We start from the raw sequence: 64635 nt of genomic DNA on the forward strand, positions 1-64635 counted from the left end.
GAGGAGGAAGATTCAGACTAAATATTCAAATGCAAATACTTTATGAAAAGAGATTCTACTCTCACCCCCAGTGCATGTAACACTTATTTTTCTTCCCATGTACAGTAAAGTAATACGGATTTCAGGACCTAGAACTCAGGTACTCTTAAATGCACACTCCTATAAGCCATATTTTGTAAAAAAACCCACTGATTTCCTATTCTGCACTTCAAGGTGTGGAGTGAATGTACAGCCTCCACCGTCAAAAACCACTTACAGAGTACCCCAACTTTTCTAGAGCCATTTACATGGGGAGAATAATTCAATGTCTTACTGACTACCTTTGCTTGAATGTCCAAACAATTACAACTTTCTACACTGAGCATAATCTCTAAATTTCATTAAGTATACTTCCTATTCTATCACCCATGCTATTAATGAGAGTAGTGAATATCATGAGAGCCAGGAAAAAGTAGAAAGAAAAAAGAAAAAAAACCAACCCAACCTCTAAAACATGAAGCCCAACAGTCTTCCAGTCTGATATTGAAAAACTTAGATACTGTGTACAATCTTCCGAATAGCTTTACACCTATCTTCAAGTATTTTCCCCTTTATGTATCTTTTCCCCATAGCTCCTTTGACTAATTCTTCAAAGCCATTTTGCTCTTAAATGCCTTTGAAAAGGTGAGTCCTAATGAGATACTCCATTTATGAGTAAGACTTGACAATACAGAGAGGTGACAATGAGGCAAGTTCATTGCTCGTGTGGAAGTTGACCAGAGTTTGTGAAACGAGATAGTCCTTACAGTGAGCTCAGATAATATATTTGATGAGATATATAATTTTAAATAATTTTATTACAGCTTGAAATTGCACAAATCACTTTACTTTTTAACCTTAACATTTGTAAATGTAAAAAACCCCAATCCTTAAAAAGAAGAATGCTAGTGTTGGCTGTTGCCACATATGCAGCTAGATTGCAGGTGCCAGTGCCCCTCTCTGTTTCTTACTATGCTGATTCCTAAAGCAAAAAATAAATGAACAAGTAGTATTTAATGAGACGGGGGCTGGAAGGGCAGGGAAGAAAAAGAAACTCTGACCCTCTCCTTCTTTCAGAATTGGGAGAGAGAGGAAGAAATAAAACAAGAAGAAAATTACCTTTTAGAAATAAAAGTAGACTAGAAAAAAGGAAAAAAGTCTTAAGCAGCCACAGACAATCTCATCACCGTTACTTCCCAATCACAGTTAAACTAGTTTTATCTTAATCTTCAATTACTACTTTACACAAAAAAAGAGCTCGTCTGCCTGCCTTACAAGTCATTCTTAAAGGCAAATATTTTTTACACTTAAACCAGTCATTTCTGAACTGATCTTCCGTAGCCACAACCAAACCCCTTCATTTTTTCTCATAATAGCTCCTACCACCCCGCTCTGAAACCTCTCCTGTGTACCAAACCCAGCCCATTCACCTCAGCACGAGCACCCAGGACCACAGCAGTCGCGTAACTCAGGGGGAAAAACCCAAACCCTAATAAAGCAAGAAGAAACACTGACCAAGGAGGCAGACTGAATTAACAGCACTGTACCTGTTGTCCCTGTTGCACCACAGAAGCAAAACCCCACGTGTGAAGTCCAAAGCCTGGTCCTGCCATGGGAGTCCCCAGTTAGGAGTCCCCAATTACCCCTTCTGCCTGCCAAGCAGCGGTGCAGCCAGGGGGCACAACGCCCGCAGCAGGTCAGGCACACCAGGCAATGCCAGCTACCGCCAGACAGTCGGTTTGAGACGGTCTCTTGCAAAAGCACTTCCAGCATGGCTTAAGAATGCCAGCCTCTTTCGGGAAATAAATATGGGTTTTTTCTTATAAAGCACTTGCAAGTCATTGGATTACAACTGCAAAATAAATGACAACTGCTGTTAACAAAGTTACGGGTATAATATAAATATGCCTTCAAATCACAAAAACGCTTGCTCACTGTCATGGTCCTCTAGCGCTGGAAATATGTACAGTCTCTCTAATGCATTTCTGCCAGTTTTATGATTTTAAAGGAGTGCCAGCTATTTCTTCAGAATTTATGGCCTGGAGCACTGCTAATGAGCACAAGGGGATACAGCTGGAAAGCAGAGGGTAGCTCCAGGTGACTTCGGTGTGCGGCATTAGCATTGTGCTGGGGGAGGGAAAGGGGTCAGGAAGCACCTTTAACCATATCTGAGTTTTGAAATATTCTCTTAATGATATGTTTGGCTCCATTGTTTTTATTTTGAATCAATAGCTTGTAAGTCTATGTAATGTAACTATATTGATTCAGAGGGGGTTTTTTGTTTGGTTTGTTTTCTCAATAGCTTACGCATAGAGGATTTAGAATTTCATTATTAGACCGTTAATGTTTGGAAAAAGAAATTGTAAATGCAACTGTGTTGGAGTTTGGAGTAAACAGAAAAGAGAAAGAGAAAATTCTGACTATCCTTCCACATAAAACAAAAGTGAATTAAGAATTGCTAATTAAGAACAATTATTAGTGGATAAAATAAATAATAACTTGCATAAAAGGAATTATTACTGTGACACAATATCAAGGGAAAAAGAAACTTTAACAATGGAATGCCTACCTTGACTTTACCCGTGCCTCATCTCTTTAAGAACGTGCAGATTCACAAAAATGGTCCCCGGGAAGGGGTGGAGGGCACCAGAAAAAGATCCAGCAGCAGTTTGGCTCTTTCAAGCTGAGTTTTGGATTTTTGTTGTTTAATAAAAATATGTCTGATGTGACTACTGTAATACGAGCATTCACCTGTGTGCTTAGAATGGGATTCTTCATGCTAAAGAGTATATGCCTGTTTGCTTGTTTGTTTACATGAACAGTTTTAAATGTTTTAAAAACAGTTTTAAACTGGTTTTAATGGAGAAAATCTCAATAAGGAAACCAAATAAACCAGAAGAATATTTCTTAAATACCAAAGACTTACAAATAGTTATTTTCTATGTATTTTCTGACACAAATTTGGAGTAAGATTGCTTCTCCAATACCTGAATTTTCAATCTAAAGAGCTTTCATTTTACAGAACTGTTACTGCGAAACCTCTCTTGAAATAATTTTCAGAAGAATAACATTTTCAACGTTTGTAATCCAAAAATAATGCAGGAACTCTACTTGAATCTGGCTGTTAAGCAATATAATAGCTAGCCTTAATTTTGTTGTTCAGAAGAAACTTATTAAAAGAATAAACAACCAATAGTTAGAAGTAATTTATTTTCTCACTGTCTTTCTATTTTCTCACTGTCTTTCTATTTTCAGTATCTATAGTGCCAATCCATAAATAAAACTGTATGTGCATGGGAACAGAGCTGTAAATGCAGATTTTTAAAAGCTGTTTTCCTTTCTTGCATAGGACTTTCCCTGTCATGCTGCGTGCTCTCGAGAGGAAATGGAAACCCAGGCTACTTTTAAGAGTTTGCATTTTTCAGTCCTTAGACAAGAACTCCTGTCTCCGGAACCTCAATAAATTGCTATCTGAAATGCATCAGAAGTGTTTTCAGTTCAAATTTCCTACAAAAGGGTTTCAAACCTTTTCCCATTAAGTAATCAGTTGCTAGGGGATACATCTTTTGTACACATCACTACATAAAAGATCATTATTTAGTTAGTAACACATCTAAGAGAACAAACCACTGCTAGCAATAATAAGAATATACTTCTTTTTATAAGATGTATCAGAAGAGACAAGAGGAAGTAAATGCTATTTGTTTCCATAGAAGAGTGTTCTTTTTATAAATTGTTTGAGAATTGTCACAACAAAATACAGGAGTCATTTTACTTTTTGAAAGGCTTTGAAGAGACCAGCTGAGGAATTTGCCTCCTCGCTCCCTGAACCAAGAAGAGAACAGAGAGCATCCTGTTCCCCAGTGGCTCAGAAGGGAAGAGCAAGCTATTGCAGTATCATTTAAGTGCTCATCTATGCTGGCCCTTCCCTCAGGGTAAAACCAAGTTCTTCTCCCTAAGAACTGGAACATAAACTCAGAGATGGTTTCTTCCTCATCCCTCTAAAATGCTTACCTCAAACATAATTTCTCTTCACTGGGAAAGGCTAGAAAAGCTTCAAGCATGATGTTTGAAACTACAATTTTAGTGTCTTAAAATGCTGCTACTATCTGCTGGGAAGAATGTATCATTTGGGAGGAAAGAAGGTAGATTTCTCTCTGATGTTTTTTTGACAGCGGATCCTTGTCTTTGTAGTTAAAGCATCTCTTTCATAGACAGCCTTTATATTCTCTGGAAGAGTACTGCCAAAGGAATTTAACCACAGGGAAGTGGTTAAATGCCAAGCCATGAGAAATAAGTTTCAGTAAACATTTCAAGAATATAATTTATGAATAAACCAACCACTTACTTGGCAATTAACAAAAGAACTCCACAACTTTGCCCAATTGTCTTTAAAAAAATATTATTTTGTTTTCCTTCTCTATGACAGCATTAAGTTCTCTACAACAGTTGTTTTTAGAGCAATATATACATTTGATATCAAAGCACAGAAAAAATAGGATGTATTTCAGCGTGCTGATCATGCTGATCTGTGGAAAACAGCACAAGTTCAGAGAACTGAAATTCATGTAAATATGCTGGATACAAATGAAAAATTGTCCTAAAATATTCCTGTGAAAATTATTTTTCAGTCTTCACACTTGAACAGAATTTTGTTTGTAAAAATACAGAGCACTTTTTGGAAATTTTTTCAACACTTCTTTGATTGATACACCAACATGGAGAACATACTAAATAGTCACTTACACAAGTGTCACAAGTATTAAAGATCCCTTTTTAAAAGCAAGTTGGCTTCCTCAAAATCCATCAGCTCTTAGGTGAGCTCACAACAAAGGGGGAGACTCTGCTCCAATCTTTTGCGTCTCTTCTTTTGAAAGGTTTGTCACAATGCAATTCTCATCATTTTTCCTATTATTTTTTCTGATTTGCAGTATTAAAAAACTCATAGTTTTAATTTCAGACTACGTTTGCTCTTTTTGAAAGTCCCACATTCAGAACATTCCATGTCTGGCAATAAATTAACTTCTACTGTACTTTGTTTGAGTATATACATGTTTATTAAGAACTACATCAGGAAGGTGATAGTGGCAAGTGCTCTTCCTTCGGGATATATGATGAGCAAGAAACACTAGTCGATCCGTATAAACCATCATTATTGCCAAGAGGCAATCCTGATACCCTGCTTCTTCCTTCTGTCCTCCCAACTATGACAAGCATTTGCGGCTGTAGCTGAGTGAAGGAGGACACAAAGAGCAGGATGTGCAGCCGCAGAGAGGACACTTCTTCAGCAGAGGTGCTGACTGAAACTGCTACATACTGCTTGCCACATTTCCTGGTTGATACAACCAGGCAGGTAGCATCATATCCTCATTACATGAGGTAGGTAGACTCATATCCATGTTCAAGCTGGTAAATCTGCCTGGATTTCTCTATGTTTCCATGGGAAATCCTCTATTTCTTAAATGTTTTCCCAGACTGTTTTGGAGAACATGTGTCCCATTCCTTGCTACAGAAGGGCCCCTCTAATATTAGTTGTCCCAGCCCCCTCTGGAACAAGTGTGTTCATTTTTCCTGCTGAGCAGATCGCAATAAAAATCAAGTGATTGCTTTGTAGACAGTCTTTCTTTCCCTAAAGCTTTTACTTTTCTTACTGACTTACGCTTAATACACTGAAAAGATTTCTTTTTATTCTTCCAGTTAGCTGCATTATAAGCAGTTATTAAAATGTTTTATAATATAGAATTGCATGTGGGCTACATCAATGGCACTCAAAACAAGATCTGCAGGCTGACTGACAGATAATGAACTACTAGTTTTCAAAGTAGCCGTTGGCAGTTCTAGAAAGGACCAAGCTTACTTTACTGTAACATGCTAAGCATGCATTTAGGCCAATGCTGTAAAACAAATAGCCATTTCCTTCAGGCACTCACAGAAACTGAGTCCAGAAGGTGTATTTGAGTTCTACACAGATTAAATAACTATCATAGTACCTCAAAAAATCACAGTAGGACTATCTTCTGGTTTAAAAATGTTTATTTAAAAGAAAAGGAGATCTATACCCAGATGGCCAGGAGAAAGAAAGAAAAAAAAAAATCCTCAGTTTCCCACCCCAAAATCATTACTCTGCAATTTACCTTTCCCTTAATTTTCAGCTTCAATGTTTCATTTAAGAAAAAAACCTGAACTTTCATTTCCTTTTCCTATGCTGTTAGACCTGAGGAAATTAAGTACCTTTATTGAAGGGTTGCACTGAAGGGTTGCATGGGATGTGAGAAGAAACCGCAATAAAATTTATTCACAATATACAAGTATAAAAATATCTTGCTTAGGATTCAGTATTATAATTTAATAACTTTTTGTTGTTTCATAGGTATCTGGGAAAGGTACAGACACATGTCCTGATCCTGTTACAAGAGGTAGAATGCCAGCATTTGGGACAACATTCCAGGAGAGAGTCAAAGTGACGTTCCTGTTTCCCCTGCAAAAGCAACAAAGACTATCAGCACAAATACTCAAGTTAACCAATTTAATTAATAATTATTAATATTAAATATATTAGGATACAAATTGTTTTCCTGATCCAGAAACAATGGGCTTTTTAATTTTTATGTAGTTACTTCATGAAGTTTTACCTATTTTCCAGATAAGACTTTTTCTTTTTACTGCTACTAACTCCTTTGAAGTTGAGTGCATCACAGAACCAAATCTACAGACAAGAATATTGGAAGCAGGAACCCAGAAGCCTATTGCTCGTATTAGCAGTGCATCTTCTAGTCTACAGAAGAAACACGTTATCTTGTATCCAAGGTCATTTTCTAACAATCAAAGTACAAGGATGCAATAGACTGACAGAACATCAGATACAATATAGGTACCTTACCACAGCAATAAAAACAAATATAAAATGTAAAGTGTGCAAATAAATCAAGACACCACGAATAATAATAAAAAAAGGATTTACTTACTTGAGACCATTTCCATCATCAAAGAAAAAGTACTTTGACTTCATGTCTTTTAAGAACAGCCTTGGGTTATCTCCTCTTAACATGATCTTGTCCCAAAGCACCACCTGGTTTAGAGCCTAAAAATACAATTGTAATAAAGTCAGCAAGGTACCTTACAAGATCATATTCAGTCACTGGAATTTCATAGCATTATTCATCTAAAAACCCTGAAGTTGAAGTACATGCTTGCAATCCATAACTGATTTAGCAAAATAATGCTATACAGGGAGGGAAACTAGCACTACTACACACAGAAGTGTGGCACAGAATAAATGGAAACAACAAAGAACAGCTCAATAAAACATGAAAAAGCCATTTTAAAAAGTCATAAGCTTTCAAAGACTTAGAAGGTATGATGGGTTTTTCCTTTTGAATTGCAAAGGTAAGTCGCTTTTAAAGCAGTATTTAGACTTCGTTTCAAATAAAGGACTTAAATTGAGCTATCATGACACTGCCTAGGTATTTAACATTTTTCCAACTTTAATGGAAAAAATCTCTACTTGAATTGCAAGCATAACCCCCAGAATTGAATGAATAATTCAAGAGATGGATCCCAAATTCTTAAATATTTGAAACTTTATACTGTTCTTCTAAGTAGTTAGGTGCTAAACAGTCTTGGTTAGTACCTTATAGAACCATTTAGAAAAAATATTTCTCAATATTTGTGAGAACTAGTGATTTATGTGAAAAAAAATCTAAGAGATGAAACAAGACAATAAAGTCCTAGAGCCTAATAAGGAACCCTAAAAACTGTTTTACTACAAACACAATATCCACCAGCATATATAAAATAACCAAGGTACTTTAAAAAAAAAAAAAGAAAGAAAAGTAGGCAGATAATTTTGTGCTGCAAATTAAGAAAAAACCCCAAGCCTTCACTATATCCTTGCAATATGACCACAATAGTTTAAACTAGAATTCAGTGGTACCATGGCAGCATGGTGTTTCATTAAAATAATTTTTTCCATAGGCTGTTTCACACAGCTCCTATCAAATCAGTGAAAAAAAGCCTTCAGCTATCCAAAGTGAAGTATCAGTAGCAACCCATTTAAAGGATGCAGCAAGGCCAATTATTTTGAGATGTATGACAAGAAAACATAAATGTATTATGGGGCTACAGTAACTGGTACGGGCAAACACTTCTGTGATCTATGAACAAAAGACCCACCACACCAAAGGCCACTATATCTTGTTTCTAACAGAAGTCAACTGCAGAATGTTAGGGAAAAGTAAAACAGACAGAGCAAGTAAGCGAAAAAACTCATTTACAGTCCACTATTGTAAGTGAACAATAAGGCATATGCTACTTTTCTCCCACTCTGCTGGGCACATACCAAGTTAGGTTTCATGAGGGTGAACTTCCCACCCTGCACTTCAACTATCAAGAAAATAACAATCACAAAGGCCAGTAAAAACAGTCCAAGCTAGTAGGAAATGCTGGTGCCTTAACTCTTCCCAGCAGAACTTCAGAATGTTAAAAATAGCTGCAGTACAAAATGGGTAATTGCTTCAACTTTCTTTTTGATACTTACATTGTTTTTCGTTGAATATTCTGCAGACAAATATAGAAACAATTGTTTAACGTTCCAGTCAAATATACTCTGCAGATGTATGCGAGTTAAGAAAAATACCATATTGTACTTACATAACCTTGATTTATTTTTACTAAATCTAAATAGACTATGATAATTGCAGTGAGTTCTTGCGTTTCAACATACCTCATGTTATTTATAAAACAGAGCACTTCCAGGAGTTCTAACATATATTTTAGTCATATTAAAGCCACAGGTTTTTGGTGTGTGGTTTGTTTTTTTTTTACTATTTATGAAATTTAACAGCTATTTCCTCCAATGATTTAGGAGTTCTATATTTGACACTGCAAGCTAGTAACCAGAATCCACTGCTAGACAATCTATTGTAAAAACTGAAACGTAACAGGCAAGACAAAATTCTTCAGTAAATATCTTTCAAAGTGATTATTTATACTATCAAAGAATCCTGGTATCCAACTGTGGATCGAGTTACAATAGCGTTAAACAATATATAAATACAACATTGGCAGAGTGTAGAGAGTTCAAAGAGCCTGTAATACCCACATTAGAGAAGTCAGTAGATGGGAAGTATTTCATATTGGAAGGGACACCAGGAATTAGCAAATTTAATTACCTACTTACCACAAAGAAAGTCAGCTTATTAGACTGGAACAAAACTCTGCTCAGATTTCTGATCAACAGTAAAGAACCGATGACTGCCATTTGAGACTGTCATTATAATAAAGCTGATATTCTAAATACTTGTCTGTTTATTTAGCAATAAAATGCACTGTGTGTGACTGCTAAGCAAAAGACCTTTTAACTCACAATAAAGATTAGCTGTAACCTTTTATTTCCCAGTCCTCTTTTTTATTCTATTTGCCACTATCTCAAAGACTAAATTAAACACATTCCCCAACCAGCCTCAAAATCTGTTCTATCTTGTTCCACTTTTCCCAAGACTGAATCATGATTTTAAGCCGCTAATTCAAAAGGCAAGTAAGGAAAGAATTAAATAATTAACTGCTGTTGCTGCAAGAATAGCTGGAGATATTTTACTTTAACATTTTTCATCTAACTCAAAACAACAAACAAGATTCTGAAGATCTCCTTTGTAGGATTTCTTAACACTTGCTAAAGTTAGCCACGAATTAAGTAAGTTAAAAAGAGTTTGTGAAAACTGTCTCCTCCCCTTTCCTTTCCCTAGTTTCTTTTTGTAACTGTCATTTTATTTAATTCTTCCTAGGACTAACAACTTGTTTCCATTAGCTAAGAGAACCCATGTACCAGTTATCTCTTTACAAATTTTGTCCAGAAAAACCTACCAGAAAGTTGTATTTTACAACTCTAAACTGCAAGGTTTATTTATGCCAGGCATGAAAGATTAAGTCAGAGTTTTTATTAAAAAAAAATTTAAAACTACTGCTACTATTAAAAGTCATTAAAACATGGAATATTTACGTCCACATACTGCAGACTAATCCTTGTATAAGAACTTTTATTTTAGAGGTCCTGTCCTACCTTGCTCTGCCTCCTCCTATATACACTGCATACAATTCAATTTATCTACTTTAGAATTTTAGTCTCTGGTTTTAATATATATAAGCATTTCAGAGATAAAACTCAGACTTAGGAGTTCACCTCTCCTGCTTCCAGCTGATAAAAAAAAATCCCTCTTATTCCTGTGCAACACACACCTGCAAAAATCTGATTAACCCGTTTATCCAGTGTTCAAATGCATTCAAGATTTGTATTTTGTTGGTTTTCTTACACAATGTAGTATTCTCCAAAACAGGGAAACCGAAACACAGAGGTAATCAGTGTCTTGCCTAACGCAGTGACAAAAAACAGCAGGCAGGGAAAAATCCCAGGAATCTCAGCCTTGCTGCAAAGCAAGGCTTAATGTAACCGTAACCACCTGAGGTAAAACATGCTGCTTCATATTTGGTACCGACTTCTGCAGAAAAACATAGATTTTTTTTTTTATATATATCAAGACCCTAAATCCTAAGAATGATTCCCTTCTACTGTCAAAAAACCTACCCAAACCAAAACCAAACAAAAACACCCCCACACAACCCCCTTTACCGAATAAAAACCAGACTACCAGGGAAGCAGAGAAATACAAAAGAGAAGTTGCAAAAAAGTAACAGCAATGAGAAAGAGGCCAAAAAGTAATGTGATAAACTTTTTAGTACCTCACATACTTCCCAATGAATTTTATACTATCCAGTGTTAAAGATTTGATAGTTTAACATATAAGCAACTAAAGGACTACAATGTCTTTTTATTTTTAAAGACAGGTACTTGTCTATTACGTGGCCAAAACTTTGAAAGCCTCACAACAAAATGAATTTGACAGGTGCATCGGAGTTTCTAGATTCAGTATGACAGTCAAAATAGTATGTTATATAAACCCTGTAATTAATTCACACCTCAAACCACCAATACAAACTTCACTTAACGGTAATACTGTCCAGATGTTAAACTTCACTTCCCATTATTAGATACAGTACACTTCACTATAGAGTCTGATTTTAAAAACAGGCATTAAAAAAAGAGAGAAAAAAACTTGCCCTGTGTCATCTACTAGAGACAGAACAACTATTCCAAGTTCTATTTTACTGCCCTAGCTATGCAAGATACTACTTTTCATTGCTTTAAATTTATATTTTAAGACAAATTGCTAGTTTTCCTCAAGTCCTGAATATCTGAAGATTATAAGATAACAAAAATAGATGTCAAGATGTGCTTATATCAAAATGCTCGCAAACCGTTTTTCCATTAAGGATATCTGCAGTAATGTCAAATGTGACGAATCCCAGATCACTTCTTTCTCTAGGTCCAGTGAAATCTTCTACATTTTTTCTAAGACAAGACAAAACAAAACCCAAGATTATCCTTTCTCATTATTTCTCTTTCATGTGTTACATAAATTATTATTCTTAGTACATATTTCCCTCATCCATTTTCTGTACTTTCTTTTAAATACTTTTGGTAAAATATAATCAACATTACAAAATAAAACCTGCCTTCCAGAAATTATGAAGCTCCAGTTTTGATTTACAGGCCTTGCCACCACAGTAGTCTAAGTTATACAAATAGCCTATAGATGACTACTTATTAACAAAAATCTGTATCTACCTGTGCCTAAAGTGCACTACATTTCATTTTAGTAAAATATGTGTTAGCCATCCCCAAATATATAAAGCTGATTGGAACACCGGCAGCATAGCTGTCTGCTGGCAACCATTTTCAATATTATTTCTCAACTTTCCATAAAAAAAAGCCTCTAGTGCTCAGTCTCATACAAGACATTCCAATCATTCTGATAAAACAGAGTTTATGTTTGTAGTTCACACAACTTACAAGATTTCTCCCTGGAATGTATATAAGTAGCAGTATAAAGAAAATACTTATTGTCTTCTACATTATGGAAAATCCTATCGTTTTGGAAGACTTTATTACAATCCACATTTGGAGGAATATCTGACATCGCCTTACTAAACCACATTAGAAAAAGAAACTGGAAAATAACAAAGACATAGCAGGTATTTTCATACGTATTTACAAAGCTTATCAATTTGCCAAACTTACCCTCTACAAAGAGGAATACCATAAGCAGGTTGGCAATCAGCTGTGAACCTTAGTTCCTCATGTAACAAAAATCTTATGAATTATGAACTTCTTAGTTACATTTATTCCAGTTTGAACATTAGTCCATTAAAATATCATTTCATTAAAACTAAGCTTAGTAATCTCAAAGAATAAAAAAAGTTTACCAGCCGAAAAACCACTTTTGGAGACAGTGGTTAAGAAAAACACCACCAAAACTACCCAATTTAAGCCTTGCTATGAATTTCCATCCTTTTGCAGAAAGCAACATCTTTTTTAAGTAGTAACCCTTACCAAGCACTTGACTTCATTACTGAATCACTGTCCATCTGGTACAGTAATGGGCCTTACGCCTGGGGTGTGCAGAACTTCTCAAAAGTGCAAGAAAAGCAACTAAGGTATAACGCCTCTCATTAATACCAGATCTGCGCATCACGGAAGGAACAGCACTACAAATTTCATCCAACTTAGGCATTAGTACGCTATCTCATATATGTCAAGCTCACCAGAACACTCAAAAATATGCTTTTGTGCTGGTTTTATGCTGTTTGCAATCCTCAATCTAGCATAAAAACAGGGTATATTTTCCTGAGATATTAAACCAATCCAAGAGGCGATGGCAGTTCCCACTCTTTATTTGCATTCACTTCCCTTTTCAAACCCTACTGCTAGCCATCCACTCCTGCCACGTACCTTGGGGTGGTCCAAAGCTCCATGAGCTGCTTTCGCTCACTAACTTGGCCAAAACCAAACTAAACAAACTCATTAGTTGACTTAAAACAGCTCAGTATCCTGTGAGCCCCATTCGCCTGTGCAGCTCTGGTAAAGGACCACGTGGCTAGAAGCAGCAGCAAAGACCTCCACTTTCTGGTGGCAGTAGCAGCTGCTCAGCTGCTCGTGAAACTGCAGCCCTCCACATCATACACACTTAACTTGACGGAAGTTTCCTGTGACAAAGTTTCCTTTTCAAAAAAAAAAAAAAAAAAAAAAATTGTAAAAAAGGTTCCCCTGGCACAAGTTTGCATCGGCATATTATGTCATGTGGGCAACACACTTTTGATGTGGTATTACGTATTCTACACCTGGTGCATTTCACAGGAAGATCATTTCACAGCCATCCCAGTCAGTCTACTGTCACAGAGCTCGCAAAAAAGAAAATATGTTACCAGTGGAAAAATATAAGGCAAGTACTAATTAAAAAAAAGGTGCTAGGGAGATAAACCGCACGTTCTTTTAGGTCCTTGCACCCTCAGAACTGTCAAAAGCAGTTCGCTCGACTCCCCTGTAAGCCACCACCCCCTCACAGAGAAGGCGGCTGGTGTCTGCACGCCGGCGTGCCCTAACGGAGCGGCCCTCACCGGCATCTTCAGCGGGTCAGCAGTTCAACGCGCTGACCAGCCCCGAAGCGCCCAACGCGGGCGGCGCCGCCCCAGCTCCCGCCCGGCCGGGGCGGGAGGCGGCGGAGCGCCGTCGTGGGGCTCCCTCATTGGCCCAGGCGGGGCGCGAGGGAGCGGGCAGGCAGCGGAGACAGCCGCGGCCCCGGCCGATGCAGCCGGCGGAACGGCGGCGGCGAGGAGCTTCCCGCGGCGGCGGGCCTCCGCTCGCGTCTGCGCCGTCCCGCAGCCGGGCGTTAACGTCCCCTCCCGCGCCCCGGCCGTTACTCGCCCCGCAGCGGCTCCTCGGCGGGCAGCCGGGGAAGAGCCGCAGCTCCCAGACCCCTCCCCAGCGGGCAGCCGCCGCCCGGCCCGGCCCAGCCCTCCTCCGCCGCTCCCTTCCGCCCCCGCCCGCGCTCACAGCGTGACCCGGGACACGGCGATGCTGACGGGCACGCTCCGCTCCTTGAAGGCGGTGGTGATGAAGCAGCCGAAGGTGAGCGCCGCCATCACGCTCAAAGAGAAGGCGAAGAGCGAGTTGGCCCGGGACAGCACCGTGTTCATCTCCCCGCTCGGCCCGGCCGCCGCGCCGCGCAGGCTCCCAGGCTCCAGCCGCTGCTCGGTGGGGAGGGCGGCTCCAGCGGGCCCGGCGGCGCTGGGACGCGGCAGGAAGCGGGCGGCGGCGCCTTCGCTGGGGCCGCGGAGGAAAGGGCGCGGCTTCGCCGCAGGGCCCGCCCAGCCGGGGCGGGGCCACGCGCCTCCCGCAAAGCGCCTGCGCCGGCAGCGCGGACGGTTCCCTGCTGCTTCCGCCAGCCGTGGGGCTGCTCCGAGGCGGCGCTGCCGGCGGCGGCGTGGCGGTGGGGGCCGCGGCTCGTGGCCCGCCCGCTTCCCGGCGGTTCCTCTGTCGCCTCCTCCCCCGTGTCTGCTCTTACCGGTTAGCCGTTAGTTGTGCGCCGCGATGCCTTTTGAGACCCGCACCCTCTCAGGCACCTCTCAGACTTGGGAGTTCGGTGAAAGAAGTGCGGTGTGCCCTTCGGCGGTCGCCTGTCAAAGGTGACTGACTTTCGTAAAAGAGCCTGTACAGTGTTTCTGCGTCTGTCTGGTTCATAGAAGAAAAAAATACCCGAGGACAAGACGCGCCGGCTTGGTTCTGTCCTGTTTAGCTGTGGGTGGTTTATTTTCGGCTGGTCTGTCTCCTGCGTGGCCGTGGGAAGGTCCCCAGTGCCGTGGGAAGGCCGCCAGTGCTCACTCAAGCCGTGGCCCCTCAGAGCAGCTCGTGGTGGGGGCACATCTGTATCCCCTGGGAGCGGCCCCCGATGGAGGGCTAGTTGGGGTTGCTGTTCGGTACTCTCACCATTAATACTAGCAGTGTGTATCCTTGTCCTAGTTCCTTCATAACTTTGGGGGAAAAAAAAGGGTTGTTATGTGTTGGAGCATTTTTTGTGAATTAATTGTTAGCCACCTGCTATGTTTCTAAGGCATTTGTTTTAGAGGGAAGTTGGTATTTGTAGCTCTGGTGGATTTTTGCATTTATATAATAAAATGTAAATAACGTTTGAGGTGAAGGCTTGTTTTTTCACTTGATGTCTGTACCTTGTTGATATTGTGCCTTGCCATTCACTACCGTGTTTTCTGTAGGATGTTCCTATACATTTCCACTTTGTTATATACATGCTCAGTATGTAAATCATCTTGTCCAGAGTCCTCATTTAGTAGCTGGGCATGTCATTGGAATCCTTTTTCTTTACCAGATGGCTCTGTGATCCCATTCGCAGGATGAGGCACTTTTTACCTTGCTTCTCCGAGTTGGTTGAAACTTCACTTTAGATCGGTGCTACCAAAGCTTAGCCTATGTAGTGAGGTGGTTTTCAGCTCCCCTTCCTAGGCCGCTGCTTGGCACCCATTCCTTCCGCCTGGACCTGCAACATTATGAGTCTGAGAACTGGGGGGAAAGAGAGCCTGTAAAATGGTGGGGTTTTATCCATATTTCACTGTATTAAGTACACCAGGCCTGATTAACACAGATTTCTCGGGGCGGACAACAGGTGTCAGCAGTGGTTCAGTTATATTTAACTTCATCTTCCCAGCCCTAAGATTCCAGCGCTGTAAATGAAGGAAGTAGGAAGGGGAGCTCAGATACAGGGGTCTAAAAAGGTGGAAGACCTCATGGTGACTGAAGGGATAGGGAGAAGAAGGTGCGGGCTGTCAGGCCATTCTGAAGTGCCTATGTTCTGTAACGATGGTGCTGTTTCTTTTCCTCCCCTGTAACTGAGAATCAGGTCTGTGATTCAGGGAAGAAAAATCTTTGCTGATAAAGGTGGGGGATGGAAGAGGAAAAAGATCATACTAATGCTCTGTGTTTCCAGCCAGCTTGAGTATCTGTAGCACATCTCTGTTTAGCCCTACTATTAAATGTAGGATGTGAAGGTACCTATGGGGACATTCCTTGCAGGTGGGAACCTCTGTTCCACTATACTGTTGGTTTCTGTATGTCATAATGAAATCAGTCACAGGCCCAAAGAGGACAGGCTCTTTAGCAATGTTCTGATGATAAACCTTTTGCCGGTTTGCATTTGGTAATTCTCGGCCTTCCTGATGTTCCAGAAGAGTTCCAGAAACACAGAGAGTTTCTTGTGTAAAGGTTTTTGTCAGTTTGTTATTATTTTATGTTTTGATTTGCTATTCAAAATACTAATTGTGAGATAAAGGTTTTTGATTTATCCTCTGGAACGTAGTGTTACTGAAACCTTGGATAACTGTTACTGAAAAGTGGGTACTTTTCCCCTAAATAGTTGAAGACTTAAAATCAACAAGGAAGCTTTTACTGCAAACTGGGCAGCCTAAACTTTTCAGAAGTTGTGAAATCTCTGCTATAATAAAGAAGTTAGTTCCAAATGTGAACGTTATTCTTTTCTTGTATCTACAAACAAAAGGCTCAATTGCCTTTGCTCTTGCTTTTAGTTCTTATAGTTGCTATTTAGAGTTTTTCATTCAATGTTAAACAACTCTGCTGTTGGGAAAACTTAAGTAACTAAGGCAGAACTCATAGGAGTAAGGTAGTGAAATTTCCAAAGCAGCAGTCAAGTACCTGAAGAAGACCAAAATCAAAAGGTTTAGCCAAATTCATGTTAACGTGTGTTTTTAAGACAAATGAATAAATATGGTTGTTGCTCATGTAGTTTTGGATTTATTTTAATAGAACCCTTAAATAAATGTCACTTACAAGCACAGTATGCAGGGGAAGACAGATGGTGTAGTTTATCCAAGGACTGATCTGTTACTGTTTCAGAACAAAGAAACCACCTGTAGCTTTTTAATGACTGAAAACTTGCAAAATCAAAAGAGAACAATTTCGAAATGAAGGTGGCAGTTGTGAAGGAAGAAGGGAAGAGCATTATTCACAATAGCTGTTTGCTGGTAAATTCCAAATTGTTCTGTGAAAAATACAAAATCGGTTCTTTTTGTAAAGAATAGTGGCATAATATTAATGTCAGAAGTCACTGTCAGCTAAATAAGTTGTTTTAGTCTGAATGGATCAAATACTATGATTATGAAAACAAATTTATAGAGTCTTGGAGAGGCAGAAAAGTTTGGGAGACCATTTCCAAGACGCAGTGGTGTAAGGTATTCAGTATGCCTGAGCAGTGTACTCAGGCCCAGACCAGCAGAGCACCTAAGGCATGGCAGTGATCAGGCTGGTTCTTACTTCAAGAAATTTCATAATTTTTCATTACAAACTAATTGAACAGAATGCAGAGATGGGATTGGGAGCTGGTCTGAAACATAGAATTCTCCTTTCTTCTCCTGTCCTTCCCCAGAATTATCCAAATTGTGGAATTGTGTTCTTACGCACTCTTTGATCTATTTTTCATGTGTTCTTTTTTTTATAGTGTTGGCACTTCAACAGGATTGGTCCCAGTCAGCAGCTGATGATTAGTCTTCTGAGAGAGAGTGGCTTGCTTTCTTTGGTTGAGATATTTCTATTCTGATGTTCAAGTTAGTGAGTGATTCCTTTAATCATCTGTAAACAAAACGGCAAGCGTTGACATTGACCATCAACAGAGATTCTGTGAGTTCTTTGTTTTTCGGCTGAAGTCAGGTTGGTTCTAACATGGTACACAGAGATTGGAGCTTTGAATTGGCTGACAGTTTGGGGTTTATAGTTTGTGAATTCCAGGTGAAGGGGAGGTGTTAACTTCAGCTGAGGTGGTAGCACCTTCAGCCTTCTTGGGGCTTAAGTTTCTAACTAATTTTACAGGTGAAAGTTTAGGTGGCTGTGGCATCTTTGGCACCTAGCTAGTTGGATGAGGACTGTATAGATAACTTTTTTTGGTCTAGGGCCATGTACATACTTCCTAAATTTGACCATAAATGTCTAAATCCTTTATTGAATTTGTCTTTTATTAATTATTGAAATGTTAACTCTTTAAGAGACAGTAGCAACACACAGCCTCTTAGGCAGCTCTGGGTAAAGATGAAGATTAAAATAAATGTGGCCATGAGCAACTTGGGGAATTTTTGTCTATTGCAACAGCCCCGTTTCAGTTAGCACCTCTTCTGGGTGGGCCATTTTTACAACCGGTGTGGAAAGGCTGTGGCCAAGAGAAGTAGTCTTTCTGGACTGCATTGAAGGGTTTTTGTTTCTAACCTTCTTCTCACCTCCATTTTTTTGCTTTGGATCTACAAAGTATGGAGAATAAGAAGGCAAGCAAATAGAAATTTTCATTTGCCTCTGTATTTTTATTGCTAGTCCTCCAGCAAGAAAATCTCAGGGAATTTTAAATTTCTGATTTCAGAATGAACTTGATATTTTATAACACTGTCTCATTTAGTGGCATAAAAACGCTTCATCGGAGATGGAACCAAATATTCTTGGCTCCAAAACCAACTCTAAGTATGTTTTGAAGCCCAACACAGTTCATTTTTTGCTCCTGGCAGATTTGCTATTGCCCATTCCATGGCATACGAAGCCGTGTTAGGTAAAGCCGTCTCATACATCACTGATTCAGCTGAATCTGTCACACTTCATTGTGCTTTGCATTCTGTGGCAAGAAGCCTTGTGCTACTGATCCACCTCACTCTAGTTTTACCTCATTCCCTAAGTCAGTTACAAGTTCTTCATCACAAAGTATTTTTATGTCTTTTGAAAAAGCCCCAAGCAGAGACTGTCATGCCTCGGCTTGAGAAAAAGAATGTTTTGCTAGCTCTGTAATGATGATAACACTTAACTGATACCAATTTTAGTGGATGGAAAAAAACCTTTCCGATGTGAACACTAGCCATGGGAGTCAGTGTATAGTGATATATGCTTGCAGAATAATCTTTTAACTCTCATCCCTACCAAGTAATGAAATTGACTTTGTAATTTCCTTTTATTAATACCATTCATAGGCACCAGAATAAACTCTGCACAGAAAGGAGACAAATGAAACCGCTTTTACTTAGTCTAGAAGAAAACCGGCCAAAAGTTTGAAGAAAGTGGGTATAAAGTCAAAGGAAACAGACAATTTCACTCTTTTTAGAAATAGTTTGTAATGAAGAAAAAGGAAGAGTTAAACGATTAAAGGAAAATTAAAAGACAGACTATAATGTAGAATAAAATTAACAATTTTGAAAGGAATTCAAATTGGTGACAGAAAACATTCACAACTCAGAGGTATTATTTCGAGCAAACTTTTCACTTTAGAGTAATTGACAGTCTCCTCTTGATGACACAATTTAAAGGTCTTACGCATAAATAAATTAAAAATTACTATAGCTCTAAAATAATTTCATAAGTCCAGGTGGTATTAATTCAAACAGCTGAAGAGGTCTGTCTAGGTTTCAAAGTGGCAGAGAGGCATTAGTTACAGGTGCAAATCTGGTCTCTTGGAAACTCTCAGTTGAAATAGAAAATTTCTGTCAAGTTCATTTCTTATGTACTAACTGTATATGTGATGAAAACCAAATCTTCACATTATGGCTCTTCTGGGATTTGAATGTTACCAATTTATTTATTTATTTACTTATTTATTTAGAGACAGCTATCTAATAAGAATATGTGACATTTTGCAGTTCATTAAAGAAAAGATTAGCAGTAAAAACTGCAAAAATACAAAGTTCAGTTACATGAATTTAGATTAATAGGGTGATTGCACTGCCTACTAGAGAAATGAGAAATAGCAAAGTTAGTTCTGTCAAGCTAGTTCAAATATCAAAAGCGTAGTAGCTGTAGTACCACATACCTAAGGAAAAGGGTGAGTTAGTTGCTGAGGAAGGAATCTGTGAAGTTCTATAGACATGTGGTTGGTGATGAAAACATTTGTTTGAATGCAAGAAAGGAACTATACAAAGGGAAAGAGGTGCAAAATAAGGAGACTCTTCAAAGTTTCACTGATACAGCCGTATCAGTACATTGAGCCATCAAAAATTACAGCTAAATATCCTTATTAAGAGGCAGCTTGTATGTGCATTTTGACATTACTCTCCCCTCATAGTTTGCTGCTACTGTTTAACAGGAGGTTACTGTGTCTAGAGCAGAATGGGTGGTAGGGGGTGTGAGTGTTTTTTTCAGTGTGAAGTCCAAAAGATTAGTTTAAACTCGTCAGCAGTTTAAATTGCCAGATTTTGAACTGAAGTGGCTGAATACCAATACACATTCTGTCCTGTTGATTTCCAGGAAGGGAGGAAGAGGGGCAGGAACCTTTAGCTGAGGAATGGAATGGGCAGCTGGAGGTGGTAACTTTTTAAATGCCTGAGGGGCAAGATTTGCTAGAGTTTGTCTGTCAACAGTCTGTGTGTGCCTCCTGACACATTTCTGGTTTTAGTAATGTCTCCAAGTACACACATGACTTATTTTGGGATCTTCTTCTATAATACTCTTAATAATTGGATTGTGTTAGGTATCCAAAGAGGACTGCAACAAATACTGTAGGACAAACTTACTATGTTTCTTAGCAGAACTCAGATTGAATTTACTTGTAAGCAGGTCAGTTATACCTACTTCCCTTCTGTATAGAACTTTACTGTCAGTGATTAGATGGACTGATTAAGCAGATCAAGCATGCTTATATGATAATGTTGCTGATAGCAGGGATTGTTTGATATTAGACTTGTAGTTGAAGTGGAATCTATCACCATTGTGAGAAGCAGCTATCTAGTGAGTGTATTACAAAGTGATACAGCTTTAAAATTTCTGTGTATTCTTTCAAAGAACTGAGAAAGTTAGAAAACTGGAATTTCATAATTGCTTAAATATCTGAGTTAATTTTTATGTTTTTAAATACATGTAATGTAGAGAATGTCTGTTATGTCTAGAGATACTGATTGATATTTAAATCCTTGACCAATAAGTCCATTCTCTGGAAATCCAGATATGCATGTTAGAATGTATGTTAGAACTATTTTCTAAGATAGGAGTAGTATTTTCAAAAGACAGGAAAAACAAAACACCTGAATAAAACCAATTTAGATTCATTAAAAGTTAGCAGTGGAATAAGCAAACTTTTCAGGATGCTACAAATGAAAGGTTGCATCATTCATGTTACAGAAGAACTTGATTTGTATAGAACCAAAACTGTATCAGAGCACTGATTTTAATACAGTGGAGGCAAAAAAAAAATACTACCGTATCCACCCAAAGGCATAAATTTGGACCTTCTGGAGCAGTTTGAGAACTGATGGAAAATAGTGTGGTACACCAAAATACAGAGAGAAACTATTTATGTAACAAAACCTGTATAAGATAAATTTTTGTGTGTTAAAGCTTTTTAAATGAGTTTCATAGTCTTATGAGAGAAGAGGAATGGTGTCTAAATACATAGCCATTCAGTAGAATGAGTGTCAAAAGTCAGAGCATGACTGCTAAGAGGAGGAGGGTAACATGTTTTATGACACTTATTCCCATTTTCCCGTTACGACACTTAAGATGTCTCTTGCATTTTGCAAGAGATTTTTGGTTAAAGTCTTTAGTTGGGTGATCAGGAGACTAGCATGAACTATGAGAACTGCAGAAATATGAATGAAACAAACTTTGGATATCAGTTATAACTTCACGCTGCATTGTTTGTGTAGATTCTGGATAGACATGGCATTAAGGTACTTCAGGAAGAAAAGCTGTAAAAAGGAGATGTAGGCCTTTCATTTGTTTGTTTTACAGTGTTGTGTTTGTTTCAGTTGGTAACACAACTCTCCGTTTTTTGTGCTGAGAATATGGCTTTGTCATGTGGTCAAGTAAGTCTGTAGAATTTTTAAGGGTAGCAACAAGGTGCAGTGAAAAAGCAGTTCAGATCTGAACCAAGCTTGGTCTACCCTGGACCAAAGTTTGTGTTCTCTCACTTTTCTTCTTTTCATTCCCCCAAAACCGTAGCACAAAGTCTGTGCTTCGGCCATCTCTCCATATTTTACAAAGAAAGAGTAGTGTCTGGGTTGTGCTAATGTGCTTGAGCTCCTGTTTGGAAAAGGACTCAGCAGCTGTTTGATGTCTTCCAGTCACTTCAATTTCTGAATTTCTTGAGGCTATCAGATAAATATGATTTGTTTGTTTTTCTGTGCCTAAGCATAGATGCATAATACCCTTAACTTATAAAGAATATTACTGAAAAGAACATTTAATATTTTTTAAAAATTGTTTTATGATATGTCTGTCTTTTTTTTCCTTCCCTTCAATGTTAACTTAAGGTAACATTTTGCATAACAACATATATGAGCAAATGCATTTTAAAATAGTTGCTCTACGTCTAGATTTATTCAGGTCAAATGCTTTGAATAGACAATAATAGAAAAAATTGCTTAAAGAATACATCAAGGAGGAAATGACGTAGACAACATTCAATAATTTAGATGAGTCAGATAAAATTTTAAGTATTGAGGATTAGCATCCCATATACCTATTAAAATACAAGTCAGCAGCTCACTAAGCAGGTCATTTTTCATGCTGGATTAGACATTGCCTTTTTAGTAGCTCAGGCTTCTCAGCATTTTTGAGTCCTTCATCCTTCATCAAGCACTGTATGCTTACATCAGAAACTCAGTATTAGAACTACTAGCTTCTTACTGATTTTATTTTAAGCTCTTTCTGTTTCGAGGTCATTGCTTTAGAAATTTCTCCTGGTGGGTTGTCTATAATGTATAAAAATAATGCATTCTTCAAAGCTCCTAAGAGCTTCCCATTCCTCTGCCTGGCATCCTATTTCATTAAATTATCTTCTGTTATATTTGTTATTAGCCAGAAGTTTCAAAACCAGGATGACTATCTTAACTTCTTGTGTATTTTTAGCCAAATCTCTTATATGTGGAGAAGGACATGCAGGTTGTCATACAAACAATTCTTTATACTGTATTGCATATCTTGTCTTTAAAAAAACATTTTCACTTTCAGACGCTTAGATACATCTCCAAAATACTGACGGAAACTGTTAAGACTAACTGTAACAGAATTTGTGCCATGAGTATAATTACTCTTCTACAGCCTATATTAATCTAATTTAAGGATATTATTTTAAAAGATTTAATTAGAAGTAAGTATATTTTCCAGAACTGAAGACACAGTATATGCTGTAAAGAAATCGTATTTCTAAGGGTTTTACAGTCTTTAGTATTAAAAAATGCCTTCAAAGTCTAAATATTATATCAATTGTGTTATTTTTCTTGTGTATCTTGCCTTACTGAAAATTAAGCACACTAGTCTTATAAAGCGTTGAGGAAAAATCGTCAGAATAAGATAAAGAGTTTATTAATGTGGTTATGTAATTAATCATAGAAGATGGAGCATACTTTTTTCTAAAAGTTACTCATTTAGGTTGTGGGTAAATTGCACTAGATTTCACAAACAGTTTGAATTAGCATAAACAGGTGCCGCTGCTGAATACTTTCTTTCTGCACTTGGCCACTACACAGTAAGGCATTAAAGGGCAGGCTACTTTGAGCACTGGAGTTTGAAAATAACCACTTTTATAGTCATTATAAATGGCAATATTGCTATCTTGAATATACTGGTTATGTTCTTTAGAAATGATAACTGACCAAGCTACCTTAAAAGGGAATTTAAGACCATAAATTCTAGCATTTGAAGTTTTTTAAATGGTTTTAAAATTAGAATAGTTAATGGCCAGACATGGGGAAAGCATACCAGAGAAATGATTACATTGTTCTCGTTTTATTTGCTGGGAATATGCTAGTATGTCAAGCTAGGGGGATCCTTGTCTGTCACAGTATTGCTATGTTCTTAAAACAAAACAAAAATCCTAATATTGTTTATCTGCAGTGTAGCTTAGTGCCATTTTCCTGTGTGCTATGATAAAAACTTAAATGTTATAATAATTTTACATGCTATCCCTTTTATGGAATATGAACATTCAATATTTCATTTTATTTAGCTTTGTATCCAAACTTTGTATTAAAAGAAAAATTATCAGATACCTAATTAGTTTCAGTATTATTTTCACGGGAATATCTTCAGAATACTCTTCTTGAGTGGTCCTTTTAAACCCATTTTACAAGTGAGGGAATGAGGCAGAGAAATTTCATTCCCAAAAGTCAAAACCATATAGGAAATGTGAATGTTCAGATTAAGCTACTGCTCTTTTCAACTGCTTTGATATTTTTATAATGTGTATTTGTTACATATTGCTGATGCATGTCTATTTGGAAGCTCTCAGTATTCTGCACTGCTGCGAGACCACGTTCCAGTCGCTTCATGTTGCTGTGCAGTAGAAAATTTGGACACTTACATGCCAGTTTTTTTACACTCTCTCATGGCATCACATTGGCTGTCAGATCCTTTATTTATTTACTTATGCTTCTACTTTCTGATTTCCATTACAACATCCCTAGCTTTCTGTTCCTGGTTCTCCCAGTCTGCATGGGCTTGCTCTCAGCTATTTTGTGTTCAAGTCTCAGTATTCACATTGTTGATTCTTCCAGAATGCCGTGTGAGTGTTAACATCTGAACAGTTGTTCTGTTTTCATGACTGGGTGCCTGGTAGCATGGGTTTGCCAACAAGCTGTAACGGCAATTTCTGCAGAGCTTTAGTAGCCTTAGATTAGGATAAACTTGGTTGTTCTGTCCAGTTGGGAGAGTTTCCACTTAAGCTGGCACATATGAGTTACAGAGAGTTAAAAAAGAAGAAATATTATTAGGAGAGTAATTTTGCCAGCTTCTTATGAGCATGTGTGAACGGAAATTCTCAAAACTCATAATTTCTTTCATTTTTATGTAGTTCATAGCTAAGGAGGCAAATTTTTGAGAGGACAGAAGACAAGCTTTGATACGGGAATAACCCTCCTGCTCAATTTTCGTGTTGTTTCTAAAAGCAGAAATTTTACAGATCAATGAGCATTTTTGAAAGATCACTTACAAAGTATTACATGCCTTATTTTTGAAAAGGTTTTTGTTATTTTGTTGACCCTTTACAGGAAAATTCAACCTGAAGAAGACAACCTAATAACTGAGAAATTTCTCTTCAGTGATTTATCTACTGCAGTTATAAGAAGCAGGAAAAAGCATTGTAAGAGAAGATTAACTCTGAGCGTTGCTGTTTACTCCAGCTGTTATTTATAGTAATTGCTATTTGGATTTTTGCCTCTACAAAGAAAGACTATTTTGTTAATTAACAAAACGTGGGAGAAGCCCAGATGAGAAAACACAGTTACTGATTGATACAATGTGGAGTCAGGAAAAAAAGGGGTCAGGTAAAACACTATAAAGAAGAAGAATGTATTCCATGAGATAATTACGATTCTTCCTTATTCTGCATGGTAAATTTGCAAAACAGGTACTTGAGGTGGCTGGGGGATTCTGTAGACCGATTGAGCTAAGCTTAACAATATTAATAGAAATATGGAAGAAGTAAGAGATTCCAATATTGGATGTGTTACTAAGGAAAATATCATTTCTATTAATGACTGAAACGGAAATTGGCAGTGGTGGCTCAGAACATAATGCCTATTTATCCTTCTGGAAAACATGACACTTCAATTCAGTGTCAGATAACAATGTGCCAAATATAAAAAGGGATTTTCATTTGGCATTTTAAGTACTCACTCCTGCTTCTAACTATGGTATGAGGAGAGCAGTTCCTATTCTGGCTGGATGAGAAAATGTCTATAAATGAAATTTAGGAGAAAATGCATATGTTTTTTCACAGACTAATATAGTTTACAGTATAAACTGCTTTTTAATTGCCTTTTCTCGTTACTGTTTTGACTTTTATGTCATTACGTTTTTTTCAAAGAAAAAGACTGAATGTCTGTTTCTCTCAAGATAAGCACAATTCAGCTCCTGTCTGTTAAAAACCTTGATATTTATTTCCAGTTTCCTTTTATCATTGTCTTTTCTTCATTTCTATAGGTTTATTTGAATGTAGTTTCCAGAAAACGTTATAGGTTCCTACTCTAATAAATTACTTCTGCAGCCAGATGATAAGAGGTTCTTTATATTGCCCCATTCCTTTCAGAAATATGATTTTATATCATAGCCTTAATGTCTGCTGTGCTGTTCATTGAAGTCAGGGGGATCTGTGGATGCAGTGACATTTGGATCATACCCTCTGTTCCTGATGGACAGTTGCCAACATTCTAAAATGTTTTTTTCTTACCGTCAAACAAGAGAATTCAGGGTAGAATAGAAAGGGAGTTTCAGTTTAAGATTGCTATGGGTAGGGTATCTAAAAGTGTAATTAAAGACACTATTTCTTTTATTTAAAAGGAAATATAAAAGTTTAGAACAGGACCCTTTCCTATGCTGCCATGATTCTTTATTTTAGGGTTATAGCTTACTTAGGAATCTAGATCTGTCCTGCAGCTCCTCAGTTTGTATCATGTTGTGACACCATTATTTACTCAGCAATTAGTCACACTAATGGAACAATTTGTGCGTAACTGCTGATGACTATGAGTAATAACTTTATGGCATATAAGCAAATTAATTCTTAAAAAATCTGAGGGATTTAGATTCCCTTCTCTAAAACTGGCCAAGAAATAAAGCCTGTCATGTCATAGGTTTAAAATAATATGATGCAGCACAATGAAATGTGTATCATAAGCATTAGAAATTTTCCATGTTGTATATTTACCATTACATTTATTTAATTTTAATTACATTTTAATTAATTTAATTTTAGATGTTCCAAGATCTTATTTATAAAAATACCTAGGAGTTTGATTTTTATGGTCTGCTCTCTGCTCTGAATACTGTTTTTCGTGTAATGCTATAAGCCATGTATGCTAGATATTTTCATTCAGCCTGAACAAAATAATAAGAGACTGTCAAAGCTTGTATGTATTAAATCTCTGTTCCTTTATTAATGTGTATTTTAAGTATTTACTGATGTGGTTCTAGTTTTGTAAGAAAAAAATAGTAGTCTAACATAAAAAGAAGTAGCACAAAAGAGCAATTGTACTTAAGAAGCAGGAGAACTTACTTTAGCAAAAACTGATTACCTGAGTTACCTGTTTCAGTACATGAAATTGCAGTTCTTAATAATAATACTTTTGACAGTGTATTTTTAAACATGTATTAATAGGGTAAATAAATGAATTAGAAATGCAGAATTTGGAGTGAAACAAGCATGTGGAATGAGTACAATCCAGGGTCTTGGAACCTGTGTCTGTTATATTCCATCCCACTTGAATATCACCAGGCTAGCAGGAGCGGTAGTGAACTCAATACTATGTACAGTATAAATAATCGTCATATTTTGAGCAGCAAGCATCATGACCAGCTGATATTTTCTTTCCTCAGGACCAGTTGTTCCCAAGAGTGCGTGGCTGGAGCCATATGATCTTATCAACACATTTGAGAGCCCTACCCAAACACTGAGAGAGATTTTGCTGCAGCAATGACTGTCATAGAAGAAAGTCGCCCTTTTGCCCAGCAGCTATCCAATGTCTACTTTACTATACTTTCCCTTTTTTGTTTTAAACTTTTTGTGAAGATCAGCCTCGCTATACTTAGTCATTTCTACATTGTGAAAGGAAACCGTAAGGAAGCAGCAAGGATAGCTGCTGAATTTTACGGAGTTCCTCAAGGACAAGGTATATTTGTACTTACTATCTTATCACTACTGTTTGGGGTTTTTGTTGTTACTGGGTTTTTTCCAGGTAATTATTTATCTGCTAGCCTCATTTATATTCAGTTTGTCAAATTATATGCGTGAGTGTTTTTTTTTCTGTAGTTCTTGCTGTGGTTTTTTAACAAAAATTATCTGAAGGAGTGTTGTTAGATTATTTAAGCTTTTTTTTTTTTTTTAGGTTATTAAGTTCAGAATAAAACTGCAGTATTACAGCCAATGTCCTGTTAAGAGAGAGGCCTGTACTTAAGATGGCTATATTTAAAATTGCCAAATACTTCCCAATCTAAGACGATTTTCCAAATTGCTTCCAAGGTTCCCCAGCTTACCCATTTGTGGCTGAAATTTTCAACGCTTGGCATGTAATTATTTTGCAACACTTTAGTGAATGTAGTCCAAATATTTCTGAGAATTATTCCTTGGTTAAGTTAAAATTTTCTTATAATAATTTATTTGGGAAGATACAGTCCTTCTGTACTTTGAATTAGTGTGTGTCGTGGCACGTATCAGGAAGCTTACTGTTTGTCAGGGTGAGCTTTTGGGCATCTGTGTGGAAACCTATCAAATTTTACTGGATTGAAAGCTCTTGAGAAAATTCCTTTTTTTTTGTTTGCTCAAGCAGAACTTTGGCAGAGCTGGGCACTGCTGTTCCCCCAAGCTCATCTGTAGTGAACCAGTACCATTTTCATTCAGTTCTTTTTCTGGGTCACAGAACGCAGAAAACTCTTTCTTCTCAATTGTGGTATCCTAGTGCATGACTGAGCCATGTTTGTGCTCAGCTTGGGATCCCTGGTGCCTCACTTGTCTTTGATTGTTGCTGCTTGTATTCTGGGATGACATCAAGTTAGAGTTAGGTGATGGAACAGGAAGACATGCCTTGCCTCTTACTGCCTTCACCACTCATCCCTAGGTACCGTGAACAAGAAGAAATAACCCAAGTTAAATGCAAAGGGGGAAACTGTAGAAACGAGCCAGAAACAGTTTCAAACATAAAGATCTTTTCAGTCTTCAGTGTTGGGAAAAAAGCTAGACATTTTGTGTGTATGTATTTAAATTTGCAAACCAGAGAGAGAAGCTTGCATCCTAAAGCAGGAATTGGCTTGCTTTGCAGAAGATTTACTTGAGGTGGATTTATATTATGTGTTCTCTGCACAATTTAGAGAGAAAGTTCTGAAAGGCAGGGTTTTTACATCTGAGTATGTTAATCACATCATTTAACTATTACACATGTGTGGTTTTGTGTGAGTATGTGTACAGACATATATGGGGGGGGTGTATGTGTATTCATTACAGTAGAAAGGGAAGGACTGACTGTCTATCCCACTGGCAGAAATACTCGCAGTGAATGTGGTAGCCCTCACTTGAAATCAAGAATTTTTTTGTCAAAAACTGCTGGCTAGCTCTAAGGCAGCTCATTCTGGGAAGACTGATGCAGAATCTGAGTAAGGAAGGAAAAAGGCTGGGAAAAACTAGAGGGAAAGGAATAACATGCCTCAAGTTGGAAAGTGAAATAGCCTCTACAATGTTACCTGTTGCTGAATCCAGGAGACTTCAGTTTGGTCATTCATCAAATGTCTGAACTATTATATCTAAATAAATGTATATTCAGTGTTCTAGTAGCTGGCCCATGCAAAAGATGAAAATCTATCACTCTTGCAGGTTACGGTTTTGCTGAGGTAGCAGAGGTTTATATTAATTTAAAGGCTCAAACATATGGTAGAGTTTCTGGTTTTCTGCTTGGTTTGTCAAAGAAAATAGTTAATACAACTATTTTGTGCTTAAACTGTAGTTTTTACAACTTGACAGCAGTGTGTCTTAATTTTTCACTGCCCAACTCGCAGTGTTTAAGGTCTGGATTTGGAACAGTCCTAAGCACATGTTCAGATAATGTTACATAATCTGCAAATTGAGACATTTGTCGTGATCAACAGGACCAATCCTTGCTCTTTGGGATGCAGATAAGGCTCCTCAAAATTACTATTTTATCTCACCTTTTCTATTCCTTTGTTCTATGTTTGTAGAAGGGGGCATGATACTGTCTCAACTCACACTACGTTGTGGGATTTGGCTTGTTTATGTTTGTGAAAAACAGTACAGAGATACCTCAGCAGAGTTTATACAATACCATGTAACAAAATGTCCTGTTCAAAGTAATATCTAGAAGATGTTCAGTAAGTAATGTGAAGCTACAGCTTGTAACATTAAATGATAAAATTAAATACTGAGTATCCTCCTAATTAGTGATCCTGTTCTGTGTTTTTTACTAAGCAATAGAGAAGCCTCAGCAGAAAAGAAAAACCCCAAAACAGAAAAATAGCCTATCATTGCCTAATGGAAGTTTATAGTGTTTTAAGAAGTAATTCTAATTAGAGGAAATGTTAGTTTTCATTTTCTAGTTTTAACCTGATTATGTACTTTTAAAATTCTGTTAGTGCTGGTATTTTCAGTTTGCTTGTAATACTACAAAATTACTTTTTGCTATTATAATGGCTTGCGTAGGATAGAGTGCTACAATTTTGAAGAAGAAAAGAGCCATTGGAAATAATGTGCTACTGGGCACAGGCATTATTTCATGTTTACTGAATTGAGCTCTTGAGTTAAAATAAGCCTTTCTTTTGTGAAGCCTGTATAACTGAGGACATTTTAGGTACTGAGCAGTAGTACTTGGTGAAACTCCTTTTATCAAACTGAAGGTATATAGGTCAGTACAGGATTTGAGGCCCAGGGATTACACATTTCATGGCTGACTTTCTTTGGTTTGTGGCTTGTTCTTTGTTGAATACAACGAGACAGCTTTACCTGTGTCATGTGCCTACTGTGGTCGTGTTGCTAGGTATTAGCAGTGAAACAGGTCATATTTTGTTCCTTACTATTTCAGGAATATTGTCTCTCCAGTATGGATAGTCACCAATCTACTGTGTTAAATCTATCCTTTGGATCTCATATGTATGTGAACATCTGAATAGGGATAGCGTCCCAATAATTAATTAGAAATTATTATACTGTGTGTGTGGCATTGAAATATAAGAACTAGATCAGTGTTCAGCATTAGCTAAGACCAGAAAAATGCGTATAAAATCTCTACTAATTATAAGTCACGTTAATTTGTTTATGGAGATGAAGTCTGAGTAAAACTTTTCTTGTGTACAGCTGAAAGGCACCTTGAGAGGTAATTTGGACACTCTAAGATCAAATATACATGTGTTGTCTGGCAAATGTTTGTCTAACCTGTTTTTAAAATGCTTAGTAATAGTGATTTCTGCAGTGTCCTTATGCAACCACTTAAAATTTTTGCTGTTCTCATCACTACAATGCTTCCCATTCCCCCCAAGACCTACCTAAATCTTTATTTCTGCAAACTAAATACATAAAATATGATTAAGGTATTTATCAGTTTTTCTCCATGTATGAAAAGTAGTCAATTTAAAGACTATTATCGTGTATCTTCCTAAGTCTACTGTTTTTGTCTTGTCTAGAATAAAGGAAAAAGGATTTAAGTTAGTCTGTCCTCTTAAGTCTTGTATTCTATACCTGGAGTTACTGTAGTTGCTCTCCTTTGGACTTGTGCCGGTTCATATACAGTTCATAAACATCTTTATTGATGTCTAATTCCCCATGTTAAACAGAGTGCTCCAGCTGAGACTTTATTAGTGCAACCAGTGGAACTATTATTGTATAAAAGTGGAACAGTAATGTCATGTGGCATATATATGATACCCTATGTAATACCTCCTGGAATGATGGGTCCCCCCCCCCTTTTCCCCCCCCCCCCAACGCTAAAGTATTAAGGATACAGTCTGTAGCCTACTATCAACCCCATGTTAAAACAGTCATTGTACTATGCATTTGCTTTTTCCTCTCTAAGTGTAATACTTTGTACTGGCCTTCAGCTAACTTCGTGCTCTTGGTATCAGACAATTTCTCCATTTTACTCAAATCTGTTTTGAATTGTTTCCCTCTGAGCAGTTGTAGCACCTGCAGTTTGGTGTCATCGACTGATTTTATAAAAATAAGTATAATATTCTATCATCCACAATATTAAAAAACTGAACAGCACCAAGTGCAGGACCGAACTCTGCAGTCTTTTACATTTGTTTCAAGTGGGTTAAAGACCCATGTCTTAATAAACTATGAGAATTGAATTCTGTTTTCAGTGAAGTCAGTGGTATTACTACCATAAAAGAATTAAAATGAAAAAGGGATCCATTCTGTTATAAAGGTCCCATTTACTGGATTATTTTTAACTTTGGCACTGATTTTGTAAACACTCATATACACATACTTGCCCCACTGAATTGAAAGGGACTGATTAGTTGTTTAGAGCTAAGCGCTTTGCACTCAGGGACTATAGCTGTGTTGTAAATAGGTTATGATACCTAGCTTTTCTTTTTTTATTGTTTTGAAGTGAACATGTATTTATTCATTACGCTAGAAAATTCGCAAAAGTCAACATTTTATTCATTTCTTTCTTTGTGGAAAAAGTCATGGCACATATACGTTTATTCCATTTTAAAACTCTGTGCCCTACAAACTGACCTACAAAAATGAACTGAATTGCAAATTAACTTTGGGTATAATTAGCTCCTTAGCAGGCTATCTGAAGTGACAGTGATCTGCACAGTAAGGTTTCTTCTCCCACTGTATTTCCAGACCTGTGAAGAGTTAATAACTCAGCCTTTTGTACAGCTGTTGCTGGATACAAACCGGAGGATCAAAAGCAACCTTTAGACTCTTCCTACTATACCAACTAGCTGGTCATATCATGAAAGTGCTCTGTATGTACAAGCACTGATTTGGAGCTTCAGCTGAGTTTTATAGTTCAACTGCTTTAGGATAAGGTAGTAGCGCTGTGGTATGAAGTGATTTCAAAGTGTAAGTGTGTATCAAATCTTAAGAATTAATTCATTGTCAGGTGTTTTGGGTCTGTAAGATATAAACTCTACTGACAAATACTGGTCAGAGCTTGGTTTGTATGGAAGAGTCTATACTTTGATAATACAGATAACTTTATAAAAGGAGGTATAGTTCCCATTCATAGACTTTTTATAAGTTAAAAAGAGTCTACTTTATCAAAATCAAACCTGATATTCAGTAACTATCAAAATGCTTTTAGCTGCAAGAAGAAGGTGGTATAGAGGAACTTTCTTATGAAAGAATCATTTTGCAGAAGTTCATACAGCATAAATGACAAACAACTAGTCATGTATTTATACAGATACCTGGGGTCTGATGCACAAGCTAAGTAGTTCTGACAACATAAAATGCTTTTTCTTTAACATCCTATTTTTTAATTATGTCAACTCTCTTTGCAAAAATTGTCATAGAATATCACTTTATGCATAACTATACTATTTTAAAGTAATATTTGGCAGTTGAAAGCAGAATTTGTATTTGTAGTATTTGAGTATAGCTTCTCAAAATATATTATCCTGTTTTGCAGAACTGGAGAGATGAATATGCCCTGATTGCTTCTAAGTTTAAAAAAAAAAAGTCTACTGTTGAATGAACATAGCAAGTTGTAAGCTACCTTTCTTTGCTTTATCTCTCTTGGCCAGGTATAGTAGGAATGCTCAGTACACTAGTTACTCCTAGTTACCCTAAATTAAGCCATCCATGGGATTGTGGTAGTTCAAGACTGGAGTCCCCATCTCCTTTCAGGATTATGAGACTTGTAAATAGTATGAAGCCTTCTGTTTCCTTCTTTTTCTTGTACACTGAGCACTGCTTGGGTGGACCCAAGAAACCGGTCCATTAAATACAACTCATAAATAGGAAATAATGCTGTGTTTCACTGTTAGAGATCCACTGTTTGGAAAGCTTGATTGCATTTTAAACTGTAGTGAATGATTAGAGCAAAGTTTTCCTATTATTTTATTCTAACAACTTGCAATTGATAATGTCACTCAGCAACAGTTGTTAGGTAGGGAAGATAGGCATGAGGCATTTTCTCAACTTGCATTCCACAGAGATCACAGTTCTATTAATAAAAGCCATATAAGACCTCTACTAGCTTCCTGGATACAATAGAGATTCATTTAGTAATGATAGGAATATTGTATGGCATACCTATTCACCATACCACTTGGTGTAAGGCACCACATTTAGCATTTGATTTTCATATACAGCACGTAAGCTAATGGTGTAAAAATGCTTAAGGTAGTGTGAATGTTCTTTTTTGAAAATTCAGAAGGGAGGTTTTTTTGATGGGAGCTCATCACCTTCTCTTATATGCTAAATAACTTTGCCTAGTATGACAACTGCCAAAGAGTCATACTTCAAAATAAATCTCAAGATGACACTTGCTTAGAATGAAGCAAATGACACCACATATCAGCAAGATACCAGAACCATTCTCCTCTGAAGAACATAATCTGCCTTAAAGGGATTTTGGTGAGTTATATGATGCAACTAGACTGGCATGGCTAGAGCCCTGACCTTTTGTTTGCGGAAACAAAACCCAAGCACATCTGTTGGCAAGCATTGACTCTTCCCTCACCTTAAACAAAATCTCTGAGGCTACAGAAACTTCTAGTGAATATATGTGCTGGAGCCTGTTTGCATACTTGCTTCCCTGAAAGGAACCGAGGTATCCTATCATGTGGATTCCTTTGTGGTTTTTTTTTTACTCCTATCTATATTTGTATGTCAGGACCTTCTTGAAAAGAGCATCGCCACAAGCTGTATTTTATGGTCAGTATCATTTATTTGTGCCTCCTTGAAATGTGTCTTTTGTGAAGATGGACCTTAACTTGTCACCAGCCTAGGTCCTATTGGCTTTCTTGATGTGCACAGTTTTAAGTTAACTCACATGGAAATTCCCTTCAACTGATTTCTTTATTTTTCTGGATTAAATGAATAATAAGCTTTTGAAGTACAAACAAGTACAAAATGAAACATTGTGAACTCTGATGTAGTTTAAAGCCTGGATTTTTAAAGGTGCATAGCAATAAGACTGAAAGATAATCCTGGAGCAATCTGCCTGCAAGGCGTTAAAGACAACTGTTGTTAAAGGCAAACTGTTAGGAAACTCCAGTACTGATTGGGGCAAGCTCAAACATACCGTCTACACTGGTCTTTTTTGCAGCGGTGGGGCATAAGGCAACAGGGGAAACGAAAATAGCATAGCTCCCTGAAGGTGATGTTCCTTCCCTCAGCCATAGACCTGTTATGGCCAGGGTTCTGCTATTCACACTCCTCTCTTGTAGGGGATGTTCTCAAACATTTGCAATGCAGGCAAGCAGCGAGTGAACTTCTGCCAGGGTGAGATGATGATGGCTTTGGGGGAATGTGTTACGTGCCTAAGTACTGAGCTCTATTCATGATTGCAGCAATGCTGGCTGGTTGGTCATAAATCCATTATGGCATGCTGCATCTGTTGCATTAGTGGATGTTACTCTTTGCTATGTCTAAGTCTTCCTGGCAGTAGATACGATCTCTCTCTTTATGGCTGTTCTCTCACGGTTGAAGATTCACTCTGTGGTGCTCTATACCATTCCCATGCTGACTACCGGTCTCATGCCTTGTGTCTTTCTTCTCTGTCAATATCTGAAGCCCAGGCCTGGGCTGATTTGGCTAGATTTATCAGCATGGCTGCTGTGATTTGTTTTTCTTTAGCCCACATATTCTGTGGGCAAATATTCTGTGTTTCCACTGCCTGTCTGCATGGAGAGGTCTGGCGGGTATGCATTGCAAATCCACAAGCCAATGTAGTAAATGTATCATTGTTCCATATTTGACTTCTGTGGTGGCTGAGACAGAGCCTTTATCATATCAGAATTTTATCATATCAGAATTTTAAATCTTTTCTAAACCTTCCATTTTCTTTTTCTTCCATTTTCTTTTCTAAACCTTCCATTCTGTTTGCCAGCATCCAAGGATACAAGGCCTAACAACTGTAAAAATCTCAGGGAAAGAGGTAGGAAAGCTGCTAGCCATCAATGCTGTTGCTACCTTAATAATAATAATAATAATAATTTAGATTTCCAGCTAAGAGACAGTGATGATATTGTGTGAAGAGCAGGAATGTGTAATAGGCTTTTTTAGTGCTTATAGTGGTGTAGAGAAATGTCATTTTATGCTTAAATAACTAATGATTGCATATCTGCTGGCATTTGTTAAAATGCGGAGGACAGAGGATGTGGAGGACACCTGGCTAATGCTTAAGCTTCTGGTTGATTGCTAATGACTTATAATATCATTGTATCGACCGTGAAGTATGGCTTGACGCAAGAATCTGTTTAAAAAAAAAAAAGTAGTTCCAATCTTTTCCCTGTCCTGCTGTTAGAGCTTTTTCACTGTACTTTTATGGCGCATTTAACTTCCTTGGTGTTGAGCTGGCACTGCAAGATGTAACTGTGGCCGCTGTGGTCTTTTAGGATGCTATGTTTTTGTCGGTAACCACGTTTCTGTAATTACTTTTAAAACTAGCTTCGTCTTGGCTTTTCCTACAGGGAGGAATGTTCAACATCTCTGCTGGTTCATTTCTGGCAATGTCAAATGACAGGCAACTCTTGGGGTCCTGGCGCTGAGATCCAGGGAGCCATCTATCGTTTCAGCTTCATGGTTGTAGTCTGTGGATCACATCAGCAGGAAAAGGCAATTTCTAGTCCTGTTCCAGAATTTAGTGTGGCAGGTTCCGTGCAGTCACTGTGACCCCATAATAATCCTGGTCATAAAAGTAGAATGAATCTGAGAGTACAGAACAGTTTGGGAAGCGAGGTGGCTCATCAGTTGACTGACTTGAGGAGGGTTGCACATAAAATGCTGATCTGCGACATTTGAGAATAGTGCAGTTTTATCCAGGTTTTCCTAAGCTAAATTGTTGTTACTGGAGTTTGGACTGTATTGCATCGGGCTGCATCATGTGTTGAAAGGTGTGGGGTTTTTTTTGTCGTTGTTTTCATTACCACATTTTTTTGTGTGTTACCACAATTGCATCTTTATTGCCTTAAGAACAGTCTTCAAAATAGAATGAGTTCCCCATTGAAAGGGAGGAACAAAAATTTCTTTCCATTTTCATTCCCACCTGTTAAGAACTGCTGCCCCTGTAAACTCAGAGCTATTTGCTGACATAGAAATGTTGAAAATGCACTGACATTTCTTGTTATAAAAATCTGGATAAAAAAGATTGTGAAGAAAATCACTTGAAAGTTTCCTTTAACAGTTCTTCCCTTGGGTTATAAAAGTTGAATAGAACTAAATATTAGTGAAACGCAAGATAGTGGTTTATTTAAAGCTTGTCTGCTAAATTAAGTCAGAATTCCAAACTCATCAGTAAAATCATCCAGTTTCCTTTCTCTGAGACTGTAGTGTCTGCCCCTTCCTCTGGCTGCTTTTTTGCAGGTAGCTGCACTGCGTCCGTGAATAACTAGAATATGAATACTGTCCTAATTGCTTCTGTACCAAGGCAGGGAGAGTAATGGCCTACTGTATTTTCTACATACTTGGATATCTACTTAGATTTCTGTTACAGGTTTTCTGGTGGATTTTGGAAGTGTTTGAGTGTCTTCTATAGAGAAAAATCTGAGGAACAGAATCTGAGTACCAAGCCTAGGTAGTTTCAAATATTAATAGTTTTATCACCTAATGAAGTCAAGAAATACTGATTTTTATTTTGTAGCTAATGTAGCCTAGTGCATGGATGGGTGACATGAGGATGATCACGTAGCAATTCCATGTCAGAGGTGGAAGTGAAATAGCGAGTTCTTCAGTCTTACTCCACAGTTTTAACTGTATGTTCATCTGCTCTTTATATCAACATCTCAATTACATTTTTAATACATTTCCAGTTGATTTCTAATGTTGGTCTAGTTTTCACTTTTTTATGTACTGTTTTAATAGGACTTTTTAATGCCTTTGCCTGGAGGATTAATAGTTGTGCATGGCAGAATTTAGTGCAAAGTTGCCTCTAGAGTCCTGAATGGGGATAAGCTTTGCCTTCTTTAAAGCATGAAAAAAGATAGTGCATATTTTTATGCATTGCATTCTGATGTCCTCCAAAGTATTCCAAGTAATTTAATAATAAGGAGTGGCAATTGTCTGTGGAATAGAGATACTTTTCCTAGCAGCCTTGCCTTGAAGGTGGCAGATTTTGGGGGTATTCTAACTCCATTGGTAGCTCATTGCTTCCTATGCAGTTCTCTGGACAAGAGTGACCAGGAGCTGCTGACTCCCTTGGGGGTCTTCCTCTTTGAAGCCATGGCAGCTGTCTGTGTATCTGCTGGTTTCCTTGCTCCTGCAAGTCACACCTTTGAGTAAAAGAGAATAGTAACCAGGGGGGCTGGAATGTTTGTGGAAAGCAAGTTGTATGAACTACTTGCAGGTTTGTACCACTCCTCTAGAAGGACCCAGCTTCATTCTCAGCTGACGATCTCACCCACAAAACTCCTACAAAAACATGTAGGTCTTGTCTTCCCAGCCCACTGTCAATCCCTGCCCTGCAGTGCCAGATGCTTTGCTTGATCCTGATCCTCACTACCTTCTCCTGAAAGTCCTGGGAGTCTATTCCAAATGGAAAGGAAGTGTAAACTGAGATGAGCCTCAGAGCCATGGCAAGTACAGAAATTGTCATTGGTTATTTCTCACCTGGAGAATAGTGCTGATATCTTCCTGACGCAGACACATGTATACACGTCCTTAGTAAGCTTTCCTGTTAATTCATCTTCCAGTATTTATTTACTTGAAGGAAACACTACAATTTAGCAACTAATTCTAGTATTAAAGTGATATATTTGTAATGTGCCCTTTTATAATGAGCCTTTTTGCAAAAGTTGTGTTCACAACTTACTTGCAGAGAGAGTCTGGTTGCTGGATGTGTAGAAGTGTTTATTTCAGTCTGTGAGATACTCTGGTTCATTCAGCTAGATAAAACCTGAGGAAACCAACTTTCTGAAAGCAGCATAATGTCTGGGAGGGTGCAGTTTTGTTCTCTCTTGCGAGAATAGCAGTAGCCCACCTGCTTCTGTTCTGTAAGGAGTGGAGCGCCATTCCAGTAGGGCAGTTCTCATGTGCTGTAATTTCAAGGTGAAATTTGCAGCTGCTCCTTCTTCTTCCCCTTACCCTACCTAACTACAATCTTGCCTCTGATTTTCTCTTAAACAAAAACAAGAGGGATATAGAAAATTTCATTAAATACCTGTGTATTATGTCAACATCTTAGGGATTAATTTTTGTCAGGTAGCTGAAAGGAGTAGTATTAATGAAACCCAGTAATATTAATTTCCTTTTACAGTGTTTAAAAATGGCTAGTTTTTGTGTCAGTAGAAGAGGATAGTGAGGAAATACTAGAAGGAGGTGGCGGGGAGGTAAAGGTGGCATCTTAACATGTTGTTAGTACAGAGAAATCACTGTCCTCTTTACCCATTCTGGAATTTTATCATGGATTGCTTCTCCCTGCAGATTTCTGTTGTGTGGTATCAGCGTGATACATAGTAACAAACAAAAAAATTCTACTACTAGTTGGTTACCTTTGTTTTTGTTATTATTTTTAAAAAAATACTGACTTGTGCTTCTTCCTTCTTCTGACAAGACTACAGCCTTACTTTCATAATGGGATCAGACTTTCAGAATAACCAGTGAAATTTTTTTTTTTTCGGTAGTCAAACCATGCTTTTCTTTATTCAGAATGATGTTTCTAGTTGACATCTGTAGGATACCTTGTCCCCTATTTAAAAAACAAAACAAAACAAAAACCATAAACAAACAAACAAACAAAAAAACAACAAAAGAAACCCCACGAAAAACAAGAAGTGCTTCATAGTTTCATGGATTCTTCTGAATTCCAAAATCTCTCTTAACTGCAAGTTACATATGAGTAAAGCCTGATGCAGTAATAATTATTGTTTCTATTATTAAAAGAATTGCCATTCTGATAAAACAATTTTAGTTTTCCTGTTTTAGGTTGCTTGTTATTTAAGCAACGAAGCATTGAATACTTATGCTTTAAGAATATGTTTCTTTTTTGGTTAAATGATTAAAAAATTAACACCTTCTTTCCATTTAAATCATGTAAATAGTTAAGACTCATGCTGTAGCTAAGCTGATTCTTTCTCTGTTTTAAAAATAGAAAATGCTAGAGCAGTCCTTCCCTTCCCCCACTATGTACTCACTAGTCCAAGCTAGTAAATGTTACTGAATGGATTTCAGTGTTGTAGCCATTCTACAGTAAGTACAGCAAGATCCTTTGTGAAAAAGCGAAAGGAGGAAAAAAGGTAGCAGAAATCCATTTGTGGATGTTCGTCAGACCAGAGTACCTGCACCAATGACAGACAGGCTTTCCTCGAGAAACAAATAATGACAACAAACACTGCTGTTCAGAGGAGCCAGAATCTCCCCAAAAGACGCCTAGAAAGTAGAGGGGAGTGTCCTGCGAAACGAAAAGCTAGCTGGGGTATTCTGACCAGCCAAGGTTAGTATAGCAGCCATTTCAGAAACTGTGTACTGAAATATGCTAAGCTGACCCAATTTATGATGTTCTCTCTCTAAACTGTTTTTTGGGTTTTTTTCTAGCTGTAATATAAATGCATGCTTTTGTTAGTGGCATTTTATTCTCTTGCATGGGTTACACAAGGGTGTTGAAGCTATTTTTGTTCTTTCTGCACTCTTATCTGCTGATCTAAAATACCCTTTCTTGTTTATCTGCCCTGTTTGTTTTATGCAAGTGTTTAAGGCTTGACTTACCCTGACTTTTGCTGTCCTGTCACAAGGTAACTGGATACTGAAGGCTAATTGTTTACAACAGGGAGCTGGGGAATGAAAGGAGGGGGAGGAGTAAATTAAACTTTACATATAACTTTATATGTAAAGAGAAGGTTATAGGTAGCTGAAATAGGAGGCAATGGAGGAACCACAGGTGACAGAATTATTGTGCTGTACTAAGATACTAAAGACAAAGATATAATTGTAAGGGTTTGCACAGAGAAGTACTTAGGAGGTGTTTAAGTTGCTGGGCACTGACATTTTCAGCAATGAGGAACGAACTCTATTATAAAAGAAGTGTTTAGGACTGCTACTGTCTGTGCCATATTTTCCTAATTTTTTCATAATACAAGTGTGTGAAAGGGAGCTTTGAGTAATTGTGAGAGTCTAATAGGGATTTTTTAAAAGAATGATCATAATTCCAATTGATATTGACCATATCGTAAGGCTTAGAGTGAAACAAAAAAGAAAATAAGGAAATCAAACTTGAAATTCTTGATAATATGATATCAAATTAAAAACTGGAGATGTTAAAACAGTCAAGAAAAGGAGGAGACAGGAAAGAGAGATTTGATATATTGTGCATAAAAGTAATTATGAATTTATCATGTAAAACATAGCTATATATTATAGGAATCAGAGTTATTCTTAGAGTACCTTTGCTAATTTCCAGTACTGCCAGTTTCAGAATTAAGCAATATTCAAGAATTTAAGCAAGTTACCGTAGCTTCCCAAGTAACTGTTTGAATGCAATGGTACTGTAAGATTTTATTTATTCATCAGTTTTAATACGCAGTGTATCTTTTACCGACATATTGTTCACTCTTTGGGCTAATATTTCCTGATCTATAGTAACTTTTATTTATGAACATTTCAGCTAGTTAGGTCAGTAGTTCCCAAAACGCTAGGACATTCTCCCTCAGAAAAGAAATTTTACAAAAGTTTATCAATGTTAGCACTAGCCACTCCTTGATATGGTTCAGGGTTAGGCTCTTTTACCATTCTTACACAGAAATAGCCACAGTTAGTCAAGTTTTGAAATTTTCAAAATCACAGTAAAATATGGAAAGTAAAATTTTCTCAAGAATCCATCTTAACACGCTCCAGCCACTTACAGCCTCTTTGTGATTGCCAAACTGGGCATATATATTTATTGGTGGACATCTTGAAGTACTGAGTTGCAGCTGAGGCTTCTGGTTGTTGCAGTTCACTTGAATAACAGGTATATCTAAACCAGATCTGAAGGAGGCTCTTTTCTTCCCTCTCTGTTCCCATCCATGGAGGTATCCAAACCTGACTTTGTTCTTCAGGCACCCTTGCAGAGCAAAGGAAGAGAAAGTCATACTGCAATGCAGTATGTAATTAAATATGCAGATTGGAAAATGGACTAAAAGTGATGCGGGGGGTGGAACGTCATGATAAGATTCGATAGAAGAGCGAAAGGATAGAGTCAAGTTAGGAAAAGGTCTTCAGCCTACTGGCTTGAGGGTCCACAACCAGGCTATTTTACCAAAATCTCCTGGATGTGGCAAAAATCAGCACACTAGGCCCAGCCTTGCTGCCCAGCTGCGTACTGCTTTTCAGGCGAGGGGATTAGGCCACGTGCTGCATTCGCTCTCTGTCAGGCTGGGAAAATACTGAGAATTCTGAGCACAGCTTGGGGAAAATTGCTTGCAGTCCGGGTTAAGGCTGAGACTGCATTTGAGGAGCAAAGTTGTTCCAGGCCGAAGTCCTCCAGAGTCTGAACTCAGCTCAGAATGTCCGTATGCCTTTTCTGTCACCTTCTAGTTGGGAAGGCCGCTGAAAAACCCTTACTTTGTTTTAGTGGCTTGTCCAAGGAAAGAATAGCAGCCTGAGAGTACTACCAGCTGCTCCACATGCCAAATCACATCTGATACGGGTCTAACAGATTACTGAATTCAGAGGTTGATGTGATTTTACACCTTGGCGCCCTAGCTATGGCACAGAGAGTTTGCAAGCTACTTTCAGCTAGAAAAATAGCCAGCCAGTTGCTGATCCTTCTGGAAGGTGGAAAAAACGAACTGTGCATGAGCAATGGGCAGGGGGGTTGTTGCTGTGCTTTCATGTGATGGGAGAAGGGGCCTGACACGCTTCCTCCTGCGCGTGCAAGGCCCGGCAGAGCCAGCGGCAACGACGGCTGCGGCGCTGCCATCGTCATTACCCTTGCCTTCACGTAGCATAATGTTGCTTCTGATGGAAACCAAGCAGGCTATGGTTGGATGTTGCTGTTGTGGTTTTTTAGGATTTTTAATACAGCCTAGTGGGTCATGTTTCTGTGTGAAAAGTATGTTAAATTGCCATGCCAAAGCACTCAGAATATAGGAATTGTTAAAAGTAATGTTGCCTGTGCCACACTGATTTGACCCTTTAAGGCATTATAACCCAGTATTTGACAACACAGTCAGATGCTGTACTTTTCCACAAAGCCCCTGCTTCCTTTGATGTGCAAGATGGATGATGTTCTGAGAATGCATTAGATTTATACTCAGAAAAAATACACCCTATGTTTTCCTGTATGTTGCAAAGGTTAGAAGGCATGTAGTGAATGGCAGGAAAAAAGGGTTAACGTTTTAATGTCCCTAAAAGCAAATTCTATTCTTGTCTTTGCTGTGGCACCTGTGTGTTTTAAGACCAGTCATCTAACCTAAAAGTTTCTTGACTGATCATGGTTATTATTATCTAAGGCTGAAATTTCAGAAGCTCAAAGCTCTCATAACCATAATTAAACTACGCTTTCAGTGTACAGTCTAACGCTTAAGTACTCTGGAAAAAATAAGCTATTAGATTGGTTTTACCATTTAAGCATTAAAACTCTGTCTTTTGGTTCCTTAGTTATAAAATAGTATGAATGGATGATGTCATGAAGATAGATTCACAAGAGTTTTGAAGTATTCTTTTGTTATTGGGAGAATACCATGAAAAAGGCAATATAAAGTTAACAATGTTACAGTCAGTTTATAGTTTGGATAGCATGTCTTAAAGAGCGAGAGATCCTACTACATATGGAGATACAAAATAATTTGAATGCTAACTCATTCATAGAGTACAACACTGGAATGGCAAAACTAATGAGTGGTCATGTAATATGGGTGCATCATAAACAGAACTATGTGGGAAAATAAATTTGTTTTGTATGGTTTTCAAGAGTAGGAAATTGTTGGCATTTGATTTGGAATGAAATCCCCAAATTTTGAAAGTCTACATGATGATAAACACTAGAAAGAATATTGGTTTGAACCAATCAAGGTTTCATTTCTTGTATGCGTATGTTTATATATTTATGTGTATATATTTATATATTGTTATGTAATTTTCAGTCAAATGAAAACAAAGATTATTTGAAATACTGAAATGAAATATTTAAATGCCACTTGAACTACATCTTCTCTCTCAAATGATATTTTAATCATCTCTAGCCTAGATTCTGATTCTTTTGGAGTTCTTCAGTGGTGATTGTTGGAATTTCATTTGTTAAAAAGAAGTGGCTTCTGTTTAGCTGGTCATATCTAATCGTAGTAGTTAAGCACGACAGATGCATTTCTTAACTTTTAAATCCTTGACTTAAGATTCTTTTCAATAGTTTTTAACATCAAATATCAATTAAGTAGTTGACACACGTTTTTATCCTGCAAGGGCTCTAGACAAATGGGTAATTTTATAGTGCCATAGTAAAAATCTGTTAGAACTTAATTACATATACAAAATATCAGGCAGTTTTAACAACTGGAGTGAAGTGAGTCCCTTGATTTTGGGACTATAATGTTACAGAGTTTATCTGGTATAGTTATCGATCCTGTCTGTTGCTTCAGTTGCCACAAACTGAAACACTCAGAGTACATCTTAAGGAATAAAAGGTAACAGTGATGAGCTTAATACATTGCATTTGTTACTTTTGCAGAAATAAATATTAGCTACAACACTTTCCAGATAGTCTGTGTTTCTCATCTCGCAGTAACGAACTGTGGCAGGCTTCTATTTTGAGTTCTTCTCTGATGATACTGCTGCTTCTGAGGACTGGGACACCATCTATTTATCCTTAGAGCAGTGTTTTCCTAAAGTGCTGAGCCCTGGCATAAACCTTCTCCCAGTGAAGTCAGTGAGAAGACTTTCATTCATTTCCAGTCCTCCTTGTTTTGAAAATTCAACTTTTTAATGTACCTTCTCTACTGTTTTGTTGGGTTTTTTGGGTTTTGGGGTTTTTTTTTTTTTTTGAAGACTACAGAAATTTTTAGAAATAGAAACAAAAGAATGGGATGACTGGAGTTAATGACTTTTACGAAAATATTTTTATTTAGTATTTTACTACGATGATCATAACTGCAGGAATGACTTACAGGTAATTGCAGGTAGATGTAAAGGAGTGAAGTCTGTAGGGCAATGTGAAGAAAATAACATTAATGACTTAGAAATGGATCAAAGTCAGAATTGCAAATCCCTATTTTGGGGGGTTTTCACTGCTGAGAATAGTTATCAAAACCCCAATTTAGCAACCAAAGAATTGTGTAGAAGATAATTGAGGCAATAGTGAACTGCTAAAAGAAAAACACAGTTCAGCGTACAGGTCAAATAGCATTTGAAACGTTCAGAATATCTTTGCTTATTTCTTTTCCAAGTATATTATGAGTAAGTAGTAAAATAACATACGAACATTTGGCAGTGCTTCCCTTACAGATCTATGTACTAATACTGATTTTTGAGGATACAAAACTATGTGTCTCATTGCATGAGGTTAAAAAAGGAGTTTGTCCTGCAGTTCTTATTCAGCTCAAGGTTCTCTTGATTTCACTGTGAGTTTCTCTTGTGTTGAAATTCCAGTTAATCTGTCTTGGAAGGCAAATGCACAGATACTGGCACTTTGAAAAGTTGTTATGTTAGAAAAAGAAATGTGAAAAATGAACAAAACTGGCCACAGTCCTTTAGGAAAGAAAAGAAACTGGCCACTTGTATATGCTCATATCTTCAAAGCTGTGTTTACTGAAGGGTGAAAGTTCACATTACAGTGAGCTGCTGATCTCCTTCCAAACATAGCTGGAGTGTATTAAGAACAGGCCCAACTAGCAAGAACAGATTTTTTTTTTTTTAATTTTTTTTTATTTTCCAGATTGAAAGAAATGAGTAGGATTTATAATTGCAATTGGCTGGAAGTGCCATGGGGAGATGGAGATTTAGGTATTGTATGATACTTTGTAATTTTTTTTTTAACTTTGCCTGTTAATAGAGTGAATATATTTATTCTTTCTTGTTAGTGTTTACAACGCAATGTAGGCTGCCCTTCCTGGTAAACTATACACCAGAGAACTTGGAACTAACGTTGCTTCTAAATATAGTTAGAGATACTTTGTATTCAGCATCTGTCAGAGACGACATCAGTAGGGAATTAATGCATTAACAGTTTTGGAATAGACTATGTTTGCTAATACTGCTGTTACAGACAACAACGAATGAAAAAATGTCCTTGTTTATATTCTTGTTAATGCTTTCTAAGACATCGCAAGTTTGTAGATTAGCAGAAGGCAGCAATCTAGACAAAGAATTTATTTTAAGACACCTTTGATGTTTATTTATGATACATATTTATTTTGAACATATTCTTGTCCCTGTGGTATTTAATGATGAATTACTATGTGTATTGATAAATCAGTTGGAATGTGAAAGTTTTTTTCCAAACTTGGTTTGCACAAAATATTTCTGCAGCATTTTGCTTATAGATTTTATTTCTAGTAGAGATGATACAAGCATTTTGTATTTAATGGATTTAGCAGAAATAGCTAGCTGCTGGATGTCCCTACGTGAAGACAGGGCTATAAGGTGGGTCTAGGTGCAAAACAGAGCTCGCAATGGGATCTGGCATCATTTCATTCTCAAATGCCACTGGAGTAATGACATTAACAGACATTCTTCTGAGCAATCCAAGAGGGAAGGAGGTGAAGGAAACAAAGGTGGAAAAAATGTTGCTTTCAGATCCTACCTACATCTTTGTTCTGTTTAGAGTTATACATGGATACAAAAATGTCCAAAGTGGGAGTGTATTTAATGGGCATAAAAACTTCATGACACTTACAATTGTATTAGATGTTTTTCTATATAATAGTTAAGTGTCTTTTTTTTCCCTGTTAATTTGGGAGTAGGGTAAACTGTCAAGAGAGAGAAGTTCTCATCTGTAGAGACAGGGGGACAAAATTTCAAAAGCAGCCTCTAAATACAGCTTTTAATAATTTTTGAGGAATTATTTGCAGCTGCCAGCAGGAGAACTTAATGGATCTAATTCATTTGAATTAGAATGACTCGAGTGTTGGTTCAGATACTACAGAAGAAGGAAAACATTGTTCAAAATTCTCATAGTGATTGCACACATCCAGCCTACAATAGGATAAATATATCTGAGCTTATTGGGAGAAAATACTGATGTTTTGTCAAAATCACATCACTTTAAGATTTCTGAGCTCAGTTTTTGTAGTATAATACCCCTTAAAATCCCAGTCACTTTGTGTATGGGTTTTTTTAGCTGTTATTCTGACTAGCAATAGGAATTGCAAAATATTACATTTAATAAACCTAAAGTAAAAAGTATAGGGAACGATGTGTGTGCATGTACATGCAAATGCACACACAGATGATCAGAGCTTAGGGCAAATAATTCTGAAACAGTAGTGGAAGCTGGATCTTGCCGATGGTCCATCTACTCCCACAGATGAAAGAGTACAAGGAGCTTCACGGATACTGGATACTCGGACATAGTAGAAATCCCCATGCATTTTTAAGATCAGGTTTACAAAGCTTTAATCTCCTATATTTTTTAACTTCTGTGGTCAGCTTTATATAATCTTATGATAATTTAAATACTCAGCTGTGCTTTTGTTTTGCTAAGTTTTTGATCTCAATAGCATCCAGTAGTGCTGAGTTCCACAGTGTAGTTATATGTTCTGTGAGAAGATACAGTCTTACATCTGGGTAAGTTTTAGTTTCATTCACTAACACCTCTAGGAAAATGGAGTTTTATCTCAATTTCCAGATTGTGCACTATTTCATATGTTTTTAACTATGCCCTGATTTCTTTCCAGGTTGAGCAGTCTTAATCTTTTCGGTCATTCTTCATGTGATTTGAGGGGGTTGTTTATTATAACCAAAAGTGTACTTTCTGAAACAGGCTAGTGGGCAGAAGGGGTCCAATAGGAAACAGAAACAGGGTCTATTTCTAGTGAGTAGTTACTTTAGAGCTTAGACTGATGATTGCCAGCGATTCAGCAATAGCCTTCTCATTTAAAATTCGTTGCCTTGTCACTAAAATGCAGTAGCTGGCTTTGCAGGCAGTCCTAGTCCATCGCAACGGACAAATCAAACACGTTTACGCATTAGAGAGTCATCTGCCATTGTTACCAATTCATCATACTTAACTAATTCTCTCTACCTTTCTTCAGGGATTTTTGGAGGCTTGATATAACTCACATGAGTGATTGTATTAGCATTTTATAGTTCCAGTGATTTTCTTCTTACAGGGATAAATATCGGTAATTGATAATATATTTTGAAGATGGTTCTTCCTTGCACAATCTCTCAAAACTTGATTTGCAGAATTCATACAATAAATTGGTATCAGCTATGCCTGCAACCCTGTCTGGCTAGAAGAGACCTGTCGGTGGCCAGTCTTCTAGAGGAAAGGGCAGGTTCTTCATCAGGAGCCACAGGATGACTCTGGGACCTGGGTTAGGAGTTAAGGGGGGGTATGTGGGTGAAGGCGGGGTTGTTATTGGGTTTCTTTTTTTTTTCCCCCCTTTCTTTTTTGGGGGTGATAAATAAATGAAAATAAATGCCAAACCTTTACATTAAGCATATCTAACTATTTTTAGCCCTAATAGCCTATTAGAATGAGAACTTAGATTTTAAAATCGTATTTCTACTATAGCAGTTTTTTTAGTGTGATTCTCACTGTATTTCTCTCTTTGCACTTGTGTAGTAGCTGCAGATTAATCTCATCATACATAAGGATTTCCATATTGATTTTCATATATGTCAGCTTTCTCAAGACATTTTCAGGCAGGTTAATGTGTGGCTTAAGTTCAAATACCAGTTTGTTGAAGTCTATAAATTTCTATATGCCAGCTGCAAAAATAAGTTTATTACTCTCTTAAAAAAATGAACAATGCAAAAATAGAAGTGGGAAATATGGCAACTGATGAATTTATTAAATCAGATTACTGAAATCAATATATCAATATTTTGTTCTCTGTACCACATAATCATTTCTTAGAGATGTTTACAATTAATAATAGAGCAAGTTTTATTGTCTAGAAACTGATCATTTGAAATACAGTCTCTAAAGAGGAAAAATTAATTTCATAGGACAGTTGACTTCATTCTGTGCATTATATATTCTGCTTTGCTCTATGCATTCCAAAATCCTTCTAATTCATATGGTTTACTCAATAAATGTTGTTATTATATAGGTTCTTGGGCAGATCGCTCACCTCTGCATGAGGCAGCCAGTCAAGGACGTCTTCTTTCTCTAAAGACTTTATTGTCACAGGTGAAGGCTGTGTTCTTAAAATTGCTTTCATTTTTAATGTTACTTAATTTCTCAGCATAGATTATTAATGCAGATTTAGTATGCTTTGCTTTGCTTTTTTCACTTGAATTTTTCAGAGCAATACACATTTAGGAATTTTTTCTATGATAAGATATAAGTTAATATTTAAAATATTTCCTCTGTATGTTTTAAAACTTCCCTCCCAAAAAATTTTTTACCAAAGCTGTATCTAAATTTATATCAGTCTTCCCCTCTTGCAAGGTATAACTCAATGTAGTTCTACTGCTTTAAGCCCTCAGGTAAATAGAGCTAGTCAGGAAGATACTTGTTGAGGGGAAGAATCACTGAAAGATTCTGGTTTTTGCATAGTTGTGATTTAAAAAAAAATATATATTCTGTTAATAAGAAAGGGAGAGGCTGTGAACTGCTAAATTTTAATATTACAGTATTGTCATATTAGCTACTACAATACTGAGGAATTATACTATAGAATACACTTGATGAAAGCCAATAGATACAACTATTAGTTCCTAAGAATCAAACAACATCTACTGCAGAAAATTTCAAGAGCTTGATGATTTTATCAATCAAGAAGAGTTTTCTGTGCTAAAATTCATGGCTTTAGATATTTCAGACCTTAAGTCAGAGAATCATAGAATCACAGGACAGTTTAGACTCAGAGCCTTGTTGAGTTTTAAAGATCACCAAGAGTGGAGATGCACTAACCTCTCTGGACCCCTGTTCCAGAGTTTCACTGTCCCCACAGTGAATTTTTTTTCCATATAACTAATTGGAATTCACCATGTTGCGACTAGTGTCTGTTGCCTTTTGTGCATCTCAGCAGTCTGTTTCCATCTTCTTTATACCCTCTATATCCTATGATTTAAAAAAAAAAAAGAGCTGACAACTTACTTTTGTTCTGTTATATATGTTGATTGATGAAAGATTCTTTTTATGCTCACTGAAGGTTTATTTATTGCAAGTAGAGTTTTAAGCCTATTTAGAGTATTGTAAACTATTCATTTGAAAAGTAGTGCGAGGAAATGACTCTTAACAGCTAACAGCTTTTGTATGATCTTTATATGTCATTCATGTCTTCTTTAGGGGTACAATGTAGACACACTAACAATTGACCAAGTAACTCCACTTCATGAAGCCTGCCTGGGAGATCATGTAGGATGTGCAAGAATCCTTCTGGAAGCAGGAGCAAATGTAAGGGGTGTTTTTTTTTGTATATGAAGTCCAATGCTAACCTTGGTTTAACTGAGAAGGATATATTCCTTGATTTTTTTTTTTTTTAAAGTAGTATTTCTCTCTACTCACCCTATTGATTGTGTTGATCGCATTTAATTACAATAAGCTGCCATTTGAAAGCTAGCAAAGGAAAGTGATGGGTCAAAGAAACATCATTAGAGAGATGTTAGGTTAAAAGGAAAAAAAACCCAACCAACCAAACCACGTAATTGTATGTGTAAGAGTAAATATCAAACAGAAGAACAATAACAGGGAAAATAGATGGGAGTTGGGCAGACACTGAGACAGAGTAATGAATTGGAGAGAATCTGCTAGCAGTATGTCACCAGCCTTATTTCTTCTCTGAATTTCATTGCATTAGTTCTCTTATAAAATATAGAATGTGTCCCTCTCCTTTACTGGTTTCCTCTTGCTTTGAGTGGCTTGCGGGAGACACTTCTTTTAATCTCCAGACTGTCTTTTGTCACACTGCACCTGTGTGCTCTTAAGATTCTTTAGTCTGAGTACAAAAAAGCACTGGCTTTTTTCTGTACTCCTGACACAGGCTGTCTATCTGTTATCCCAAAACAAAAATGGGACTTTACAGACCACTTTCACTACAACCTCTGCTGACATTGGAGTTCAAATGCGTAGTTTCCCAAATCTCTGATCTTTGTGATGGAAATATTTATTGTCCTTACAATTCAGTTTTGACAACCATGTAGAATATGTCTATGTTACTAAAGAAAAAGAAAAAAATACATAGATGTTTCCAAAAACAATTCCTCTCCACTTCGGCTAGCAGATTCTAAAGATACAAAATTATAGGTACTAGAGACAAAACGATAAGAACAAATTTCATTTTCCTATCCAAATTTTTTTAGTACTTTTAATTGTTTTGGTGGGTTTGGGGGGTGCATGGAAGAGGATAGGCCAGAGTCCTGGAAGGAGCCCTCTCCTAATACCTGTGATCCTTCCTTTAGTATTATTATCCCTCACAAATTTGTCTAGTTTCTCTCCTCATTCTCTCACACTGGGAATATTCAATTAACCAGTGAGGTGATGAGGTTGGTATTAAAACAGCGAGCTTGTACTATTAGCTTTGTCTCCATCCTGTGAAGTATCACGCCAACCTGGAGATTAAAACCATGAAGAAAATGGCAAATAATTCTCACATTTAATATGGAGTTTGCGTTCTTGACAGAGAACTCTGTGGAGAGAAGGTCCCCATTATCCCATTACTACACAAAATGTAGATTTTCTGTATCAATGAAACAAGCTAAGTGCAATGACTTTTGAAAATTATTTACTGCCCAGATGTTAATATGTGCTGTTTAGTATTCCAGGTGTACTTTAGTTTATTCAAGATAGTTTAACAAGAATAATAGTAAACTAATTTCAACTGAGGGGTGTGGTGAGAGGAAGACAGTAGCACAGGGACTGATCAGTTAAGCTGCGTTATTCTAACCAGTAAATTTTTTGGTATTTTAATGCAATTTCTAACTATATCCTGTTTAAAAAGTTTCCTTTTCTTTCAATTCTGCTTCTAAGTAGATTTTATATATTCTAGGTAAACGCTACAACAATTGATGGAGTGACACCTTTATTTAATGCATGTTCGAGAGGCAGTGCGGCATGTGCTGAGCTCCTGTTAGAGTATGGTGCCAAAGCTCAGTGGGAGTCCTGTCTTCCGTCACCAACTCATGAAGCAGCCAGCAGAGGTAAGAAATTACCTGCTGAGCAAATGTGGAGCAGTTGACGAATGTCTCAATAATAGTGTTAGGACATGTGTCCGGTTTTGACTATGAGACAGCTTACTGAAGTTGAGCAAACTCTGTCATGCTTTGTACTGACAGGTCACAGTGAATGTCTGGAGGTACTGATATCCTGGGGTATAGATGTTGACCAAGATCTTCCTCATTTAGGAACACCTCTGTATGTAGCATGTGTTTCACAGCAGATCCATTGTATTCGAAAGCTTCTTTATGCAGGTATGTCATGATTTGAATAAAAATGTGACTAGTTTGTAAAATAAGCATACTGTACTCACCTTTGAAGGTTCTAGTTTCATTGATTGAGCACAGCTAACTACTAAGCTAAACTACTAAGTTTATTCTGTGATGCATGTTTTCTTATAATAACTTACTATGTCTTTCATTTTTTTGTGGGATAGCAAGCATATGAGGGAAAAAGGAAGCAAGACCAATAAGAATGGATGTTCAAAATTTTTAGCATCTACTACAGCTTTGTAGATGTTCATTTTCTGTAGGAAAAACAAAGGTAAAAAATCAGCTTTGAGAAAGGAATTTTATAGAGCAATCATTGAGCTTTCAACAGAACTTTTTAGCAATGTAGTCCCACCCTTTTTCATTCTTCAGCATGTTCTGATTGATCTTTTTACAAGGCATAGAGGCTGAGTTGCAGAGAGAAGAGGTAAGGTAAAAGGCATTTGATCCTAAATTTCACATTATTTATTTAATCAACGGGAAAGATGTTGGAGGCTCACTCTGTTTCAGCACAAGTCCAGGGACGCAATCGGCATAGCTAAAGGATCATTTGCTGTGTTTCAGGTAATGACATACAGGGCTTTTGAGTCCTGCAGCACAATGAATGAAAATGTGTATATGAATAATTACAGACTTGCCATCATTGCACCGGAATTGTTTTTCTAGTTAATTGCAGGTTATTAAGAATTTAAGCAAGCAATTAAATTGTTTCTCATTAAGTCAGTCTCCTTGTATGATTAACTATCCTATGTCATGATTTTATGTTTAAGAACCACAGAAGTATAATTAGCATATTTTGGGATTCAAATACTACCATACATTAAAAACAGTAACAGAAGGGCATATTCTACATTCATTGGTGCCCTAAAGTAGAAAAGGGTATGTAAATTGAGACTATAAGTAACTGCTTATGCCAATCTGAATTTTTTCGTATTTTATCAGTTTATGAGAATGTATTAGAAGTTGAAAAGCAAATAGACAATGAAATAGGCAAGAGAATGATATTGTGGAAGTATTCTCAAGTTGTTACTACTGAGAACAGTGAGTTATTCAGACTTCAAATCTAATTGCTCGGCCTGTGATATTATTAAATTATTTTACTCAAATGGGAATTAAAAAGGCAAAAATCGTTGATTCAGGGAGAAAAGTTGGTACAGAAGCCAATTTTTCGTCTCACAAGATCAGTAAAGCTCTCTTAAGAAGTCTGGGTTTTTCTTCTGCTAGAATAGTCTAGAAAACTGCTGGGGCAAACCCAGTTTTAGGGGGACTAATAGCTTGCCTATAAGGGAAATTCTTCCATACTAGCTAGTTTTGTTTAACTCTTGTATGGATAATTTTTTCTTGAATGCATTATTGCAAATTAATTTAGTCCATTTTAATTTAAAGTAAATTAGCAATTCCTTATTAGTACAAAAGTGTAATAATAAGAATTCTGTGGATTGGGAGAATTAATGGTTTGGGTTTTTTTTCCCTATTAGCTTTCTTGACTGTGTACCCCCCCTTATTTAAAATTAAGTCCTTTATAGAAAAATCCTTGATAAAGGTTAGATGGGATGAGAATCTATTTCAAACCCTTTGCCAGCTTCAACACATGAAAAACTATAAAGCGTCCAAGTTAGATTCCTTCTTGAGTTGGTGTACTTACAAAAATATAAATACTAAACTTCAGCTTAGTGATTCTTTTTAAAGACTTAAATAAGGAAAGTATATTTCTGTAGTGCAGATTTTCTTAAACATGTACAAAATGTACTTTTTTATAATTAGGGCAACAATTATGCTCAAATGACCTAATTTGATTTTTCTTTTCCTTCTTTTTATTAAGTATTTTCCTTTAAAATCTAGTTGTACTTAGGTAATAAAACCTAGGATAAGTGTACAGGTTCAGAAAAACCACTGATATGATTAGGTATAGTGCTATGCAATAAAATTAATAAAGTGGCTGAATTCACTATGGCATCCTAGTATAGTGGGGTTTTTTGTTTGTTTTGTAACATCATCTTTACTCAAGGACAATTTTAATTAATCTCTTCTTACATCTCTTTATGTGCATCTACCCACTAGGTGCCAACGTGCAGAAAGGAAAGCATTTGGAAACTCCGCTCCATGCTGCTGCCCAGCATTCTAGTACAGAGATCGTAAACTTACTCCTTGAATTTGGGGCAGACATAAATGCCAAAAATACAGATTTTGAGAGGCCTGTTGATTTAGCTGCTCCAAGCAGCTTAGTGGAAAGACTGCTGCTCCTCCACGAAGGTAAGTTTTATATGTGTGTTTTTGCTACTATAACTTGTATTCTTAAAAAAAAACAACCCATGCCCCCCCAAAAAAATCCAACAGTCCAAACAACCCATGTTATTGAAGCTAACATTGTGCTTTATGAAATGAATATATTAACATTCAGGTAAATTCTTTTCTAACTATAAAAATACCCAGTAATATTTAAGTCTCAGGCCAGAGCCTGTTGACCAAGCAGCATCAGAATTTATACAAGCTGAAAAAGTATCATCTTATGTTTATTGGGTGATTACAAAATTAGACATTAAAGCTACACTTTTATTGGCTGTTACAGACCTTGTTAAAAAGAAACAGAATATTTCAATTTCAGTTTAAAAATATATTTAGTTTTGGCCAGCTGCCCCAATATTTTTAAAAACATATTTTCAAGTGCATATAAAGCACTTTATTTTGATTGTAGGCAAAAAGTATAATAAGTTTCATTTTCTAAGTTTTCTTTACTGAATTATAAGTAACCTGAGAAATAGGAGTCGACACTTAAGAGTCCCTTAAAACTCTTAAAGGTCTGTTGCCTTAGAGAGAGAGAGAGAATATCCCAAAGGGAACTGGATTTGTTCAGGCTGACCTATGTCCAGCGTGAAAATAAGCCACAAGACAAAGGTGGGAAATAAGCAGCGAAACTATTGCAGTAACTGTGGGCGTCTCTTTAGAGGTGAACTGACAAGTAGCATTGATAGATGTTTTCTGGAGGAAAACATTAATGTATTCTGAATGCTGTTAAAAAAACCCTCTAAAAACAGTTGGTTATCACAAAATTACCAAGGCTAGTAGGATTTTTAAAAGCCACAGCAAAGATGTAAAAAAAAATTAATTGGCATGAAACACATATGGTTTTATTGCCCAGAGAAACACAGCAATGTGTTCATTTTGAGGGAGCGAGGGGGCGTAGAAGGACAAAGGCATTATCATGAGCTAGTGAGACCACTGAACATGGCCCAGGGTCTCGGGGTATTTTGCCTGCTTATTCTTGTTGCAGTGATGCATTGGTAGTGCAGCTTGTGGTGCCGTAGCACGTATTTCACCTGTTCTATTAATAATAAAAAAAACAAACAAACAAACAAAAAAAAAAAACCTGCAGTTTTTAAAGTTGTTGACATCAGATATTTTCTGGGAGCAGGTTTTTAATTTAAAAACACAAATTATTTGCTGACCTGAACTTGCTTTTTTGAGTATTTCCCTGATTACTGATAAGGTTTCAGCAGCCCCAGTCTTTATCTTTGAGGGCAAAAAGGCAATGAAGGAAAAGGAAGGAAGGAAAAGCACAAATTTGCCCCAGTCTTTATCTTTGAGGGCAAAAAGACAATGAAGGAAAAGGAAGGAAGGAAAAGCACAAATTTGCAAAATGTGAACATTATTTTTTATAAATCCCATTATTGTGCAAGACTGTTTTAAAAGAAAGAACTGGCTTTTATAGATGTGTAATTAAACTCCTTTCTTTTTTGTTTGCAGCCACACCATCTTCTCTTTGTCAGCTCTGCCGACTATGTATCCGAAATTACATAGGAAGAGCTAGACTGCATCTTGTCCCACAGCTCCAGTTGCCAACAATACTGAAGAATTTCTTACAGTATAGATAACATAGTAATTAACCTTTAGAAACTTGAATAACAAGTACTTTTTCTTCTCTCTGTTTATTGTACGTTTTCTCTAAAGAACTGCTGGGCGGGGAAAAAAGCCTTTTGCATATTACTTTTTAAAAAAAAAAAGTATCTGTGACACCTGGTGTTGGTATATAATAATAATTGGGAGCCATTCAGCAACTGGTACCAAGGTGCTAATAAGGCTGAATTGAATAAGTGTGCTGATACTCTGGGAAATGATTGTATAGCTTTAGCTTAACACTTACTAAATAACTTCAGTGCTGTTAATTTTAATTGTATTTGTACTTTCAAAATCTGTTTGACACACCTGAACCACAAAGAGTTTCTTCATTATTATTTGTTAAGTTGGTCCATTTGGAGTCATTATTTTATGTGTTTATAAATTTCTATTGTTTGTGTACCTAAAAATACTTGGTGATAGGTGCACTATATACTTGATAAAAATAAAACAAATAATGTCAATTTTTCTTCTTTTTCTTTATATAGAGAATTCATTAATGACAGTGAGAAACTTCCTTTATTCTCCCTGACTGTCTGTGCTGTGAATTGGAATTATGCTGCTGTGAACATAATCACCATTTTTTTAGCCATGCATAATTTATAGATTCTCTGTTTATTAGTACAATTAGTAACTTTAAAAATTCCAGAGGAATATTCCTCAAAAGCCTTAATGCTGAGATACTTTTGATCTCCTCTTGTAAAACAGAATTATCTGGGCTCTTTCCGTATCTTTTCATAACAGTGCTGTATCCCAACTCATGGGCATATTAAATAATTATTTGCCTCAGAGAAAGACATGTATTATTGTATAGTATCTGTGAGGTTTCTGAAGGCATATCGTAGAGATGTGGATACTGAATCTTCAACCTCAAGTTCAGGAGGTGGATGCAAGGCTCCAGAAATACATCAGTTCCCTGTATCAGGACAGGTATCACTCTGAGAAGGACATTATTTCTCTTGCTGTCTGGTTTATAAACAATTACCCAGCTCCAAAAATCATGTTGCAGAATCCCAGAATGCTCTAGCAGGCATTTCTGTGATCAGGTTGAAAAGTTATTGTTCAACTCTCTAGCCAGAGATGGAATGCTGACACCCCCAAGAGACGTTAGAAAACCCATGGGATTTCTGCCTTGCTCATGCCCTTGCATGGTGATGATTGCCAGTCATGTCAAAAAAGGTGATCTGACTACTTTATCAAAATACAGCGCTCCTTCTCTCAGTCTTTTCATTTGGTCATCCTTTGAGAACAGATTACTTCCTCAGTGACTGATACTCAATTCCTGCAAACCAAAGCATGAGACGCCTGACAATTTACCACTTGCCCTTGGTGATTCACCCTCTTGCATTCCTTTTCAGTGACTCCTTTCGGTATTTATGTTCCTACTGGAACGATGCTAGGTGAGGAACTAACTATAGCGGAAGTTTTCACAAAGAAGAATGCTTACTCAGTTGCTAAATTACATCCACCAAATAAAAATGCAGCTGACACTTGCCCTTGTTAAAAGTAATCTTAATTTGCTTCTGTTCCTGCAAAAACTCTAGTGAGGGCCTCTTCTGGAGTCCCTGTAAAGGCAAGTCAGGTGCAAGTAAGAGGAACTGCTTAAGAGTCCATAACGTACATACTCTGTAATGGAGCAAGTTGGGGGGTTTTGGCTTTCATCTAGAAACTAGTAGTTTGTGGTTTTATGTACAATGCCATTACTGTGTGTATTACTTCAAGAAAGAAGGAAGTGCAAGCCAACCATGGCACTGTTGAACTTTTCTATGTAGAATGAGACCATTTAGACCCTCACCTTCAGGTGTGCACAGTGCTTTTCAAGTTTAACTCAGGAAAAGTGTCATAAAAAAAAGCGCTCTCATGTTTTATGCAATAAGATTAGTTTTCAGCAAGCATGGCTATTTCAAACACCTGTTTGAAACAAAACTAGCTGATGTTAGAAGTTTTGCTGAGAGTCACATCGGAGTCCAAGGCATCTCATCACAAATAGGTGTGTTCATGCTCTTGTGGCATTTGCAATGTCTACTCCCACCAATCCCATTGATCCTTGCCGTCATCCGAAGAGCAAACAAGACCATCTTAAGACTTTACAGGTATGTGGTACTACTTTCTCTTTAATTCTATAGAATGGTAGACTAGCCGGAAGAGTAATCCAAAACCAGCTGTCCTGGTTTCAGCTGGGATAGAGTTAATTTTCTTCCTAGTGCTGTGTTTTGGATTTAGTATGAGAAGAATGTTGATAACACGCTAATGTTTTCAGTTGTAGCTAAGTACTCTGCTAGTCAAGGACTCTTCAGAGTCCCTCCTGGGAGGGAGCATAGCCGGGACAGCTCGCCCAGCTGGCCAATGGGGTATTCCATACATATGACATCATGCTCAGTATACAAATAAGAGGCATGGTTCAGGAAGTAGCGATCACTACTTGGTTATCGGTCAGCGCAGGTGGTGAGCAATTGCATTGTGCATCACTCATTTTGTATATTCTATCATCATCATTATTATTATTTTCCCTTCCTTTTCTGTTCTATTAAACTGTCTTTATCTCAACCCATGAGTTTTTCTCACTCTTACCCCTCCGAGTCTCTCCCTGTCCCACTGTGGGGGAGGCGGGGAGTGAGCGAGCGGCTGCTTGGTGTTTGGCTGCCTGCCGGGTTAAACCACGACACCAGCTTACAGTAACATTATTACTTCAATCTCAGGCAATATGCAGCTCTAAACATAATCTTTAATCTTTTGCTACCAGATAATTATATGAAAGTAGCGTCAGTTTGGCAAGCTGAGCCAAGTTGGATGGGCATTACTTCTGTTACTATGTAACAGGAACAAACAAAATAGGGGATGGATATTGTTGCCCTGTGTACTGGAACAGGTCTCTGGCAGACCAGACCGCGCTAATGCCACATACCAAAAAGACGTAGTAATGAAATACCTGACATTAGTGTTTGGTAAAATCTTTCCAAAAAATGATCCCTTGTTCAGCCAGAAATGAAAGGAAACAGGCTTGTTGTTGTTCTCATTGTGTGGGGGCCCTATTACAATGGGGCTCTGATGGGTTGAATTCTTAGTATGAAATAAATGTTAAGTAATGTATTAAAATATTAGGAACCAGGATCTGAAACAAACATTGAACCATGTCAGAGCACTGTTAAAGACTGCTACAGCACACCCAAGTTTAGAGGTAGCCTTCTTTACTGGCTGAAGTATCTCTTACTACATGAATTATTATACCAGCAAAAAAGTATTGTAAGACATTTTCAGGAAAAAAAATTGCCGTGCAGCATCTCAATTCCGCAAAGAAATCGGTTGCGCAGCCCTGCAGGCTGCCTGACTCCGTACTCGAGCGGCACGCAAGCGGCACCGCGCCGCCGCCTCGCACGGCACACGGAATACAAGATTTCCCCTGCGTTTACCGCCGGGGCCGCCCCCGCCGCTGCCCGCCGGCAGGCGCACCCGGGCCGCGGGGAGGGCGGGCAGCTCCGCCCGCCCCGGGGGCCGCCCGGCAGCGCCCGCAGCCCTGCCGGCCCCCACGCCGCGGGGCCGGGGAGCGGGAGCCGGCGCCGGCGCCCCCGCTCTGCCTCGGCAGGGACTTCTCCGGCGGGGGCCGGGCGGTGGAGGGCCGGCGGCGGTACCGCCCCGCGGACGCCCAGAGCCGCGCCTCCGGGGCGGGGGGCCCGCCGCCCGCCGAGCTCGGCAGCTGGTCCCGGCCGCGGCCGGTGGGGGCCCCGCGGCGGCGGGGCTTGGGGTGGCGGCCTAAGTTCCGTCATTCTGAGTTCCCACGCCGGAAGAATGAGATGTATAAAACGTAAACACTCAGGCTAAGCAGTTGCTTTCGGCAATATTTGGCTAATTTTTGTATTTGTACAAATTAGGTCTTAGTACTGAAAGCCTCTCTGGGTGCGTTAAAGGGTTTTTTGGGGCAACAAGAAATCTCAGTTGGGATAACAAAACCATACAGGCATCTTCTTCACACCTGCTCATGCCCAAAACTTTTCTTCCTGTTGCATAAAGCGTTTTGCAAAACAGAAGCTGACCCTGGCCCAGGAGCTGATAGAGGGAACAATTCACTGTAAGCCAGCAGCAGCAGAAACGCGGGTGCAGGACTTCTGCATGACACACTAACTAATAGAGGGTAAGTTGGTAATGCCTACAGGCAGTTTCGTCGCTGTTCATTACTAGCACTGACCTATTACTCAATATCTTTCATATCTTATCCTGATTTGGCAAGAAATAGCACAGTCACAAGTGAAAAATGTGTTTTAATGTGAAATTTGACTCCGGAAGAAGAGTTTGAGAAGCTTTAACCCAGCTGATTGAGCTCACAGGCCTGGATATCGACTGCTGCTTGATTCCCTTCAGGTGGACCAAATAGCTTTGGTCACGCTGTTTAAGATGATTGTATATTGGTTTCCCTGTTTTCTAAATGAAAGTAATTATATGTTACAGAACTGTTAAAACTAAATAACTAACATTGAGTGATTTTTTTTAATGTAAGCAATTCCTGAACACTTTTTATTTTTTCTTCAGAATTAAAAAACTTCAAGACAGGGACGTTGATTTTACTGACTACTATTATCAGGCATGGTCGCCAGATCAACAGCTTCAGAGGCTATCAAGAGCAACATCAGGCTAACAGAAATAATGATGGAGCCCAGTATTAACATAAATAGGCTAATGCCATTGTTAATATGCATATGAGAATGAGAATGCAAGAGAGAGAAGAGGATCCACGAGAGTGTTTTTGTTGGTGGTGTCTATTTTCTTAAAAAGCAGAAGAGCAGGAGAGAAACTTGGGGCAGCCATGTTTTATTACAGCTACAGTGCTAAGCATCAGAATGAGCAGCAGGCCTCCTTCGGGTTGCCTTTGTCTTGCTTGCCTAAACATGGTTGGGGAGTACCATTAGAACCATATGGGTGATAACATGAATTGGACCATGCGTACAGTCTTCTGAACTTTTCCCAGTGTTTCATGATGTTTGGTGACTGCTGTGTAGCTACAGGCAACATTCCTTGGGTAGTGTATCAGTGTTACACTACTGGAGTAAAATTTAAATTTAATAAATAGCACTTCCACCATTAACATATTCTTGATAAATTCTCCCCTTTGCTACTCCGTATTACTGAAAGAAGCTGCTGAGGTCCTTAGCTCTTCTTGGCTGAATCATCATACCTATAGTAGACATACAACTTGTCACTGATACTCTTTGAAGAAATAAATGGCTCTGGGTTCAAGGAGGTAGTAGTGGATATTGTATAGTGTCCTTGGAGTCAAATTACCAAGACATAGAATGGATAAGTGGTTGATGAGGTGGATGGAAAATTGGCCGGACTGTCATATTCAAAGGGCTGTGATCAAAGGATTGTAGATGTCCAGCTGATGGCCGGTTACAAGTGATCTCCCTTAGGGATCACTTCTTGGCCAGATTTGCTCAATGTCTTTATTAATGACCTGGGACAATGGGATGGAGGACACACATAGCAAGTAGAGGAGAGACTGACATGCTGGAGGCCCCTCCAGGTTCAGAGGGACTTCAACAGGCTGGAGAGATGGGCTGACAGGACATGACACTCAGCAAAGACAAAATCAGGCACTGGGGATGGAGTAACCGCTACAGGCTGCGGCCAGTTGGTTAGAAAGGACCTTTGCAGAAAAGGACGTAGGGGTTCCTGATGGACAACAAGTGGAACGGTGCCCCTGCAGCAGTGGGGGCCAGCAGCATCTTGGGCTGCGTTATTAAGGGTGTAATACGCCATCACTTTTGGAAGTGATTCTGATGCTCTTTATGGCACTTGAGAGACTGCACCTGGAGTACTGCACTCAGTGTTGGACCACCCAGCACGAAACATACATTAACATACTGGAGCGAGTCCAGGAAGGGCCACCGAGGTGTTAGTGGGCTATGTACAAGGAGTGGCTGAAAGGATTGCGTTTCTTCAGCCTTAAGAAGAGCAGGTGAAGTGATAATGCAGTAGCTAATTATTTCCTTCTTCTGCTAATTAGGTTAATCTAATTTATGTGGATAATGAGTGTTAGGAATTGGATCAGTGATATTATCAAATGGTCTTCAAGAGTAAAAGAATATTTTTAAATTAATCATCAGTTTGAGTTTATAATTCTGTTCATTTTAATCTTGTTTATCACTCCTCTCTTCTGTAAGACAAAGTGTATAACTTTTAAAAAAAAAAATACTCCTGTATCAATCCAATCTTGCAAATATTTTGTATGTGTATTGGTCTTACTGCAACCAGTTGAGATATTTTGAGGTCTAAAGAGATCATTAGCCTGTCTAGTTTGACCTCCTCTGTCTTGCAGGCCATTGCATTTCACTTGAATTTTCTTACATTCAACGTCCTAACCAGTGTGTTAACTAAAGCACGTGGTTTTTTTTGGAAGACACTCTGTCTCAATTAAAAGACATCACGGCCCTATCAATGATGTTTCCCAAATGAGACTGAGTTCTCTGGCTTGTTTCATTTTGGAGCCCTTTTCTGCACTCATGTGAGTTCTCAGTGTCCTTCTCAAAATGCTGGCACCAACATGGAACCTAACACTCCCATGTAAGTCTCTTCTATGCCACAGGCCAAGGCAAAAAAATCTCTCCTATTTTTTTAATGTACCATGTGTTGCATGTACTGGGACTGTACAAGTTCTTCCAGCTTCTTGGTATCAGTGGTAGTTACAGGAGTAAATGAAGCATATGCAAACAAAATTTAGACATTAAACTTCAGGTCAGATGGTCTTTTAGCTGCATCTTTAAAATCTCAGAAGAGAATAAAGTATACTGATTGACAGACATCAAAGGAAAAATCTGTTCTGGATCATTAGAAGGATGTATGTGATCAGAGTTTGTCAGAGTTTGTGGGTTTTTTTTTTCTTTTCTTCAATGTTGGACCTACTTTGCCAAGTAGTTTAACTAGAATGACTTAATGGTTTTACTCTTCAAATAAAGTTGTTCAAATTCAGCATGTGTGGTTTCAAGACATACTGTGTAATCTCTCAACAGTCTATTTCCTGCTTATTTATGATGTTCTTATGCATGTTGCGCCCCCAAAACGCTGAAGCCATCTCATTTTAGTTTTTTTTTAACATATGCAAAAAGTTCAATTTAAAAAGAAGATACAGTGCACTTTTACATACAACCTGTTTAATGTTTCTCCTTCTCTTTAGAGGGTTTGTTTCATTTTTTTTCTGCTGTAGTACTCATTTTATACAGCTGCCAAGATCATCTGGGTGTCCAAGTCAAGCGGGCGGGAAGGGTAGTAACTGCAAACAAACTAGAAAACTGAACAACTAACTGATCAGATGCTTAACATACTGCTGAAATGAACAAGTTGTGATTTTTCTTTTAAAGGGGGGTTTAACATTAAACCAAATTTAGGACAACATGCAGTTCACCATCTTTGTTGCTCCATCCTCCAAGAATGTAACTCATATCCCAAAGGAAAAACTGTTAGCCACATCATGTAAGTCTTCATTTTATTCTTTTCAGATTGTAATGGTGTGTGGTTTTGGTTTACTTTCGCTATGAAGGCAACAAAGAGATTTTGTGTTTAAAATTTGAAGACATCAGATACAATTTCTTAGAAAATAGGAAGTTTGGAGGGGGTGGCCAGTATTTTTTATTTTTAACATAAAATTGCTTTGAGCTTTTCCCTGGCATGTGTCCTGGTTTCGGCTGGGATAGAGTTAATTTTCTTCCTAGTACTGTGTTTTGGATTTAGTATGAGAAGAATGTTGATAACACACTGATGTTTTTAGTTGTTGCTAAGTAGTCTATAGTCAAGGACTTTTTAGCTTCCCATGCTCTGCCAGGTGCACAAGAAGCTGGGAGGGAGCACAGCCAGGACAGCTGACCCAACTGGCCAACAGGGTATCCCATACCATATGATGTCATGCTCAGCATATAAATAGGAGGCGTGGCCCGGGAAGTAGTGATTGCTGTTTTGGGGATGGGCTGGGTATCGGTCGGCAGGTGGTGAGCAATTGCATTGTACATCACTCATTTTGTATATTCTACCATTATTATTATTATATTTTCCCTCCTTTTCTGTTCTATTAAACTGTTTTTATCTCAGTCCATGAATTTTTTTCCCCCCCCGATTCTCTCCCCCATCCCTCTGGGGAGGGGGGCAGTGAGTGAGCGGCTGTGTGGTGTTTGGCTGCCTGCCCAGTTAAACCACAACTCAGGACTATCTGTAGAAATTATTCTAATATTCAAAAGTACTTCTATTACCTTCCTCAGAGCTTAGATTTATTCTGGATACTTTTACCATACTGAAATCAGTTTTCCTCCCTCCAATTATGTAATGGAGATCTTCATTTTGCTGATGAATATGGGATCGGGCAGGTGCTCCAGTCCTTACTTAAGCAGGAATTCCCACAGCACTGACAGACACCTTGACTGCGTGGGGAACTGTAGGATATGGTGCAGGAGAAGTGGGACATGGATAGTCAGCTCTGTAGCAAGCCAGAGTCCTGCTCACAGGCATGCTGAACCATACGATGGCCCTACCCACGTAGATGCCAACGTGTTTGGCTGGTTTGGATGCTGGGAGCAATAGTCCCAAACTGATCAGTCAGATCAATTTTCAGGTTCTTTGTATACATTTTTCCCTTTTCCATCAATAGTCTACATTGGTTCAAATAATCATACCCTCAGAAGATGGTAGTGCT

At 37.9% G+C, this 64635-nt stretch overlaps 2 protein-coding genes across 5 annotated transcripts; one reads left to right on the forward strand and one right to left on the reverse strand.

Moving 5' to 3' along the window:
* Window positions 1–6033: 6033 nt before the first annotated feature.
* Window positions 6034–14258, reverse strand: SPCS3 (signal peptidase complex subunit 3). The gene is made up of 5 exons (XM_075149299.1): window positions 13964–14258; window positions 11347–11422; window positions 8555–8629; window positions 6984–7099; window positions 6034–6496 (listed from the first exon to the last, which is right to left on the reverse strand). Exons 1-5 carry the CDS (start codon window positions 14104–14106, stop codon window positions 6364–6366), a joined length of 543 nt encoding a protein of 180 aa, XP_075005400.1. The 5' UTR covers window positions 14107–14258; the 3' UTR covers window positions 6034–6363.
* Window positions 14259–14368: 110 nt separating this feature from the next.
* ASB5 (ankyrin repeat and SOCS box containing 5) lies at window positions 14369–56428 on the forward strand. Of its 4 annotated transcripts, XM_075149301.1 has the most exons (10): window positions 14369–14910; window positions 17433–17611; window positions 18231–18246; window positions 27263–27555; window positions 48752–48831; window positions 49936–50043; window positions 51635–51785; window positions 51921–52055; window positions 54132–54323; window positions 55815–56428. In XM_075149301.1, the coding sequence occupies exons 4-10, from the start codon at window positions 27360–27362 to the stop codon at window positions 55940–55942; spliced, it is 990 nt and encodes a 329-aa protein (XP_075005402.1). In that variant the 5' UTR covers window positions 14369–14910; window positions 17433–17611; window positions 18231–18246; window positions 27263–27359; the 3' UTR covers window positions 55943–56428. The 4 variants fall into 4 exon arrangements, with proteins under 4 accessions (XP_075005402.1, XP_075005401.1, XP_075005403.1 ...); XM_075149300.1 differs by lacking the exon at window positions 18231–18246; XM_075149302.1 differs by lacking the exon at window positions 18231–18246 and having other exon boundaries at window positions 14369–14595.
* The last annotated feature ends 8207 nt before the right edge of the window (window positions 56429–64635 follow it).

This window comes from Calonectris borealis, chromosome 4 (genome assembly GCF_964195595.1).
Source record: "Calonectris borealis chromosome 4, bCalBor7.hap1.2, whole genome shotgun sequence".
In the NCBI taxonomy this organism is placed as follows: domain Eukaryota; kingdom Metazoa; phylum Chordata; class Aves; order Procellariiformes; family Procellariidae; genus Calonectris; species Calonectris borealis.

Coding starts and splice junctions, on each gene's coding strand:
- ASB5 (XM_075149301.1), top strand. CDS start 27,360: ATGACTGTCATAGAAGAAAGTCGCCCTTTTGCCCAGCAGCTATCCAAT. Junction 50,044..51,634: donor TTCTGGAAGCAGGAGCAAAT/GTAAGGGGTGTT, acceptor TATATATTCTAG/GTAAACGCTACAACAATTGA. Junction 52,056..54,131: donor TCGAAAGCTTCTTTATGCAG/GTATGTCATGAT, acceptor TCTACCCACTAG/GTGCCAACGTGCAGAAAGGA.
- SPCS3 (XM_075149299.1), bottom strand. CDS start 14,106: ATGAACACGGTGCTGTCCCGGGCCAACTCGCTCTTCGCCTTCTCTTTG. Junction 8,630..11,346: donor CATTTGACATTACTGCAGAT/ATCCTTAATGGA, acceptor ACTCGCATACAT/CTGCAGAGTATATTTGACTG. Junction 6,497..6,983: donor GATGATGGAAATGGTCTCAA/GTAAGTAAATCC, acceptor TTGCTTTTGCAG/GGGAAACAGGAACGTCACTT.